Source organism: Diabrotica virgifera, chromosome 5, assembly GCF_917563875.1.
Source record: "Diabrotica virgifera virgifera chromosome 5, PGI_DIABVI_V3a".
In the NCBI taxonomy this organism is placed as follows: domain Eukaryota; kingdom Metazoa; phylum Arthropoda; class Insecta; order Coleoptera; family Chrysomelidae; genus Diabrotica; species Diabrotica virgifera.
Genome location: NC_065447.1, coordinates 249270398 through 249341654, shown reverse-complemented (window position 1 = coordinate 249341654; position 71257 = coordinate 249270398). Strand labels below are relative to the sequence as shown.

Genomic DNA, 71257 nt, shown 5'->3' with positions numbered 1-71257 from the left:
AAATCCGGTCATAAATAACCAATGAACAATTTAAATTTAACCTAATGCACTTCTGTTTCTTAAAATTAAAAGCTTATAGAACTGGATCCCGCGTACCAAAAAAAATGATTAGTAACCAGCTGAAAATTTGTTCATAACTTAACGGTGTCTAGTCGGACAAACTTTGATGTATGGGAACACTGGAACAGGGGAAGTTTTAATTGTGGAACAGTTTAAAAATTTGGAACGTCAGACTACGAAAACGTTCCACGTATTTTGTCCGACAAAACTTCCAATTGATTTGCTACCATTTCATTAAACTCTCATGCAAAAATCAGACTGCTGTTAATCACCAACTGGGCATTTTAATGAGTGAAACACGAAGAATATGTCAAATGACGGGTATCATGTTGGTTAGTAATAGCAGTCTGATTTTTGAATGAGAGTTTAATGAAAGGGTGACAAGTCAATTGGATGTTCTGTCCGACAAAATACATGGGACGTTTTCGTAATCTGACGTTCCAAATTTTTAAACTGTTCCACAATTAAAACTTTTCCTGTTCCAGTGTTCCCGTACATCAATGTTTGTCCGACTAGACACCGTTAAGCTATTAACAAATTTTCAGCTTACTATTAATCAACTTTTTTTTGGTACGCAGGATCCAGACCTATTACCCTTTTATCTACACCACAGTTTAATGCTAAAGAATCAGTTAGTTCACTTTGGAATTTGGACCGTTCAAATTTTCAAATCCACTCATAAGAAAAAATTTGGAATGTATGATGCCATTAACTGTTATTCATCTGCCCAAGGGCAAAATTTTTGATGTTTCGTCACCAAAATGGAACATAGAGAACAAAGTATTTTCGGAGAGTGACCCTACTGATTCTTTAGCATTATACTGTGTTTAAACTAACAAAATAGTGAATTATTCTAATATGCACACGAGCATGATCACTATTCTCTGATTTTCACTATCACTCAAACTAATTTAAAAGGCTTAGTCCTCTTCAATCTTCTAGGTTGCCCAAGTAGTATCGAGGAGATGGAACGCCTCAATCTTCTGGTTCCTAGGAGTCGTTGCTCGTGACTTCCTGCCATTTTCTTGATGATTATATCCACAGTCCTAGGTCCTTATGGAGGTGAATGTTTGCCACATACCAAAGAGCATCTAAAATGTTTCTCAGTATTTTGTTCTAGAATCTTTGTATTATTAAAAAACAGTAAAATCCTGTATAAAAGGTATATTTAAAATCCCTCAAAAGGACCACATCAAAATCACATAACTAGTTTTCGACTAGTTTACCAGGCATCATCAGTGCTTACGTGCAATGTACATGCTAACCACCAAGATATTATTTAACAAAAATATGTGGGTCAAAGCCCAGTAAAAGTAGTCGGTCAAGGAAACATTGGTTTAAAATGCTACACTAAGTGTGGATGTTTAAAATATTTAGCTAATCTGCCCCAGGTAACATCTGAGCTGTGAATTTGACTTGTTCACATGTTGAAAGTATGACGGCAAGTGATTGGAAAGTCATTATTGTATTTTCTCTTAGTCAGGCTTGTGCCTGTTTATTTGTATTATTTTCATCTTTATCGATTTCAATTTAGTGGTACGTAGCAAGCCTACTATAACCATTTGGTAAAGGGTCTCATGTGAGTTGTACCCTATGTATAAGTAAGAGGTATACAGGGTGAGGCAAATAAAGGGCCTATTAGAAATATCTCGAGAACTAAAGGCAACAGAATCATGAAAATTGGAATAAAGGTGTTTTGAAGGATGATCTATTAAATGAAAATATTTTCATCTCTCTGCAACTTCCGGTTATATCGGAAGTTGCTTATAACTTCGTTTTTTTAAATGGAACACCCTGTATATTTTTACATTTTTGGATTCTATTCGATGTCTTATTTCCTAAAGTATGAGGTTTTGTAATATTATACAGGGTATTTTAAAAGATAATTACGTTTTTTTATTAATTTCATAGCAAAATTAACACCCTGTAGAATTGTAGTAGTTTGACATCTAAAACTCTACTTACGTTCAAATGATTTTTAATATACTCTACTATTGTTAAGAATTATTAGTATCGCTAAATTTTTTATTTTAGTATACAGGGTTGGTCGAAACTCGGAATGAGTATTTTCTGAGTTTTCTTAAATGGAACACCCTATATTTTAGTATTGTAATGAAATGATATTTTATGGTACTTTTTTATTTCTTAAGCATTCCCTATACCTAACTGCTTTAATTTGTGCTTAATTGTTAATCGCACCAATAATCTTAACTACGTAGGTATTTTGATAGATAAACCATTATTGGTAATTTTAAGGACCAATCTGGATTAATATGTATATATTTCTGAAAAATTATTTGGGATTGAGTATTTTCACGGCCAACCTAATAAAATTTTACGTATTTTTTGGTGCAATTAATGTTTAGCTTGAATCACCAATAACTCACAAATTAAAGCAGTTAGGTATAGGGAATGCTTAAGAAATAAAAAAGTACCATAAAATATGATTTAATTACAATACTAAAATACAGGGTGTTCCATTTAAGAAAACTCAAAAAATACTCATTCTGAGTTTCGACCAACTCTGTATACTAAAATTAAAAATTTAGCTAGACTAATGATTCTTAACAATAGTAGAGTATATTAAAAATCATTTGAACCTAACTAGAGCTTTAGATGTCAAACTACTACAATTCTACAGGGTGTTAATTTTGCTACGAAATTAATAAAAAAACGTAATTATCTTTTAAAATACCCTGTATAATATTACAAAACCTCATATTTTAAGAAAGAAGACATCGAAGAGAATCCAAAAATGTAAAAATATACAGGGTGTCCCGTTAAAAAAACGAAGTTATAAGCAACTTCCGGTATAACCGGAAGTTGCAAAGAGAAAAAAATATTTTCATTTAATAGATCCCTTTAGTTCTCGAGATATTTCTAATTGGCCAGTTATCTGCCTCACCCCATATAATTTTATACATACATATAACAGGACTGTTGTTATATTGTATATCATGTTTAACGATAACTTTTGTCATGTTAGAGTCACATTATATGCATTGTTTAACTCAGCGATTATCAAAAATCTAGTAGTTATCTTTAAGAGGAAACAGTAGCGATCAACAGGTAGCGAAAACGCGTTCCAATATTGCGGCTGTAATTTTGAATATTTTTTCGAGATATTTGGCACACGTATTCATAATATAATAAAGAATGGCGGTACAGAGCCAAATTTGAAAAATATATTAATATGTGGAAATTACTCTGTAATTAACTGCAATATTAAAAAAACGAGCCTGTACCGCCATTAAGAAGAACAAAAAAATACACTTTCTTCAAATAAACTTTTTTATCCGATGCCTAGTGTTTAGGCAATACGTAAAGTATCCTTAACAATAGTAACCTATACTTATTGTACGGTTATAGAGTATATTCCCATAGGTAAGCTGGTTAAGAGTAGATAACGATTTTTCATATGTAATTTAAAGTATTATCTGCATAAATGGCACAAAGAATATTTGCTACGAGAGGTATATGGTTCAAAATGCATACAGTATCACGACTAATAAGTTATGTTCACATACATGTAGAGTACTTACAGTTTTATTCCTTGATGACGTGTCACATCAGAGCTCTGATTGAATTCCATAATCCATTTGGTTCATTTGTAAGGCACTCACTAATACGCTAAATAAATCATCGTCGATAATACTGAGCAGATTGAATTATCTGAGCGGTATAAAACGATAGCAAAAAAAGCCGGTAAAATGCGGCCTTTTTACGAATAGCGGGAGCGTCGATAGATTAGAGATGATTCTCGTTAGGAAGCTTTTGACGATCTGCCCCGGCGAGGGGTTCAAATGCGAGTCTCAACAATAACCTGGAGTTTCCAGAAAGGTTACATAAATACTACTTGAATTTTAAGTAATCAGTAGTACAGGGGCGTAACTAATTATTTTAGTGAGCCGTGTATAATATATTTATTGTACATATTGCCGGGGGCGACAGGCGAGAGAGATGGCCTATATCACCTCGAAGAGAGGGGATTGGCAAAGATGTGCACAACGATAAGAAATGTTTGAAGAAATTAGAGTTTATATACACAAGGGGTAACAACGATAAAATGGAGGAAAACGATAAGTTTTCCCCCTAGGGATAGATTTTAATCTTCCAGGGGAATCACAGCGATTTTCGTAATACCACGAAGAAAATCACCGTGAGTAGTGTGAATCTTGACAGTACGAACTAGACCATCCTTACCAGGCAATACATCTATTACCCTGGCAGTTGGCCATAAGAGTGGAGGAGTACCATCCTCCTTCAACAGAACCAAATCCCCGATCTTGACAGGGTCAGTAGGGTCGGTCCATTTATTTCTTTGCTGCAGGAGGCAAAGATAGTCTTTTTTCCACAATTTCCAAAATTGCTGTTGAATTTTACTAATACGCTGAAAAAGATTCAACCTATTTTCAGGTATCTCTGAAACACTTGGTTCAGGGGGCGCGGTTAAACTTCTTTGAACTAAGAAGTGAGCTGGAGATAGGAAAGCGAAGTCATTGGCGTCAGACGACATCCTAGTGATGGGTCTCGAATTTAGAATAGCCTCGATTTGGCATAATACTGTGTTAAACACTTCAAAGGTGAAGTGGGAATTTCCTATAATTCGATAGAGGTGATACTTCACACTCTTTATTCCTACCTCATGGAGGCCGAATTGATGGGGGTTGCGGGGAACACCCATCTTGAAAGTTATGGAGTTTTGAGTACAGAATTCCTTAATCTGTTCCGAATTATTTTGATTTAAGAAAAAATCATAGAATTCGCGCATTTCATTTTTTGCCCCATGGAAATTTGTGGCATTGTCGCTCCAAATAATACTGGGCGTGGATCTTCTGGCAATAAACCTTTTCAGAGTAAGAATATAGGCTTCTGCGCTTAATCCTGTGACGAGTTCGATATGAACACATTTAGTGCTCATGCAAATGAAATAGGCTACGTATGCTTTGTAAAGCGGTGCCTTCCTCAAATGTGAGGACTTAATTAAGAAGAACCCCCCATAGTCCACTGAGACGACTTGGAAGGGTCTAGTGGGGAGTACACGATCGGGATGCATATCTGCCATCTGTTGAACAGAATTGGGTGTCATGAATCGGAAACAGTTTACACACTTACGAATTAAGCGTTTAATCTGTCTTAATCCGTCAATTGGCCAGTACTTCATTTTGACATACGAAAGTACTGTTTGCGCGCCTGAATGTAATAACTTATGATGAGCTTGAGTCAAGATTAGTTCTACAACTCGACATTTAGAAGGAAGTAGAATGGGGTGTTTTTGATTATACGATATGGGGGCGTGTCGGAGACGTCCTCCCACACGAATCAGCCCATCATTATGTTGTAGGAAGGGGTTGAGTTTACGAATGGCTTTATTGGTCACGAGTTTAGCATTTTTCAATTCAAGAATCTCTTTTTTAAAGTAGATACTTTGGATATACCTGATGATCGCGTGATCAGCGATCTCCATTTCGGGTGGCGTCAATATATCCGTATCTCGTGGAGAGTTATTTATTTTCTTTTTAATATTACTGATGAATCTAAAAAGATAAGCGACAATTCTTTGAATTTTACGAAAAGAAGAAGATTTAGCGAATAGATTTTCAAAGGTGTCGTTGAGTTCGTGATTTGTTGCTATGTTTGAGACAACTAACTTCCTTAATTCAGGAAGATCATCCTGAAAATGAGGAATTTGATGAAGAGAAAAATCGATGGGATTGTCTCTAATAAAGCTAGGTCCGCATAACCAGTCTTCGGTGGTCTGGGGATTATCAAAGACATTTATCCCTCTGGAAGCGGGGTCAGCGATGTTTTCGTGACTTCTGACGAAATGGAAATCACAAGGAAAAGTTTCCAACAAGGAATTGACCTTTTGAATTCTGTTTTGTACAAAAATGTTCCAAATGTGTTTTTTAGAAAGTATCCAAGACAAGGCAATTGTAGAGTCAGCAAAGAGATGAGATGAAGATATACTCAAATTTTTCTTGAAGATGTGAAAAAGTCTATGAGCCAGAGTGACTCCCAACACTATTCCACAAAGTTCCAATTTGGGGATGGTGAGTTTATTTTTTAGCGGAGAAATTTTGTTTTTAGAAGCGATAAGCCGCGACGATACAGAAAAGTCTGAGTATGTCGCTTTGAGATACACACAAGTGCTGTATATTTTTTCCGATGCGTCGGTGAAAATAATTAATTGAACATCAACAACTTTCTTTTGTAAAAGTAAGCATCGAGGTACCTTGACCTCTTCTATAGTTTTGAATGTCGATAAGAGGTTTTGCCAATTTTTCATAATGATGGGTGAGTCAATGGGTTGATCCCAGTCCAATTTCTGGGACCATATTTCCTGTATCAAGAGCTTAGCGTTCACAAGGACAGGGGATAACCATCCTAGCGGGTCATACAAAGTAGCAATGTAGGAGAGAATAGTACGTTTAGTAACAACATTAGCCAATTTGAAGATAGGAGTTTTAAACGAAAAGTGGTCGCGTTCTGAATCCCAGAATATGCCTAAGACTTTATCAGATCCCGTGAAGTTAAGACTGACTTCAGAGACGGGATTTAAATTGTGTTGAGACAGAAATTCTGAAGAACTGCAGTTCCACTTGTGGAGGAGGAAACCATGGGTTTCTAGCAAAGAAGTTAATTGTTCGAAAAGACAACTTAATTCATGAAGACTGTCAGCACCGCTGATCAGGTCATCCATATAGATAGATTCTTGCAGAACACTAGTAGCAAGTTCGTGGGTATGTTTGTTGTTGTCAGCGATGTGCTTGATAACTCTTTGAGCGATAAATGGGCTACTTGGGAGCCCGAAGGGTAATCTTTGAAATTGATAGCACCGTAAAGGCTGCTGAATATTGTCCCTAAAGAGAAAATTTAACAGAAATGTTTCAGTGGGACAAATGGCGATTTGTAGGAACATAGCCTTGATGTCGCCTACTAGTGCGAATTTAAACTGACGAAACTTAGCGAGAATGTCAAAAAGTTCATGTTGGACGACATAACCTTTGTCTATGACGTCACTGAGGGAGATTCCCGTAGACGATTTATTGTTTGGATCGAAAACTATACGAGTGGAAGTAGTAGAGTTGGATTTGAAAACGGGAAAGTGAGGGAGAAAGTAATTAGGTTTACCTGAGTCATTTAGCATTTTTAACGGCACTTGAATTATTTGTCCGTTATTGAGATATTCCGATATAATGTCCTGATATTTTTCCAATAAATCAGGGTTGAGTTGAAAACGTTTCTCGAGACTGAGAAAACGTCTTTTTGCCGAGAGAAACGAATTTCCCATGTCTATATCTTCGATAGGGAGTTTGAGATTGAGTGTGGACTCATATCGTCCATTGGGGAGAACATTAACATGTTTTACAAAATTAATTTCAGCGGGGTGATCATTAATGAGATCGGTGTTCTGAGGAGCGGCTTCTTCCAGCTCCCAGAATTTTTGTAAATGATCGGATAGTTCCTCGTTGGACACTACCGGCTCATTTACGGCGGAAGGAGTGTTATGAGAACAACAAGTAACGAGAGAGTTTGAATAAAATTCCAAAGCCTTTTTAGTATTTTTCGACTTAAGAGCAAAGTCTGGAACTGACCCTGATATCGTGTACCCGAGTAGAGTGCGTTGAAGAACGGGAAGACCTTTTCCCAAACGAATTATTTCAGGTTGAATGATATCGTTATACAGGTCTGCACCGAGCAGGATACCAATTGGGGATGTTACATGGAACATCGGATCACCTAATGGTATCTCTGAGGGTATGTTTAGTTTGCTCGCCGAAATAGAAATTTGAGGAAGCGGATTTGTTATCTTTGGGAGTACAGAGCACGAGATGTCAAAAGGAACGTCGTTAGCGACAGCGAAAATTGTTGTATCTACAATAGATTGAGACGAGGATGAGGTGGAGTTAATTCCATTGATCCGTAATTTTCCATCTCTAGTGGTGAGTGACAGTTCCTTTACGAGGTCAGCACTAATAAATGAAACCTGTGAGGCCGAGTCTAAAAGTGCCTTTGCGAAGACCCTCTTGCCGCTAGGAGCGACAAGATAGACCTGGAGTGTGCTTAATAACACCAAATGATTATCAAGCGAGGCTGCAGATAGAGCCATTGAATGTGGAGTCGAATTTTGAAGATTAACTTCCGTTTCAGGAGCTCTAACATGTGAGGGCCCCTGTTGTGAATTACCCTGTGTATGGGAGTTATTTGAGATAGCGGTTTTATTATGATTATTTGAGTTGTGTTGGCCAACAGCCGCGGAAGGGTTACTATGACCCGTTTTGTCGAAATGGAGCAACGTGTGATGACGAGATTTACAAACTATGCAAGAGAATTTGGATTTACACTGATCGAGCATGTGAGACCCAAGACAATTAATACAAAATTTATTTTGTTTGACAAAACTAAAACGTTCTTTAGAATTCAACTGCTTGAACTGAGGACAAGAGTAGATCGAGTGAGAGTCGTTGCAATAGGAACATTTCTTAGGACCTAAGCGAGGCGAAAGGTTACTGGTAGAAGTGTCTGAGGCTAGGTGTAAAGAGTGTCTGGAAGTAGTAGTCGATTTTGGTTTTGATTGAGATTGAATATTCTCAAGATGAACAACGCGTGTCTCGATTTCCCCTAGAAAATGGACAAAATCAGGGGTAGCTTGGCTACCACCGGATTGGAACTCAAGAGCCCTAATGGTAGGTGCGTCGAGTTTCTGAGTAGCGATATGTATGAGAAGTAAATGCAAGAGATCTGAAGGGGGCCTATTCAAGTTCAATAGGGCCTTGAAATTATTTGACATGACCGTATGAAAATTTCTTAATTGTGAGTGATTTGCGTTTCCAGAAATAGGAGGCGCATCAAGAATTTGAGAGATGAGAGTTTTGATAAGCGATTTAGAGTTGGCGTACCTTTGTGTCAGGTTATCCCGGGCTATTTTGTAATTGTCACCTGTGAGTGGGATATGCTCGAGAAGCGTCAAAGGCTCGGAAGTTAGAAAACTTTTGAGGTAAATGAGTTTTTCCAGATCACTTAATGTAGTATCAGATCCTATTATTGTATCAAAGGTCTCAATGAATGAATTGTATTCAGTAACTAAGCCACTAAATGGTTTTAACTGAATACGAGGGAGGTTTACTGTTCGTTGCCTAGCCATAGACTGTGAGGTTAGAGAAGAATTAGGGTCAAATTGGAGGGAGGGGGTAGCAGTCACATTAGAACTTTCAATGACCTCTAACCTTTCTTCCAATAGAGAAATTGTATCCAAATATTTATCAAAAACCACAGAGGAATCAGTAGAGGGGGTAGGTTCCTCGGGGATCGTCTCCAGCACATTTTGAGCATCGCGGAAAAGTCCGTAAGAATGTTTGAGTTGTGAAATTATTTCACGAATTTTATATTTGTTTAGAGAATTAAGAGTTGTGGGAACCGAATCAGCCAACTTGGTTATATCAAGTTTTGCGGTGAGCCTCTGTCGGTTATATTTTGATCGGTCAGCCATGTTGCGAGAATGTGAGATTAGATAGATTATTTGCAAATGTCTAAACCTATAAATCGATGCGAAAATGAGAGAATATGTACAATATATTATATATTACACGTTTAATAGTGTGAGATTGGCTTAATAGTATCACCCTGTATGAGCGCAGATTAGTATATGAAATGCAAAACTATAAAATTTCAAAATATATGCAATTTTCCAAAATGGGTATTTTTCAGCAAGTGTGAGACACCCTTAACAAGTATTTAAATTAATTAAATTGAAGGAAAAAACAATTATTTATTTTCTATAGTTTTCTAGAAGTGTAAAATGAGCTTAAGCGAAGCTAAATGTAGCAAAAACTTACAATTTATGCAAGAAAACAAAATTATTTTTAATAATTTTTGTAACCTGTGAACCAGGCTTAATCGGATTCAAAATTATAAATTTAATTTAAATCAAAAGGTTGAACAAACAATGTTAAAATTATAACACCCGTACTATCAGCCAAGAAATGAGTACACTTTTTGTATACTATAAACAGAAAAATATATTTACGAAAATAAAATAATGTAATATATGCAAATATTTTTTCATACAAACAAAACGACTCCTTTATTTGAACAAAGCAAGTAGTTTCTGAAATTGCACGTGTAGACCGGGCTTAACAACCTACCAGCTATTGTAGAGACGTGCTGGGTTAAATACTGAGAATTTGAGTGCAGAAAGAGAGGAATATTTTATTTTTGTGCCGGGGCGGCGTGGCTTGGAAATTTCCAAATGCAACAGAAAGACACTATAAATGAAAAACCGTTATTCTCAGAATAGAGATTATCAAAATATGCAAATACGAAGGACCTTGAGGATTTAATTAATAAATAATTAATATGATACGGCTCGATGGAACAGAAATGTTTAGGCAATACGTAAAGTATCCTTAACAATAGTAACCTATACTTATTGTACGGTTATAGAGTATATTCCCATAGGTAAGCTGGTTAAGAGTAGATAACGATTTTTCATATGTAATTTAAAGTATTATCTGCATAAATGGCACAAAGAATATTTGCTACGAGAGGTATATGGTTCAAAATGCATACAGTATCACGACTAATAAGTTATGTTCACATACATGTAGAGTACTTACAGTTTTATTCCTTGATGACGTGTCACATCAGAGCTCTGATTGAATTCCATAATCCATTTGGTTCATTTGTAAGGCACTCACTAATACGCTAAATAAATCATCGTCGATAATACTGAGCAGATTGAATTATCTGAGCGGTATAAAACGATAGCAAAAAAAGCCGGTAAAATGCGGCCTTTTTACGAATAGCGGGAGCGTCGATAGATTAGAGATGATTCTCGTTAGGAAGCTTTTGACGATCTGCCCCGGCGAGGGGTTCAAATGCGAGTCTCAACAATAACCTGGAGTTTCCAGAAAGGTTACATAAATACTACTTGAATTTTAAGTAATCAGTAGTACAGGGGCGTAACTAATTATTTTAGTGAGCCGTGTATAATATATTTATTGTACACCTAGATTTTGTGTCATTTTGGAACTACTAATGAAATAAAAAATTTTAGTTGTTCCAAAATGACATCATCTAGGCATCGGATAAAAACGTTTATTTGAAGAAAGCGTATTTTTTTGTTCTTATTAATGGCGGTACAGACTCGTTTTTTTAATATTGTATTTAAATACAGAGTAATTTCCACATATTAATATATTTTTCAAATTGGGCTCTGTACCGCCATTCTTTATTATATTACGAATACGTGTGCCAAATATTTCGAAAAAATATTCAAAATTACAGCCGCAATCTTGGAACGCGTTTTTGCTACCTGTTTATCGCTACTGTTTCCTCTTAATAAATGTTTATTTGTTTTGCATATCATTTCTTCTTATTCCTTTATATTTACATTTACTTATATATTTAATATATTTAATATTTGACAGCAGACAGCAGTGTAAGATACCTGGGAGAGTGATCGAAGATCATTTTCTTGGAGCCTATGATTTGTTAGTTTTATTTGATTTGTTTTTCTTTAGCAATTATTCTCCTTTATTAATTTTCAGAACACTATTCTTATCTTAGTATATACCTTTTCTAGTCATCATTATCTACTTTGAGCTACTGTTCTTCGACGGGCATGCAAACGAGCCGTATCCATTCTTGAGTGTCAAGTTGTTCTCTTGCATCTCTTGCTAGCCTCTTCAGTTTGCCTCTGTCTCTCCATACTTCTATTATTAGTCTATCCCTTTTAATTCCCCTTTCCTCAACTTCATCATCTTATCAGTACCCCCATACAAGTACTACTGCAAAAAGTAGTATTTTCCTACTTCGGTTTCTCAAAGTAGAAGTCACCTCACTCTCTCTTCATTCTTGTTCCACTAGTTATAGGCATTTTCCTTACTTCTGTTGGAGTTTATCGTCCTCTTTACTTTCACTCCAAGAGAAGTTCTTCTTGTTTGTTTCATTGGCATTTCATTCAACATGTGAACAAGTCAAATCCACAGCTCAGATGTTACCTGGGGCAGTTTAGCAAATATTTTTATAGATAAATAAAGATCCACGCTTAATGTAGCATTTTAAACCAATGTTTCCTTGACGGACTACTTTTACTGGACTTTGACCCACATATTTTTGTTAAATAATATCTTGGTGGTTAGCATGTACATTGCACGTAAGCACTGATGATGATTGGTAAACCAGTCGAAAACTAGTTATGTGATTTTGATGTGGCCCTTTTGAGGGATTTTAAATATACCTTTTATACAGAATTTTACTGTTTTTTGTATAACATGGTATACAGCTAACTACAGGAAAATTTTTCCTTGTGTATTCTTTGTATTATTGTTATATTGCTTGGTTTAGCACACCCCCATAGTGAGCATGCATAAATCCATGTATACAGGTCTCAATACTTGTTTGTAAAGTAGTAACTTATTATGCATCGACAATGTGGAGTTCCTTCCAACTAGTCAATACATTTTTTTATACCTTATAATTAGGCAGTTCTTCCCTTTTTTCTCGACGTGAGCTTTCCAGTGTCGTTTGGCATCTAATATTTATACTTAAACAGTAATATCTGCATAATGTACTTGGATATTGTTGATTATAACTAGAGTCCGGATTTCTAAGCATAATGCTTATGGTAAATAATACAAGCAGGACTATTTCCTTTTTAAATATGAACGAAATATGCAAAAATAAGTCATTTTGAGATCACTTTTTTATGCCTTTTTTGAATTTTTGTGCTTATTTGGTGCTTTTTTATAAACTAAGTATTATTATTTTTGCATTTGTGAACAGCAGAAATTTAATTTGGATCTATGCAGTGCAATAGGGCTTTTCATCGATTGTCATTTGTTTCGAGCTTATGTCATATGTCGTATAATCCGTGTAAATTAATATTATATACAGATTATACAACATATGACAGAATCTCGAAACAAATGACTGTGAATGAAAAGCCCTATTGTGGACTCCGATCTCCCATTAAATAAATTGCAAAATGAAAGTTTTAAATAATTTTTGGAAAATACTATCTAAGACATGTGCCGAATAAAAGTGGTCTCCGAAAAAATATGCTAAATGCGTTTACAAGGAAACCCGAAAAAAAGTAAAAACACTAGTGGGGAGCAATTATTACTCCTGGTTTGCTGAGGACTACGGATATTTGTGGAAGGTACGTCACTAATTTAATCATAGGCGTACTTCATGAAGAAATCTTGACGAAAGGTTATTTAGTGTGCTCAAAAGAACTAGAAGCAGAAAATAACAATGCAGTTCCAAGATTCGTAAATGATGCTTTAACAATTTTTATCTTCCCGAGGCTGTGCCCACCAACAAAACAGCATCAAATCTTAAAGTGTCTTATCCAAATCTAATTCACTCTACGTGTCTAGCACACGGCCTGAATCGCGTTGCTGAGACCATACGGCTGCAATTTCCACTTGTTAATGAGTTGATAAAAAATGGGAAAACATTTTCATTAAAGAACCTTTAAGGTTGCAACTTTTTAGATACAGATTCCCTAACATTCCATTACTACCGGAAACAATGTTAACTCTGTGGGGTACATGGTGAGATGCAGCTTTATACTACGCCGAGCATTTCGAAAATTTTAAAAGCTTCGTATTGGAACTTAAAGATACTGCTAACAAATCGATAAAAGATTGTCAGGAAGTTTTAGGTGAAACAGAATTACAAAACAATGTTACTTTTATCAAAAGTAACTTTTGTTTTGTGTGTAAAACAATAAAATATTTGGAGAAACTGTAAATGTCATTAGTTGAGTCGAACCAAAAAATAAACAGTTTTGAAAAAAATGGAAGGTATCCCTGGAAAAATTGATCAGATAGTATTAATAAAAGTTATAGATGTATTAACAAAAACGAAGGATTTCAAAAGATGAAGAAAATATTTCCAGTTTTAAATGGAGAACACGTTAAAGAAGAAGAAGTTGTTATCAGGATGTTGTGAACTATAATGGATACCATTTTTTGAATTTTTACAATCTTTAGTGATATGCTTTCCTATTCTTCAAGAAAAAAGATAAAGATAAAGAAAATGTGTTGTTTAACAATAAAATATATATTTTACTTCAAAAGTCACGGTTTCTCTCCTTTACTTACGCCATTGAAATAAGTTCAATTGAAATAAATGAAAACTTATTTCACAAAATGTAGTATTCAGTACGTGATTGTGTTTCTCAACTTGACAACACGTTTCTGCTAATATGCTAATTAATTAATTTAATTAGCAAAATAAAAACGATAACGCTGACCGCCATGCGTTAAAGGATCATTAACAACTTATCGTGACTTAGTTAATGGCTTATTGGTCCTTATGATTTGTGTAATAAGCTATAATGTGTGTAACTGAACCCATTAACGCCCAAATTTTTTTTCAGATTTCAAAATTATTACTGATACGACTGCGGACACTTTTACACGAATTATCACTAATCTTATTCTTAATAAGGAAGTTTTCATGACATTGATTTACAATCCTTGAATTTTTGTTTTAATTTGTTAAATAAAAAAAACACTGAATGTTTAATACATCTTGTTTAGTTGTAGTTTTTTGGCCTTAGCGCGCATTTTTTAGAAGAAGTAATTTTATTTTCTTTTAGATGTTGGAAGGATAAGTATTAGCTTAAGATCAAGTTTATGAGGTCGCCATCCTTGCCTCCAGCCTTCATCTTGGAAAAAGGGATGCAAAGGGTTTTGCGCAATATTTTTCTCGTAAACTAGCTGGTATACAGAAATGTTTATACATTATTTGTAGAAAATTAAATTGTCTACAACTTTACTCATATTATTTTTTATCGTAAAATAGAAAATAAAAAATTATGAACAAAAATAACTAATAATTTTTGAACAATTTTTTTGCACCTTTAACGTTTGGAGTTACTACAAATAAAATGGTATCTTTGGATGGTGCACTGATTGTAAAAAGCAATAGTTTTAAGTGCCTGGGATCGGTATTACAGAGTAATAAATGGAGAAATAGATGGAGATGCATGCAGTAGAATTAGGGCTGGATGGATGAAGTGGAAAGAAGCGAGTGGTGTGTTGTGTGACAGAAAAATACCAATGAAGCTGAAGGGAAAATTCTATAAAACACAGGGCTATGATGTACGGAACTGAATGTTGGGCAGTGAAAAGGAAAGAGGAACAACGAATGCATGTGGCAGAAATGAGAATGCTTAGATGGATGAGTGGAGTGACAGAGAAGGATAAAATTAAAAATGAGTATATTAGGTGAAGTCTAGGTGTGGCTGTGGCACCAATTGATGCCAAAATGAGAGAACATAGGTTGAGATGGTTTGGCCATGTTCAACGTCGAGACGCTAATCACCCAATACGAAGAATTGCTGAGGTGCAGATTCCTGGAAGGGGTAGGAGAGGAAGACCAAACAAGACGTGGAGGGAGACTATTAGGCAGGATATGTTGGTAAAGGGGATTAACATTTATATGATCCAAGATAGAATTGTATGGAGAAATGCAATTAGGGAAGCCGACCCCACATAGTGAGAAGGCAAAGAGAATGATTATGATGAAACTTTTTTTACAATCTTGCTTCCAGCTTTTTATCTTGATCTTCTTCACACTTACTCCTTAAAGGTGGATGTTATTCTAAAGTTATTCTACTGGGGATAATACGTAGAAATGACTTCAAAGTGTGACTCTTACGACTTTATAAGTCTATAGTCGCTACAGTGTTTCGGACGGTGTTTTTTTAGTAAAGTTATAAATTCAACCTCAACCATTTCTCTGGTATTTCCCCATTTGAGTACATACACATGATTGAAAAGCGTAACAAATATTATTTATCAGGGCCAATAGCTTTCCTGTTCTTTGCCAACTTTATAACATGCAGTACTTCCAGAGGCGGATCTGGGCATTTTCCTTCGGGGACTTCCGATGAAACACCAACGAAAACACATAAAAAATAAACTAAATAAAAGACATAAATAATAACTTATAAGCATTAGTCCTTATTTGTTTTTTCATTTCATATTTCTAAGTTGATTATTTAGATTCTCTATTTGTTTGTTGTTATCCTGTTATTTTTATTTTTGGTGATTTGGGACTTGACTTGATATCAGCTACTGAAGTGTAAAGCCCCCTCTTGTGTAGATATTTGTGAATATCATTTCGTGTTCTTGGCAGAACTGGTAACACCTATTGCCTCGTTCACTGCTTTGTTCAAGTCCACATTCTTGGTATATTTTTCATACTTTAACACAGTTAGATAATACCAAATAATTTTTAGGAGAACTGGTGCTGATTTGCAGATATATTTTTAGTACTTATTAAAATTTTAAATACTTATTAGGAATAAATAATAAACAAAATTAATGCATTTCTATCTCATCATTTATTTTTGTCTCAGATATATAACAAGATTAATATCAATCACATATAAAAATGCACGATGTTTACCATAAAAAAATAAAAACTTTGATGTATGACTTTAAACAAATGAACAATAATTATTCATAAAAGTAATAAATATTTTAAAACCGTTTTTCTGACAGTCCCGACTAATCGGTCGATAGAGTTATAGTACGCTCGGAAATCGGCTAGAAAATGTAAAGCAAATATAACAAAATTCAGTTTGGCAACATTGCGTGAATACCAAGTCTTCTAGGACATAAACAGAACCGTAATTTAGTCCAGAAAAATTAATATTTTTTTGTATCAACAGAAACGAGATGTTTTAACCAAATAATGCTTCAGATAGGGTGTAACGAAAATACAGGTCATAAATTAGATCACATATTTTAAGACCAAAAATAGTTCGAATGAACCTAATTTACCTTAGTACAAATATGCACATAAAAAAAGTTACAGCCCTTTGAAGTTACAAAATAAAAATCGATTTTTTCGAATATATCGAAAACTATTGGAGATTTTTTATTGAAAATGGACATGTGGCATTCTTATGGCAGGAACATCTTAAAAAAGAATTATAGTGAAATTTGTGCATTCCATAAAAATTTTATGGGGATTTTGTTCCCTTAAACACCCCCAAACTTTTGTGTACGTTCCAATTAAATTATTATTGTGGTACCATTAGTTCAATTCAATATTTCTATAACTTTTTTGCCTCTTAGTATTTTTTCGATAAGGCAGCTTTTATCGAGTTGCGGTTTCTTTTTTAATATGTTTACATAAAAATTTTATGGGGGTTTTGTTCCTTTAAACCCCCCAAATGTTTGTGTATGTTCCAATTAAGCTTTTACTGCGGTACCATCAGTTAAACACAGTGTTTTTATAACTTTTTTGCCTTTTTGTATTTTTTCGAGAAGGCACTTTTTATCAAGATATTACTTCTTTTTTAATATGGTTCAAAATATACCTAAAAATGTAAATTATAAATAAATTTTCATATTATTACCAAGTCTCCATAATCGTACTTGCCATATAAAAATATGTGGTGGATTTGACAAATATTCAAAATATCTCGATAAAAACTGACTTTTGGAAAAAGTACTAAGAGGCAAAAAAGTTTTTAAAATATTGTATTTAGCTAATGGTACTACAATAATAATTAAATTGGAACGTACACAAAAGTTTGGGGGGGGGGGGTATAAAAGAACAAAACCCTCATAAAATGTTTATGGGGTGTCCAAATTTCACTATAATTTTTTCATAAGATACTACTATCATAAGAATGCCACATGTCTATTTTCAATAAAAGATCTCTAATAGTTTTCGATATATTGGAAAAAATCGATTTTTTTTTGTAATTTCAAAGGGCTGTAACTTTTTTTATGTGCACATTTGTACTTATGTGCACACATAAGGTAAGTTAGGTTCAATCAAACTATTTTGGGTCCCAGAATATGTGATTAAATTTATGACCTGTATTTTTGTTACATCCTGTAATGTGCGAAATAATTTTCAATTCAGTTCCGCTAAAGGCCGCTACACACCTTTAGTTTGAACTGCACAGTTTCAACTAAACAATCGAACTATTCAGTTAAAACTTATGTGTGTAGGCAAAACTGAAGACTGTACAGTTCAATTGACAAATGAATTGAAATTTTATTAGATAAAACTGTTCAGTTAAAATTGTACATTCAAACTAAAACTGTGTAGTTGCTAGTTGGCATGTCATATAGCTGTGTATTTTGTTTGATAATTATAGGTGTGACTAAATCAAGCAAATGCAAATATGTTTTTTTATCAATTCTTAAATATTCGCACCAAATTCAATCAAAATTAACGCACCACCTTAAAAATGAGACATTTTTGATGTTTCGTATTTCCTAAATCTGTTGTCCGATTTGAGTGATTTTTTTAGTATATTACAGCTTTATTTTTCAAGAATATCAATGTAATAATTTTATTACTAAAAAGGTAAGTGTCATTGTATACCGGGTGTAAAAATGATAGCGTGTTTTTTCCTCAAAGTTTGGAACACCCTGTGGAAAACTCTAGCATATATAAAATATTAAAATTAAAACCCAACTGTAGCCTTAAGCCACGGTTTGTTAGAACAGTGAGCGACGCACAACTCACAGTCAGTCGAACGCCGCGCACGTCAGTCCAAATCAAAGGAATGGCTTCTGTATGTTAACGGATTGTTAGGTTCTGCTTAGCTGCGCGCTCTGAAGACCGACAGCAGTGTACATACGTCGACGGTGTGCGCTGGAATCAACTGCGATTTGATTTGGACGCAAACGTTCAGCTGAACTCACAGTGTACAACGTGGTGATGTAAACTAATTTTATTCAAACAAAAATAAGTTTGCATGATTTGACATATTTTTAATTGCACAAAGTAAATGAAAAAGTCACTTGTATTAAATTGATATTATTAGTATTTAATTGCTATTTAGATTAATTGGTATTATTTCTATTATTTATTAAACTGAAGCATGCATTATAATAAAACTACGTTTGTACAAAATAAAGTGTATCGTTATTATTCAACAAATGGCACAATTTTGTCTTGCCATTATCCCTGATCCCTATTTTAAAGTATGCTTTGAATATCTCATTTTTTATTATTCTATTCGCGTATTTTTAAATATGTACGTAGTTCTCTGTCAATTGACCTGTTTTCAGGTCAATTATTTGGGGAAATATTCAAAGAGAAAAGCAGCTTGCATTTAACAAAAAGTACCCACTATAAACCTTTCCCTTTCAGTAGTGCGTTTCAAAGACACCATGTGCCTCACAGGAACCCAACATCTAATTTCTATTACTATTGTATTAGACGATTTATTACTCTTTTTACACTTTTATAATACTATATTGTGAGCACCGAAAAAAAAAGTAAATGTCAAAAACAGAAATTTCTCATTAACGAGCGAATTAAAAATGGGACGAGAGGAACGAACCGCTTTGATTGAAAAACTTGTTAAAAAGTCGGAAACATAATCGACATTGGCTCAAAAATCAGGTGATCCACATGTTTTTTTAAAGTGTTGCTTCCACAGTATCGAGATTTCCTACGATTGAAAAGGCAAGAATAAAAGCTGAAGTAATGCATATTGTTTGGCGATATGAAATTGAGCTGGCTGCAAATGAATTAGGTACATGAATTGGTTCCTATTACAACAAATAATTCTTGTGAAATTCTTTGGAAATAAATGTAGGATCTCATTTGTTTGAATTTTCGCCAGAATCAATTAATAACAATGTAGAAATGTAAGATACAATTATAATATACTTTACATTTTTAAGAAGTTTTCTGTTTTTTACTTAAACACATATTTTTATTTTTTCTCTAAATAAAAAAAAACCTAATTCAAAGTTATGCTTAATTTTTCTTCTCCAGAAATCGGATGTTGTCTTCTGTTGTAGGGTTTTTTAGTAATATTATCCCTTATAAATGGTAATACATTTTCAAATAAATATCTGGAAATTCTAAAATATTCTCGAAATTTTTTCTCGTTCTGAAACAATTTTCTTTTGACTATTAATATAAATGCACCTTCTGTATTACGACATGAAAACATTTAGTTTACATTTTTATTTCTTTTATTTAAATTTAATATTATTATCTCTTCTTCCTCCTCCTTTTCTAGGAGTAATAAAATTATTGCCTTGATTGTGTCAGAATTTGTTTTTCTACGTACACCCTCCGTGAGAATAAACGTCAAACTCAAACTATTTTGAGATCGACAGAAGACAGAATAATATGCTAACAAACCGACTTACTCAAATCTGCCGTGCGTCGAGTACAACAGATTCTGCTGTACCCGTATGCCGTGCGTCGCTCACTGTTCTAACAAACCATGGCTTTAGGCTTTCTTAATATTATGCTTTTTGACTAATTCACTTATGTTGGATAATAAAAAAGTTAGGTACTTTAACAACTAGCAATGTTTTTCATCAATACAGGGTGTTTCTAAATAAATGCGACAACATTTACGGGGTAATTCTACATGAAAAAATAATGACCTTTTGCTTTATAAACATATGTCTGCAAATGCTTTGTTTCCGAGATACGGGATCTTGAATTTTTTCTTACAAACTGACGATTTATTTATTGCTCTAAACTGGTTGAGATATGCAAATGAAATTTGCATACAATTAAGAATTTTATATTCACCATTGGCGTGTATATGGGTATAAACATTTTAAATACATCCCGTATGCACGCCAATGGTGAATATAAAATTTTTAATTATATGTCAAAAATGCGCAATAATTGCTTCTTAAAAACTACCAAATTTCATATGCATATCTCAACCGGTTTTAGAGCAATAAATAAATCGCCAGTTTGTAAGAAAAAATTCAACATCCCGTATCTCGGAAACAAAGCATTTGCGGACATATGCTTATAAAACAAACGGTCATTATTTTTTCATGCAGAATTACCCCTTAACATTTGTCGCACTTATTTAGAAACACCCTGTATTTTATGAAAAACATGGCTAGTTGTTAAAGTACCCAACTTTTTTATTATCTCACGTAAGCGAATGAATCGAAAAGCAAAATGTTAATAAAGTCTAAGGCTACAGTTAAGTTTTAATTTCAATATTTTAAATATGCTAGAATATTCCACAGGGTGTTCCAAACTTCGAAGAAAAAACCCACTATCATTTTTATACCCGGTATACAATGACACTTACCTCTTTAGCAATAATATTATTACGCCGATATTCTTGAAGAACAAAGCTATATTATACTAAAAAAATCACTCAAATCAGACAACAGGTTTAGGAAATATGAGTCATCAAAAATGTCCCATTTTTAAGGTGGTGCTTTAATTTTGATGCTTAGTGTAGTTATTATAGTCTTTTGGAGCAATGCTGAGCTCTTTCAGTAAATTATCATGTGAATATTGTTGTCTTTTTAATAAACAATGTTTACAACACTTTTTTTTTGTTTTCTCTTTCCCAAAATGCATAATAGATTAATAATTGCTACAGCATCATCCGATGAAACCATGGTGACTCTACTGGTAACATGTGACTTCAACCGAAAAATTATTTCAACTGATAAAACTGAACGTGTGTAGACCATATGGATGTCACTTTTAACTGAACAGTTCGAACTGTGCAATTAAAACTGAAGGCTGCCTTAATGAGCTTACTTTTTTTACCCTTAAAAGTATAAAAAAACGTTTAATTTCTCTTGTATGGTATTTATCATCTAAGTATTTTAACTGTACCTACTAATATCCAATTATTTACTGTAAGCCCTAAAATGACTAATTTACAATGGTTAATGGGATAGTAAAATATCTTATCTATAAAGCGGCTTCTCCAATAACATTGATACCGCCACTTTATTGCATATTCTGACCAATTTCCGTTTCGACTATACCTATCTAACACTGGTTTTCTGAATAACTGCAGCTATTGATAACCGGGTTCCAAATGGTTCCAGTTGGACAATTAAATAAGAACGCCTGGCCGTTAGCGCATTCATAATATTGCCTACAATTGTCAGGATTAGGTATAAAGGTTCCGTTTGGTTTACCTTCGCATACATTAGACGGTGCTAAAACATACAAAAAATTTTAAAATAATGGCAACTATTATAACAATTTGTTGGAACAGTGAGAAACTCGATGAGAAATGGTTTAATTTGTTGACTCCCTCTTCCTTTATCCACGCTTGGGACCGGCAACTGCATTGTTGGACAACTAACGAAATTACAATTCTCTGTTACGCAGGCGAAGCAATATTGATAGCCCAAAATAAAGATAGTCTTCAAAGACTAGTTCACAAATTTCAATAGTAAAGAACGAAGTAAAGAACCGATAAAATATAAACTAGAACTAGATGGAGTTGTACATGGAGAGTAAATTGAACAAGTAATGAAAATAAAATAAATACTATACCTACTTATAACTAGAGATTACTCTGTCCAGCTGTAGAGACTCTAAAGGAGAAGTAAGAGATCAAGCACAAAGAGCAAATAGATTAGCAGGATGTCTTAATAACACTATATGAAGGGTACAGGAAAAGCAGGTGTTATGTCAAAATAATAAGTTTCGAGAAAAGTGGTTTTAAATGTTAAGACTCTCTGGTGTTCGTTTATTATTTATGCACTGACGAAAACTCGTTTATTTACTAAATTTTCTGGAATTACAGCGATGGCATCAGCCTATGTGTACACATGACATAGCACTTTTTTCGCCGGGACCGCTCAGACTTGCCACCTTCTTAGCCTGACTAGATAAATTAAAATATGTCGTTATTCCTGACTGAACACGTTAATAGCGGTGATTGATTTATAGAATGGTAGGCGAGATCGCTGGCAAACAGAGGGGACCAGAAACCCATTGACATAGCACCTTCTTTGCCTGTAAGTACCCTCGATATGGTATACCCGATACATTAATTGTGAGAGGGAACAATCTCTAAAACCAATAAAATACCAATAATTTAAATATTAGGTTTATAATATTCGCGGTGTGCAAGTACTTGGAAGGGATACGCGAAACGATCGTGCGCGAATAGCGGAGAAAAATTGCAACTTTCTTAAATAATTCATATTGTCAATTGAAATTGTCAAATTGACGTACATTTCATACCTATTGTCATTTAAGAAGAAAAATTATATATTGCTCCACAATATTGATATGATATGCAATTATTATATAAAGGTAAATTTAATTAATTGTACAAACTGGAACATGAAGTAAAAACCACTTCTATGTGAAAGGTATATTTACTAAAAAATTTTTAAAATCCCAATGGATTCAATAAAATGAGTTCATCAGAACATTTTCAAACCTATCGGCCCATCATCAGTGAATTTGAATACTTGCAAAATAGCCCCAGAACCAAACAATGGTTGTGATTATAAATAAATCTACATTATGTTAAAATAAAATTAAAAAGGCTAAACGCCGATGTTCAGGGATTAAACCTGTGGAAACATGGTGAAACTCTGACTACTGCAGTAGTCATCGTTGACCGAAGATGGTTGATTGGGTCCTCGGGTAGATGATAAATTCACTGATGATGGACGGATAGGTTTGAAAACGTTCTGATGAACTCATTTTATTGAATCCATTGGGATTTTAAAAATTTTTTAGTAAATATACCTTTTACATAGAAGTGGTTTTTGCTTCATGTTCCAGTTTGTTTAACTATAAGGTATACAGCCAACCCAGGAAACTAGCCCTTTTTAGTTTAATTAATTGTATTTTGCTTGCAGTACTGCATTTTAATAACTAATTTTATTTACTACATACAATTATTAACGTTTTAATAACATAACCTAAATCTTATTTTTTCTTCTTATTATTTTTTTGACTATGGCCTTGACAATTATCCAGTAACCAGGACCATATGATTGGCCAATATAATTAAAAGTGCGAATAAAAGTGCAGAGCGTAGAAACCAGGTGTCGCTTTTCCGAACTTGCACGGTCCCAATAATGTCCAGTTACCTCCCCTGAAAGATGCTTAAGCGCTACTTCAATCCAATTTTGACCGATGGAGAGAAGATTAAGAAAGTAAGACAGATCCGCACTACCTTAGCTTACTGGCCAAACCTGATGGACTTAAACGTCCCCGTGAGATTTGTTCAGCCCTTAATCGAATCATAACAAACTGCGGAAGATGCGCCGACTCCCTCTATAAACGTTTTGATTTCCACTCAGGAAATTGTTCCCAAAAAAGATTATTTTAAAAAATTCTGCAAAAATGTAAAACTAAGCTGTTATAGGTTGTCAACCTAATGAAAACTTGGTTATACATTCAACGAAAAATTTTAAATTTCAAATAATGATACGTACCTGATGTGGTAACAGATGTGGTAGCTGTGACAGGAGGAGCTGTAGTTTTAGCTGAAATTAAAATGGATAAATAGTTAGTTTAATAAGTAGTAATCGAATACAACAAACATTCTATACGATCATTATCAGATTTAGCCATACGGCCCACACTTCCTCTAAGGGGAAAATTCAGACAATTAGAGTATCAAAAGTATTGAGCTGTGGTGTGACTCTTTCTGTGTTATCGAGTCCTAGGTGACTTGATACGTCGGAGTATCTCCCAAAAATGTTGGTATTCATCTGGACGTCGATAGTAGCACAGCATTATACACAACTGTCTTATAAAGATGTTCATTTAGATCCAGCTTTTCCATTTTTTAACTGATGAAAACATTATGGGTTATACAGCCAAAGAAGATGATGATATGAAACAATTTTTACGTGTGTCTAGGCATTTCGAATAATTCTCGGTAGAAAAATAATCATCTGTAATATGTAACTTATAAGCTTGTGACAGCTTAACAAGACCCGACCTAATAGAAGACATGAAAAACCTAGATATACCAATGAAACTTATAAAACTTACGAAAATGACAATGGAAGGATCGACTGCAGCAATAATTACAGATAACGGTATCACCAAAAATATAGAAATAGCAAGTGGAGTACAACAAGGTGACTCTCTATCAACGTCATTATTTAATGTCGCAATAGAAGGAACAATAAGAGCTATAGAAATAAAAGGTACAAAATTATAACATCGACGTCGCAACTTGTGGCGTATGCTGACGACATAGCATTAATTAGCAGAAACCTGAACAGTTTAAAGGAAGAATTAACGAAGTTATGCAAGCAAGCATCCAAAAGGGGTTTAGAAATAAATCAAAACAAAACAAAATCATGTACCTAATATGCTCAAGAAAAAATCCAGTTAATGTGACAAGTTTAAATATTGGTGAATATGAGTTTGAAAAGGTAGAACACTTTAAATATCTTGAAGTCTCAGTTAATGGAACTAATGATAGAAGCATCGTAATCAGTGAAAGAATCCAGGCAGGAAACAGAGAATACTGGAAATACAATCACTTCCTCAAACTCAGAATACTAAACTGAAAATTTACAAAGCAGCAATTAGACCAGTAATCACAAAAATATGGTGCTGAAGTAATGTGTCTGACCCAGAAAGAGGAAGAAAGATTGAGGATCCTAGAGAGGAAAATAATTCGGAGGATAGCAGGCCCACTAAACTTAGGTAATAATGAATTTAGAAAACTGATAATGAATTTAGAAAATTGTAGAAGATGCCAAGTCACACAACCAATTGTAAAACCAAAATATTAATGCGGATTGATTCACCCCGACAAACGAATCGGAATAGCCCAAAGAGGGCGGCAATCGCCCCGCTAGGAGTGTGAATGCCATGATGATGAATATGTAACTACTTTTGGGTCCTTTAAATATTCAAAGAAGTTTTACTAACCTGGACTTGCAGTTTCAGGCTGTAAAGTCGTTACTGGAGCGGCTGTCGTTGTATCTGAAATTAAAAAAATAAACTTTGTAAAATAAATAACAATGATATCACTATATAAGTAATATAAATATACAGGGTGTCCCAGACTAATTTAGCCACGCTATATTTCTTAAACGAATAGAGATTTTCGAATGGGACAAAAACTGATATATTCTACTTGTAATACACTTTAATATAGCGTACAAAAAAAATCATCCCCTAAATATTCATCCCTTAGTTACAACCCCTAACTTTAATTTTGTTATTAGCACCCTGTATATTTTTTTATAGTTTTGGATGTGGTCTTTTATCGTCTATTCAACACATTTTTTGAAAATAAAATCGGTACGTAAATAACCAAGAAACTATCAGTTTATTTTTGTTAATTGTGTGTCCCAGACTAATTTATCCAGGCTATATTTCTTAAACAAATAGAGATTTTCGAATGGGACAAAAACTGATCTATGCCCTACTCCACGAATATACGACTGTGTTGGATTATTTTGACAACGATTATTTAATTGTGCAAAATATGAAGAACGAAAAGAAATTGCAAATTACATTGCTGTTTATTTGAATAATTATTATTAGAGCCATTTACTTTCGTACTTCTTATGTTGCACATAACACTGAAATATTCGTTGTCGCGATAATCCAAAACAGTCGTATGTTGGTGGAATGAACCATATTCCATTTGTAATACACTTTCATATGGCGTAGAAAAAATTCATCCCCTAAATATTCATCCCTAACTTACAGGGTGCCATTAAAAAAAATAAAGTTAGGGGTTGTAACTAAGGGATAAATATTTAGGGGATAATTTTTTTTCTACGCCATATTAAAGTGTATTACAAATGTAATAGATCAGTTTTTGTCCCATTCGAAAATCTCTATTCATTTAAGAAAAAATATAGCCGGGATAAATTAGTCTGGGACACCTAATTAACAAAACTAAACTGATATTTTCTTGGTTATTTACGAACCGATTTTATTTTCAAAAAATGTTTTGAATAGACGATAGTAGACCACATCCAAAACTACAAAAAATATACAGGGTGCTATTAAAAAAATTAAAGTTAGGGGTTTTAAGTAAGGGATGAATATTTAGAGGATGATTTTTTTCTACGTCATATTAAATTGTATTACAAGTAGAATAGACCACTTTTTGTCCCATTCAAAAATCTCTATTCGTTTAAGAGATATAGCGTGGCTAAATTAGTCTGGGACACCCTGTATACATATATCACACCATTTTTATCTATCTCTAATCCAGAATCTCGTTGACTTTACAAATAATATTCTTGATAATTTATTTTATTTAATTTTAGAAATAAAAAAATATTCTAGTTTGGACCATTTTTTGATATTAATATCATTTCAAAAGTAACTGGATTTTCCAAAGACTTTCGATTAGTTTTAATGATTAGATATTTTGATAAAATATGGTATTTATTTTAAGTAGATTTGTCATAGGTAATTCTAAACCTTTTTTTATTTTATACGGTAGGTACTTGTTTTACTTACCAACTGGTGAAGGTGTCACAGCTGTAACAAGAAAATAAAAATAACCAATTTGGAGGTGTAAACATATCAAATACTGGCCAGTTGGTTGCTTAAGCCAGTGCCAATAAAACACAAACACACACAAAAATATCAAATATATGTAGTATGTAAACAACAACAGCAACAACAATATAATATACAAGAACGAATGAAATATTTATTATGTCCACTGTCATCAACGTTTGACTTGATGCAGAAAACGGCAGCATTGAGTGGCATAAAGGCATAATGTAGTATTCAGCGATGAATCTCTATTTGGTTTAGGAATGCATGATGATCGTAAGATGATAAGACACCGACGTGAAGAGCGACGAGATAACGGGTTTGCTCTTGAGAGGCATGTGCACAGGAGAGTAAAGGCAAGCGTCCACAGACCCGCATCGTACGCATCGGACGCATCGTACGCAACGGATTTTAGTTTGCCTTGTACAGAAACTTATGTAACCGCGTCCACTGATCCGCATCGTACGGATCGCATTATCGATTGTCAAACTAAAATCCGTTGCGTACGATGCGGGTCTGTGGACGCTTGACTTTAGAGCATTTTTAGAGTAATGGTTTGGGGGTTATTGCCTATGATACGATCGCCACTTGTGTTTAATCGGGGTAGTATGATAGCTGCACGTTGTGTTGATGACATCTCAAGGCACTTATTTATTACGTTGCTGCTCCGTGTAATTGCTCCACATAGTGGATATGTTCGGGCTCCCGGAGTGGCACTCGCCCTCGGCGATCCAATCGGTGGCGGTTTATATGTATTCATTGGAGTAGTTACACGGAGCACAGACCACCAACGTAATAAATACGTGCCTTTAGTTAAACCTCTTTACAGCTTTATCTAGACGGCCGTCGACACGTCCTTTTTCAGCAAGACATCGCGCGTCCACATATTGCTCGTCGAACTATGGACTTTCTCAAAAAGCTGGCGTTAATATTTTGCCATGGCCACCCCGTTCACCGGATTTAAATCCTATCGAACATCACCGAGCAGAAAAGAACATAAAAGTAGATAAGGAACAAACGATGAATACAGAGCGTTATCGAGAGAAATCAGAGAACAGTGCCGCAAAGATAAAGCTGATTACATCTCTCAAATATGCAGAGAGATAAAGGAACATGGCTATCGAAATGAACCGAGGGACTTATTCCAGAAGATCAAACTCCCTACCAGAGAATTTATACCTCAAACATGGTCTGTAATAGATAAGGAAGGTAATTTAAACACCGATAGTGATGAAATATTGGAAACATGGCGAAACTACTGTGGCGAGCTATATAAAAATAACGAGGTATCAGCAGAAAATCAGTGGCCTTCTGACTACTCTAGAGAACCTACTGTCTTACTGGCTGAAGTCAAAGATGCAATTAAATCACGAAAGAGAAATAAATCCCCTGGCATTTATTCAATACCATGTGAAATACTACAGTTACTAGGTGACAAAGGATTACATATATTCTATCTGTGTCGCTGTTTGGAATTCAGGAAAATGGCCATCTGATTGGTGTACCTCAATATATATCCCACTACACAAAAAAGGAACTACTACCAGATGTGAAAACTACCACACGCTGTCACTAATAACATATGCTAGTAAAATCTTGTTGCATATCATCAAAAACAGATTAAAAACCTATCTAAATTACCAAATACCTCAGGAACAAGCGGGGTTTGTAAAGGGTAAAGGTACAAGAGAACAAATCCTGAACCTAAGACAACTCATTGAAAAGTCTAGAGAATTTCAGGTACCTATGATTGTGTGCTTCGTTGACTACCAAAAGGCATTTGATTGTGTAAGCTGGATAAATCTGTGGTCAATTTTAATAAAAATGGGCGCACTAATGCACCTGGTGACACTTCTTAAAAATCTGTACCAGTCTAATATAGCGACAGTACGACTAGATCAGAAGTTCTCAAACCAATTCAAGACCGAGAGAGGTGTTAGACAAGGATGCGTGTTGTCACCTGATTTATTTAACATTTACGGTGAACATGTCATGAGGATGGTTTTAGAAGCTTTAAAATCTCCAATTTAAGATTTGCTGATGACACTACACTTCATGCGAAGAGATGAGTACGAAAGCAATAAAGTTGGTCTGAAAATCAATAAAGCTAATACAAAAATAATGGTGGTCGACAGATTCGACACTATTCAACTGACTAACATATTACAGGAATACCAGATAGTAAACACCTTTATCTATCTCGGGTCTAGTATAACTAACGATGGTAACTGTGAAGCAGAAGTTTGGAGACGTATTGGTATGGCAAAATATGCGATGAGTCGCCTAACTAAAGTTTGGAAAGATATCTCTCAAAATATCAAGATGAGACTGGTGAATGCCCTTGTATTCTCAATATTTCTATACGGAGCAGAGACTTGGACTCTTCGCGCATGCGAGCGCCAAAAAATTGATGCCTTTGAGATGTGGTGCTGGAGAAGAATGCTGCGCATATCTTGGACAGCTCATAGGACGAACGTTTCCATTCTAAACCAACTTAATATTAAAAAAAGGCTGTCCACAATATGTCTGCAACGAATTCTGCAATTATTGGTCACGTGGTTCGCAGAGGTGACGACAGTTTGGAGAGATTAATTGTTTCTGGAAATGTTCCCGGGAGAAGATCAAGAGGACGATCACCAACTAGATGGTCTGACCAAATAAAGCATTCAGCTGGAAACTCATTCTGCAAAGCTCTTAGAGCAGCTGAAGATAGGGACCAATGGTGAAACATTGTTAGGAATATTGGAAGAAATCACGATCCTCAGTAATGGGGAAACGACAAGAGAGAGAGAGAAAGAGAGAGAGAGAGAGAGAGAGAGAGAGAGAGAGAGAGAGAGAGAGAGAGAGAGAGAGAGAGAGAAAGAAAGCGAGAGAGAGAAAGAAAGCTCTGACTCTGACACAGTTAAACCATGAATTTCAAGTTGCTTGATGCCTAAACTTGTACAGGAGTGTATTCAGCTAAAGGGTCGCCAAACACATTACTATTTTTTTGGTTTACATGTTAATAAAAATTCTTGAAAACGTTATCGTTCTATTCTTGATGTAAGTCTACCATGCTAGTTTTAAGAAATTATTCCTTTTGGGTGTAACAGTTCTTATGTCACTGAGTAGATTAAATTACTTTCAGTTCTAAACATATAATACTTACAGCATTCTACATTATCCATGTAATCACAGGAACCCATTGATGGATTGAAGTACATATTTTCGGGGCAATTCTTTAGTGTTTTTTGACCATTGACACATCTGTAAAATTTACTACAATCATATGGGTAGACTATATTAGTTGAACCGGTCGCAGGACAAGCTGGATCAATAACTGTTGTGGGATTTTCTGAAATGGTGTACACAATATTGTTAAATACATAAAATATAAAAAATATTGAAATAGCTAGCAGCCCCTTCAAACACCATTCACGATACGATAATTTATCGAAACTATATTTTAATGGAATCGCGACATTCATCATAATATGGTATACTTAGGTCCTACACTAAACACATAGGAAAAAAAATCTCTTTTTACAGTGTACGTTGTACATACGCTTGTTTGATATTCGATTCGTTCGACCAAATACGAATCGTGTGAAGAATCGTAGATAAAAGCGCCACTGACGTTCGATTTGAATTTTGTATAGTATCACGGCATATAGTCCTGTCGCCAGGGGAGGTACAACGGCCTCCTTAATTCAGATGGACTTACCCAAGTTTTTTTTATGTATTTTGACCCGTAGAACACGAATTTTTTGGGTAACAGTTGATCCGAATGTCGATAAGATTGTTATAAACAAAGAAATTGAGGAATTACACCACAGCGATTTTTCGCAAAACAAAACATTTTTTTGTATTTTTTCGGTGATTCTCAGCAAAAAATGATCTTACAAGTTTTTTCGGAGGATGCATAGTTTTCGAGATAAACGTGGTTGAACTTTCAAAAAATCTAAAAAGTGCAATTTTTGAACCCGAATAACTTTTGATTAAAAAATAAAATAGCAATTCTGCTTACTGCATTTGAAAGTTAAAGTCAAATACTATCAGTTTTGATTATTTGCATTGCTAAAAATTAAGTTTTTATTTGTGAAACAAATCCATAAACACATAGTGTTTCCCGTGCCCAATACATGCGTTGTAAGAGGAAACAGTAGCGATCGACAGGTAGCGAAAATGCGTTCCAAGATTGCGGCTGTAATTTTGAATATTTTTTCGAGATATTTGGCACACGTATTCGTAATATAATAAGGAATGGCGATACAGAGCCCAATTTGAAAAATATATTAATATGTGGAAATTACTCTGTAATTAAATACTATATTTAAAAAACGAGCCTGTACCGCCATTAAGAAGAACAAAAAAATACACTTTCTTCAAATAAACTTTTTTATCCGATGGCTAGATTTTGTGCCATTTTGGAACTACTAATGAAATAAATGTAAGTGTATTTTTTTGTTCTTCTTAATGGCGGTACAGGCTCGTTTTTTAATATTGTATTTAATTACAGAGTAATTTCCACATATTAATATATTTTTCAAATTGGGCTCTGTATCGCCATTCCTTATTATATTACGAATACGTGTGCCAAATATCTCGAAAAAATATTCAAAATTACAGCCGCACTCTTGGAACCTACTCTTTCCTTCGCTATCGCTACTGTTTCCTCTTAATGTATTACGTAATATACGTAGAAATTGTCTGTATGCGCGCCTACTCGTTCGATTGCAAATGAGAAATGCATTGAAAACATCATTCAATCACTATGCGTTTATAGTTTTGTTTAACAATAAAAATATTAATTTTTAGCAATTAAAGTAATCAAAACCGATAGAATTTGACTTGAACTTTCAAATGCGGTAAGCAGAATTGCTATTTTATTTTTCAATCAAAAGTTATTCGGGTTCAAAAATTGCCATTTTTCGATTTTTTGAAAGTTCAACTGCGTTTATGTCGAAAACTATGCATCCTACGAAAAAACTTGTAAAAACATTTTTTGCTTAGAATGACACAAAAAATACAAAAAAATGTTTTGTTTTGCGAAAAATCGCTGTTATTATTCCTCAATTTCTTTGATTATAACCATCTTATCGACATCCAGATCGACTATTACCCAAAAAATTCGTGTTCTACGTGTCAAAATACATAAAAAAACTTGGGTAAGTCCATCTGAATTAAGGAGGCCGTTGTACCCCCACTGGCGACAGGACTAATACGTTTTGCAGTGACAAAATCATACGTAAATTTGGCCGTATCTGGTAAAATTTGCGAATGCGATCGGATCGTATGAACACTCTTCTTCTTTCTCATAATCCTTAGTGCCCTTCAGGGCGTCGGATGTCAGGTTCCGCCTTTTATCGTCTGAACACACACATTTAAAACTATGTGTCACTGAGCAATTTGATATTTTTATCGATTCGATCAAAAATTCGGGATGTAACAAACCGTTCAGTTTTGGTTTACTGCTATTTCAACTGGCAGTTGCATTTGTTGACTATGATCTTGATCCTCCAAATGTAATACTTATGGTTTTGAAATATGTATTTGGTCTATGTTTCTAATTTTTCACCAATTAGGCATTCCAAATCACGTGATATAATATGGCTGCTGGATGGCGAAACTGTCATCCATAGGCGTATCCAATGTTTAAACCACTTCATATTTAATTTGCTATCACAATTTCACAAATTTCGCTACACAATTAACAAAAAAACAAAACCAAACAGGATATTCTTTACAAATTTGTCAATATTCAATGTAAACATTAGATACGCCATGACCACCCCCCTTAACTATGTCTATGGGCATGTCAGTTTAGCCATCCACCGACCACCACTGACAGTTCATTGGAATCCCTAATTGAATAGAAAAAAGATTGTCTAATATATATTTTGTCTTCTTCTTTTTGTATAGACACGACCCTCTGTTTTTTCAATGTGCCTGGAATAAGTTGCTGTTTCATCGTTTTCGTGGTCTTTGCACTGATCGTCTTTCTGTTGGGGAACGGTCTCTCGCCGTCCTTACTACTATTTATTGTCATTCGGCTTATGTGGTCATTCCATTCTATTCTTCTGTTTCTTACCCAGTTATTAATGTTATTCACCTTGCTTCTAGTAAGTTGTCGTTTCATAGTTTTCGTGGTCTTTCAACTGATCGTCTTCCTATTGGGGAACCATTTCTCGCTGTCCTTACTATATTTATGTTATCATTTGTCTTATGTGCTCATTCCATTCTACTCTTCAGTTTCTTACCCAGTTATTAATGTTCTCCGCCTTGCATCTCCGTCGTATATATGTACTAACTCTGTTCCATAGTGCCTTAAGACTGTTTTAGACCATGCCCTGGAATCTTATATGAACAAACTGGGGAATTTCCCCCATCACTTTCACTACGGTCAGCTAATAAAGAGAAATGACAGCCTATCTCGCTCACGAAGACTTTAACCAATCATTTATGTTAACGCCATATCTGAATGTCACAAATAAAATAATCAAACGAGGCTTAACTCGGCAATGTCAATTCTGTCAAAAGTAATGACAATGAAAGTTAGTGGAAATAATTTTCCATTAGTTTACAGTTTTTATTGTATTATCTTTAACGATTTGTTCTTAGTAATTTCAATTTAAGTTGGTTCCTTATCCTTCGTTGATAAAGTGTAGTTTTGTTTTAGTTACGAAACGAAAGAAGTTTTGTGTTGTGTTAATAAAAAAACTGAACATGGTTTATTATTGTTGTGTAGGGTTGTGTACAAATCATAGAAAAGTTAGAAAAATGCATAGATAGGTAAATAGTAATTAGTTTATAACTGTTTTATCTGAAACGAAACAACAAATAAATACACGTAGGTACCTATATTTACAAAAACATTGTCTAACTTTTTTTATATCCCTTTTCCTTACTAAATTTGACAGCAAAAATAACATATACATTTTGTAACTTGGGAATTCCGAATAAGTTATAAGTAGTACTTAGATATTATTTAAATAAAATACTTTAACAAGCTTTGTAAGTTCTGGTATTTTATTTTAATAATATAGGTGAGATTATTTTTCGTAAAATAAGAAGATATTTTAATTAGTAACAAAAGGGCCCGCAAGAGGCGCTGAACGGATGAAATTAATGCTTGTCCATTTAAATTTCCCGCCAAATGGTGATTAGTTAACACTACGGTCGCATGTGGCGAAAGGAACCAAATTTTTACAGTGAGTTGCCTATCTATCCGGTAATACTATATTATTTATCTATGGTTTTAGACTATACTTTTTTTTTGTTAACAGAACATGATGTAACAAAAACTTATGAAATTATTGTGACAAGAAGTTTTGTGTATTACATTGTCACTTTTTCCTATTAGAATATGTTATGTGATTCTGCGCATTACATGCTAAAAAAGTATTTTTTTATATTTTTGTGATGTTACATGTACTGTTAACCTCAATTTTCTTCTTCTTATTTTCTTTTAAGAATATTTTAACCTCATTTTCCTCAACATTTAACCTAGTGAGTTTTATCTTTGATATTTTATGTTATAATATGTTATATGATGGATAAAAAAACTCTATTATTTTCAGCTGATTCCATTGCAACATTTCTTAAAAGAAAAGTTAACCTTAAAAGAATCAATGTAACAGTATAATGAAAATAACCTAACTGCGCATGCCTGTGTACTAAAATATCAAATAGGACATGTTCTAATTTGTATAACATTTTCTGTTAACAGATTTTGTTTTCTGTTTTACATTGTGACAAAACTTAGTATACCATTTTCTTATATACCCTATTCCACAAACATACGACTGTGTTGGATTATCTCTACAACGAATATTTTATTGTGCAAAATATGAAGAACGAAAGTAAATTGCAAATTACATTGTTGTTTATTGGAATAATTATTAGAGCCATTTACTTTCGTACTTCTTATGTTGTACACTAAAATATTCGTTGTCGCGATAATCCAAAACAGCCGTATATTCGTGGAATGAACCATGTCATTTTATGTTATAGTCTAAAACAGATTTTACCATCCATTTTTCGAAGGGATTTCATCTCCGCTGTTTCGAGCAATCTTTTGCCCTCTCTGTGTCAGGTCGTGTTTCAGCCGCATATGTCATTATTGGCCTGACGACTGTTTTGTTAATTCAGCCTTTAATTTCTTTTCCGATATGTTTATTTCTCCATATTGGAGAACATTCATGCAACCTGCGGCTCTGTTTGCTGTATTCACTTGATCTTCCACTTCTGTTTCGAGCTTTCTGTAGCTAGATAGAGTGTTGCCTAGATATTTAAAATCCATCACCGTTCTATTATCTGACCCTCCAGCTCCAGATTACACCTTATCGGATTTGCTGTTATAATCATACATTTTGTCTTTTTTGGGTAAATTAATATGTTACATTTTCTAATGGTTATATTAAATTGGTGCAGCATAAGGTGTAAATCATCTTTACTTTGAGAGATTAGTATTGCATCATCTGCAGAGCAGATTAAAGTTGTTTTTCTCCAATTTGGCATCCTTTTTTAGTTCTTAATTTTTTATTATTTCATCCATGATCAGGTTGAACAATAAAGGACTCAAGGAATCCCCCTATGTTATCCCATTGCCAGCTTCAATTGGGTCAGCTAGTTCATCTTCTACTTTTACTTTTATATATTTTGTGAACATTCAAATATGAATATCGCTGAATATACGTACATACCTGACCAAGAATTATTATTGATCAAACTCACAGATACCACTGGCCAATTTCAGTTTCAATGATTTTCTACACTATAATGCAAAGGTAAGAATATTTGACGGATTAACGTTAGATTGAGGCTTTTTTATTATATTATAAGCAGAAAAACATTTTCTATTCAACAATAATTACTGAACGTAACCAGCTATTATTAATAAAATAAAACATTTTATGTCTTTACATACCTGGAGCGACAGTTGTTGTGTAGGCAGGAATAGCGGTAGTAGCTGCAAAAAATTAAATTTATTTTGTTAATTAAAATATAAATCTGGAATTTACGTAATACAAAATATAAAAGAGGTTAAAGGTTAATCGTAAACGATGTTGCCAAATTCTAATTAGGTACTGCTAAAATTTGCAGTAAGCTGAAATCGAAACTGCATTGTTACGTACGATTACGTACGAATATTGAATATTCTTCTTCGGAAAACTCCGTGTTTTCAATTTTATGGGTGTAATACTACGAGCAATGAGAAAACTAATATAAGAAAAAAACTAGATATTGATAAAGCTTAATACATACAAAAAAATAGATCGAACTATGAATTGCGATCTTGAATTATGAGTTTATCGAGATTCTTAGTTTTAACGATTTTTGAGTTTTTGGCATCACTCAAAAGTCAAATTATCGAAACTTCTTGTAAAAAAGGTGAAAATTAACATATTTGTTGTTGTTAAACAAAAAAATAAGCATAAAAAATATCTCAAAAGCGTTACCTCACAACATGTCTAAAGAAAATCTGTGCAAAATTTCAGGTGGATCGGTCAAGTAGTTTTTGAGTTACAATGTGCACCGCCTTAGAAAAAAGCAGTTTTGAGAAAAACGTCCTTAAATTTTTGACAAGTATTATTTTCAATTTATTTTTTGACTGTCAGCTCGTAAAGTGATGCACACAAACCGGAATATGTTTTTTTTAATCGCGGAGTAATTTACATAAGAGAACGGGAACAGCTGTTGAACGTTTCTCACCAGATTAAAGCCCGCTGGCGCGAAGCTGTTGTATATTGAACATGCTGTATTTCCGGTAATTTTGCTCCGATCAATTTTCAGAGGATATTTTTGATATTATATACTTTCATTTAAAATAACAAAAAAATCGATAATTTCAAAATTTTCAAACTATACCCCCTCGCTCCCCTTAATAATTAATTTAATTAATTAATTTCCCGCAAAGATTTTCTTCTTTCAAAGGAAGAAATATTGTATGCACTAAAAAACACCAGTAACGGAAAAAGCCCGGGGCCAGATCAACTGCCTATTGATATCCTTAAAATAATAGAAAATGAGTACATAGATGTCCTCTTAAAGCTCTTTAATGAAATTTATCAGTCGGGTGACATACCCAATGAATGGTTGACCTCAACATTTATTTGTCTCCCAAAAAAGAAAAATGCTAGAGAATGCACCGATCATCGCATCATAAGCCTGATGTGTCACACACTTAAAATGTTTTTAAAGATCATTCATAAACGCATTTACCAAACACTTGTTATGGATATTGAAGAAACCCAATTTGGATTCCGTAGCGTAGAGGGTACCCGTGAAGCTCTCTTTGCATTCAAAGTACTAATCCAGAGATGCTTGGACGTGAACCAGGATATGTACGTCTCTTTCATAGATTACAACAAGGCTTTCGATAAAGTCCGCCACAAACAGCTAATGGACGCCCTCGAAGCAAAACAATTACAATACAATGACCTTCGAATTATAACAAATCTATTTTAAAGACAGCAAGCACACATACGCATTAACGAACATACATCAGAAGAGTTCGAAATTAAAAGAGGAGTGCGACAGAGGTGTGTATTGTCACCACTACTATTCAATGAATACTCTGAAGAAATTATGAAAAGGGCTCTTGAGGGAGAAACAGCAGGAATAAAGGTAAATGGAACGCCAATTAACAACATTAGATATGCGGACGATACTATCATAATAGCAGACAAATTTAAAGACCTCCAAAAGCTAATGAACAAGATAGTTGAGTATGGAGAAGAATATGGATTATCAATAAATATCAAGGAAACTAAATTTATGAGGATATCAAAAACCTAAAATAATAATGAAAGCCTGACAATTAAAGGTAAAACTTTAGAACAAGTAGAAAACTACAACTATCTTGGCACAATAATTAATCACACAAACGATTACTCCAAAGAAATCAAAGTTCGAATAGAGAAAGCAAGAACAAACTTCAATAAAATGAGAAAGGTACTTTGTGCAAGAGAACTGAAATTAGACTTGAGAGTTAGGCTGGCAAGGTGTTATATTTTCTCGACTCTGCTTTACGGGATAGAAGCATGGACACTTAACGCATCGACTACTAAAAAGTTTGAACTGTGGGTGTATAGAAGAATCCTGAAGATAGCATGGACCGAGCATATAACAAACAACGAAGTCATGAGTAGAGTCAACAAGACTGGGAAATATTGAAAACCATCAAGACACGAAAGCTGCTGCAGTACCTGGGGCATGTTATGCGTAATGAGAGATACAACATATTTCAGTTGATTATACAGGGAAAATCCAGGGCAAGAGAAGTGTAGGATGGAGACGAATCTCGTGGTTGCGTTACTTGAGGGAATGGTACAGATGCACATCAACCGAACTATTCAGAGCAGCAGCATCTAAGATCAGAATAGCCATGATGATTGCCTACCTCCGTCGTGGAGATGGCACGTGAAGAAGAAGAAAGATTTTCTGCCGGACAAATTTTTAATTTAGGAATGTTAGACACGGTATTTTGAACTTATTGATGTGTACTTACGGTTAACTGGCGCTACAGTTGATGACGGCACAGCTTCTAAAAGATAAAATATAAGGTGACACAATATAACTTATCAATTAGAAATAAAATATAAAACGAAAATAAGCTACTAGTTATTACTTGCTACAGTCTACAATATCCATATAATTACAAATTACAATTACACAAAAAATTCAAAGGAATATGATTAAACTTACGACAGTCTACTTTATCCATATAATCACATTGAAGCGTTTCAGGACTGAAATACAAATTCTCTGGACAATTCTTTAGTGATTTTCTTCCTTGGTTGCATTCATAGTATTTGCTGCAATCTTCGGGGTAAACAAATTTTGTAATTCCTGACGATGCTGGGCAAGTTGGATCTATGGGATCTACAAAACATAACATAAAATATGCAAATAAGATATTCTAAAGGTTAAAAGCCCAAAATATAGCAAATATACTATTGTTTTAATGTACTGTATTTACCTGCGGTAGTGGGTACAGCTGTAGTTACTGTAGAAGCCTGTGTGCTCTCTGAAGGAAAAAATATTTATATGTGGTTATTCACACTCATGTTTCTGTTTTTGGTATTATGTACTTGTACAGGGCCGGATTTAAGGGGGGCAGGCTGGGCAGCTGCCCGGGGCCCCACATTTTGGGGGCCCCCACAAAGCCTCAAACAAGGTTTATTTAAACAGATATTGGCAGGAGATACAGGAACTCGACATCGACAATGTATGTCAAGTATAAAATGAAAGTTCGTAGGAGTGATAATATAATACATTATTCATGTTTTTCACCTTCCACCGGGTGAGTGTATTGCTTCGTTTGTAAATTCTTATCTAGTGTTCGTACACATTTTCGCCACAGAGGATTTTGTGATTGGAAACATGCAAATACATAGTAGGCTTATGGATCACGAAATGTCTAAAGCACACGAAAGAATTGGGCGTATTGATACTGAAATAGCAAAACAGGCCGAAGCAATAAATAATTATTGGAAAATACTCAAAAGACTAATTTTAGTGTTATAATGTTTATTTGTGAACGAGATTTAGCATTTCGCAGCGAAAATGAGTGGTCGAGTTCATTACAAAATGAAAATTATTTGGAAATACTCCAGTTAATAAATATACCATATTAATAAATATTCAAATCCTGGAAGCGGACATGTCAACTATCTTTCATCAACCATATGTGAGGAAAGTGTACATCCGATGGGTCAAAACGTATTAAAATGAAATAGTTTTAAGGATTAAGAAGTCAAAATATTATTCAGTTCATACCAATCAATTAACTGTGATATTTCGTTACATAGAAGGTTTCACTCCTGTTGAAAGGTTTACCATATTTTTGCCAAATCGCGGTCATAAAGCAGAAGATATAGTTAATTCTCTAATGACATTTTTGCAAGAACATGATATCAATTTGAAAAACTGCAGGAGACCGTCCTACGTTAATGCGTCAGTTATGAGTGGAAAATACAATGGTGTTCAGGCTGAAATTATAGAACAAAAAGGTACGTATCCATACGTGGGTGCTTCCTGCTCGGTGTAGCTGCTCAAATGGATACGGCATGCGCTCCCCTACATATAACCCGCAAATCAGTTGAATCAAAGAGGGTGAGCGCCGTGGGGCGAGCACTAACCTATCCACTATGTGGAGCTGCTACACCGAGCACGGAGCACCCGCGTTTGGATACATAGCTTAATATCTTGGAGTTGTGGATTCCTTGTGTCGTCCACTCTCTAAATTTAGTTTCAAAAGTTGCAACTGAGTGTTATCATGTATTAGCATAGCACAGCATTCTTTAATTTCTTAGAAGAACTAACTATGTATATGTATTTTTCACTTCCTCTACATATACATATATACAACTTATTAACGGAATGTTTAAAAGCTGCGTCTTTAAGCGACAGCAACGCAGACCGTGGCAAAAATATTATTGTTCCTACAAGAGCAAGTACTACTTGATGGTTATGGAGGTAATGCCGCAAAAGAACTAGTTAAAGGTTATAATCAGATTAAAGGAGCATTATCCAAAATTTCGGAAGACGAATAATTTAAAACTCGTAGCATTGCAAATGGTTTGTACCTATAATCGAATGTGTTTACTGGAAACAGAGAGGATATTAGGGAAGACAAACAGCACAAGTCGTATTCTTCAAGATCCAAAATTGACCTTAATTCAGGAGTGGCAGCACTTAGATCACTTAAATAAATTGTACAGTCAAGACGTGACACTTTCGAAAAATATGAGAACATCAGAGAAGTTTAGAACTCAAAATCTCATCGCTATAATAGATCACTTCATTACCTCTTTAACTCAGAGGCTGTCTACATCTGAATCCATTCATTCCAATTTTGGATTTTTACATAATTTTGGATAATTGGAAAATAGGAAATCAGCTAATCAAATATAAGCAAAGAACTTCAAATGTACGAAATGGTAAAAGAAAAGAATATAAATATGATGCTTTTAAAAATGTTGAGATGACACTTTGTTTATATTTAGTTCTGATGTTAACTAACAAGAGTGTTTGAATAATCTCTCTATAATAAGCATTGGCCACGATGTCTTAATGCAACTAGATAATATGTCCCACATAATCAAGAAATTTTTAATGAAAATACCTCGAAAACTTCCCATACATCTTACTATTATTTTTAATATTTACTGTAACAAGTTACAGCTCTTGTACTTTTTATTATTTAAAAATATGTTTATAAAAGTAGATCAACATTTTTTTAATGGTAGGAGGTAGGGCCCCCACACAAATTCTGCTCAGGGGCCCCCACTGCCTTAAATCCGGCTCTGTACTTGTAATATTATACTTGAGGATTTAATCACTAACTATTAGCAGTAACTTTTACTTGCCTGTGGCTGGATTTGTTTGACGTGTTGGTACGGCCTCTAAAATCAATTATTATATATTAGGAAAGAATATGTTCTAAATTTTAGACTACTCATATTAACACAAAAAAATAAGGCCTTCGGTCCCCGATGACAATGAACTGATCCTTGATCAAGTTAGCGATGAAAGAAAATAGCAAAAACAGCGAATCAAAAAAAACTCCGGGTAGCATATTTACAGATGCTAGCGTGTGTAGACACCAGGGTGTTGAAATCAGTTAGGGTGTGTAAAAACAGTACTGTTCCGGAAACGCGTATTTAAAATCTAAATTAAATATTAACGCGCCATACATTGAACTTGTCGATTCGTGGTTCCATTTTTATTGGCCTGACGGGCGAGAAATTGTCCTCGTCTCGTCAACTCGCTAAAAAATTTATCGCCAGTACCCTGACTCAATTAGAGTTGTACACATATTATGTGTGGTTAAAAATTTGTAGACCATACGTAAAAATTGTATTTTGTTGTTTTGAATAAGTGTGTTTAATCATTTATTGTTTCTTAACTCCTTTATTTTATACAGGAGTAAATACAAAATTTCACGTAACTGTTCAGTTTGTAGTAGACTATATTGGAGTCTACTTATTTATTTGTGATTTTATTACCGCCAAATTCAGCAAAGAACTACCAGATTTGTGGTGTTTGGGCTAAGTTTGAGCCGTGGCCGTTCGAGACCAGCAGATTACTTCGACCAGCAGCAGTTCCTCGACTTGAAACCAGCCACCGGGAAGTGCAATAATGGGACTATGGTAGCTATACAGAACTTTTTGAGTAAACATTTTCAAATAAATTTACATTCATAGACATTTTGAATTTTGACTTCATATTCAGTACACGTTTAGATTGGTTCTTTTTTTTATTTAATTATTGTTTTATTTTGTAACCTTTTTTTGTCTAGGATAATTAAACCTTTACTTTCTCAACTCGCTTTATTAATTTAATCTTAGTTAAAGGATTAGATATAACCTTTTACCACCTCTTTATGGGGTGTGATTTTTGAACCAAAGCGTTGGTAACTAACATACAGTCCACAGAGGTCAGTGGGACCTTATTTAGTCATTAACAAATTGGGAATTTAACCCCCAGTTTGTCCAAGTACATTTACAGATACTAGCGTTTGTAGACACCAGGGTGTTGAAATCGGTTAGAGTTTGGAAAAGCAGTACATTTAAAAATACTAACAGATTTGGACACCAGAGTGTCATAACCAGCTAGCTTTTTTAGGGATATATGCATAGATGCTAACGGCTATTGACATTAATTTTATACAGTGCGTCCATAAAGTAACGCATACATTTATTATTTCGTAAACCGATTTTTATTTTTAAATTACAATTTTTTGGCATATATATCATACTAGTGACGTCATCCATCTGGGATTGATGACGTAATGGATGATTTTTTTAAATGAGAATAGGAGCCATGTGATAGCTCATTTGAAAGGGTATTCAATTCTCTATTCACTAATAGAAACATTAACACAATTATTTATACAGGGTGTCCAAAAAAATTTTTTTTAATTAAATTAATTAGGACAAAAAGAAGAATGTATGTAATTTATTTAATTCAAAATACGTTTTACTGTTGTCAGAAAAAAAAGGAAAACATGTCATTTGACAAATTAATAAATATTGCTTTTCGCTTAAATTCAATGTTAAAGCTACCACCCACTTGCCTCTTGGCAATTTGAACATTTCGTTTAAACGAAAATCAATGTTTAGTTTTTAAACAAAACATTTTTATGTTTTCTGATAGTAATAAAATGTATTTAAAATTAAACAAATTACATACATTCATCTTTTTGTGTCAATTAATTTAATTAAAAAAAGTTTTTGGACACCCTGTATAAATGATTATGTCATTGTTTATATTACTGAATAGAGAATTGACTAACCTTTCAAATGAGCTAGCACACGACCCCTATTCTCATGTAAAAAAATCATCGATTGCGTCAACTCTCCCAGATGGATGACGTCACTAGTATGGTCAAAAAGTCATAATTTAAAATTAAAAATGGACTGTTTCAGGATTTTTCCTTAAAGTCGGTGGCTTCCGAAATAATGAATTTATTCCAGACATTTGCACTATACTGTATAAAATAAATGTCAATAGCCGTTATACTATGCATGTGTAATGTATAAACACTAAAAAAGCTAGCTGGTTTCAACACTCTGGTGTCCAAATCTGTTAGTATTTGTAAATGTACTGTTTTTCCAAACCCTAAATGATTTCAACACCCTGGTGTCAACACGCGCTAGCATCTGTAAATGTACTGTTTTTCCAAACCCTAACCGATTTCAACACCCTGGTGTCTACACACGCTTAAAAATGGACCTGTTTCAGGATTTTTCCTTAAAGTCGGTGGCTTCCGAAATAATGAATTTATTCCAGACATTTGCACTATACTGTATAAAATAAATGTCAATAGCCGTTATACTATGCATGTATAACCACTAAAAAAGCTAGCTGGTTTCAACACTCTGGTGTCCAAATCTGTTAATATTTGTAAATGTACTGTTTTTCCAAACCCTAAATGATTTCAACACCCTGGTGTCAACACGCGCTAGCATCTGTAAATGTACTGTTTTTCCAAACCCTAACCGATTTCAACACCCTGGTGTCTACACACGCTAGCATCTGTAAATGTACTGTTTTTCCAAACCCTAACTGATTTCAACACCCTGGTGTCTACACACGCTAGCATCTGTAAATATGCCTCCGGCAAATATCAAGCTCTATATAACTGGAAAAAGAGTTAAATCACATGAAATGGAAATGTTGTTGATCTTTGTGAAATCAGACCAAAGGAAAAACTTTAAAGGGATTAACTCAATAAAAATATTTTGTAGCTTAGAAAATACAATAAATCTAGCGTTAAAATATAATCCAATCCTATGCCCTACATCCTCGAACTCGCAAGAAAGAAGTGGAAATATTTTATGGAAGGTCTAGAGAATGCAACAAGACTAAGCATATGAAACACAACCTAATAACAGGTAATTTTATTGCTTTTTTTAAGTCCCTAACGAAATGAGCATGGATCACTCCAGATAGAAAATGAAATCAATTTGGTCCTTATATCAATCACAAAACCATAGACCGTGATGTAATTAATAATCCTTAACAGTTATTCAGTGTTCAAGAACGCAGTGAAAACGTGAAATAAAATTGCAGGAAGGATAAGCAGGAGAAAATTTATCAAGAGACAGTGAGAAAAAACACGAGTTAATATATGGAATAGATTACAACGGTTGTCAAATAAAATGAAAGTTTAAGGGTGCTGAACAGAAGTAAAGTTCTAGACAAAAAGATTATTGTTAAGCTAGCAGATCGAAATAGACAAATAATAACAAATAAAGAGAAGATAAAATATTAAAAAATAGCTTATGTTTTATTTCGAATGAAACATAAGCTGTTTTTTAATATTTCATTTTAACTCATATTTTGAGTACACGGAATAAACTTTCGTACGAGTAGACGGAATGTGACTGCATATTGTAGAGTCCGTTTTCGTCTTCTTTATTCGACGTCTCCTTGCTTTATAAATTTTAAAAGGCAGATATTAAGCATGTTACCATAAGTGGTTCCACGAGAAGTTTCAGATTTATTGTTAGATCTGTGACTTCTCATTTCGCTTTAAACAGAAGATAATTAAGATAATTGAAGAATTTTATACCGAACTATGAAAAGCACAAAAAAAGGTGGCAATAAGTTGAAAAAAGTCTAAAATGTGAGTTCAGAGGACATTCAAAAAAAAATAAATAAGTCTAAATGAAAAACAATAAAGCAGCTGGGATGACCAAATCGTTATTAAGGTAGTTGAAGCAGTTGAAAATACACCAATAAAGGCATTGTCACAATTATATAACTCATGCCTTTCAAAAAAAGTTACACAGTCTCAGCGGAATAAAGCTGTTATTCCTATTAGGTATAAGCTATCATAGCTTTTTCCATAGGACTTGTAGTTTTTCAGAAAATCCTTAAAAACCATTTTTTACACTTAAAACTTCACCCCTTCTACTCTCCGACCTCAGATTACCCCTATATTATTTTTCTTTTTAATTTTGTAACGTATTCTTCCTTTTAGAATGAGTTCCATTCTTACTGGAACAGAATAGAAGTAGAATGCTCAATTAAAAAAAAAAAGTTAAAAAACACAGACCTGTAGTGGTACGGGTATGTAAAAAGGATCCCAGAGCACAAGTTGTCGAAAAGAATATTGGATCTACCCACCGGGAAGAGGACGGAAAGGAAGACCTGCTATGGGATGAACATACGAAATACCATTATAGACAGAGAACTCAAAGAAGGTAACTGGAAGAATAGAGTGTTGTGGAGGACTAAAATGGCTACTTATAATGGTAAAAAGCCAAAGAAGAAGGAGACAATGAGTTCCATCCTGTTAGAATTTTTTTTTTTTTTCAATTTTGCTAAAAGAATTCACTTATTCAAAGAATACTTATTGTACTTAAACAATAGTAATCAATCAAAAAACTATCAGTTGTAAAATAGAAATTGATGGTATTAGTATTGAACAAGTAACGGTAATAAAATACTTTGGAATTACCTTGCCAAGCTACGGGGACCTGGACAAAGAAGTGAGAAATCAATTACAAAAAGCAAATAGACTGGCAGGATGTTTTAATAACACTATAAGATGAAACCGGCAAAATATCACTGAGATGAACTCAAGAATTTATAAAGCCAGCATAAGACCAATAATGACATTTGCATCAGAAACAAGATCCGATACAGCCACAACACAAAGGCTACTCGAAACGGCAGAGATAAGAATACTTAGAAGAATTACAGGAAATACGCTGAGAGATCGAAAGAGAAGTGAAGACATTAGAAGACTTGGGTCATATAACACGTGGTGACAGATATGAACTACTAACATTAATTATGCAGGGAAATATTCCAGGAAGGCGCAGCATAGGTAGGAAAAAACGTCCTGGCTGAGAAATCTCAGATAATGATTTGGATGCAGCTCAACTGAACTCTTTCGGGCTGTAGTGTCAAAAGTGAGAATAGCAATGATGATTGTCAACCTTCGTCGCGGAGATGGCACGTAAAGAAGAAGAGTAACACACAGTTTATTAACCAATGGACACTACATAGAAAGAAAGAATGAAATAACCACATAAGCAAAGTGGGGAATCCCCATGTGGTCAAAATAGCAAGAGATAAATCACCAGTCGGTAGAAGTATCGGCCGATCGCTCAAAAGGTGGAGTGACAACCTTCCATAGGGATATCGATCCGCCACGGACCAAGCAGAATGACTTATAAAGAGGAAGAAGAAGAAGAAGAAGAAGAAGAAGAAGAAGAAGAAGAAGAAGAAGAAGAAGAAGAAGAAGAAGAAGAGTATTGTACTTACTGCAGTCTACGTTATCCATATAGTCACATCGAAGTGTTTCAGGGTTGAAATACAAATTTTCTGGACAGTCCTTTAGTGATTTCCTTCCTTGGTTGCATTCGTAGTATTTGCTGCAATCATCTGGATCAACGATTTTAATTATTCCTGACGATGCTGGACAAGTAGGGTCAATGGTGCCTAAACAATAAAAAATATATAAAAATCCCGTATACTTTACGATCAGAAGAAATCTTCTTACCTTCGGTAGTTGGGGCTACTGTTGAAGTTTGTGCTCTTGCTAAAATAAGAAATTATAATAGATATTAAAAACTTTTTATATTCTAAACAAGCATAAGTACTGTAATATAAGAAGCAAACTGTAAGTGGTGAAAATGTTGGCTGTACGTTAAGGGTTGATGGTTTTGCTATAAAAGATATACCTATTGCAAGTAAAACTGCTAAAAATGTAAAAACAACTTAAAATAATCTGCTATGCGGACGATGCAATATACTAATCTTTCAAAGTGAAGATGATTTACAACATATGCTGCACCAATTTACTATAACCGTCAGAAAATTTGACGTGGTAATTTCTCCAAAAAGGACCAAATGCACTGTAACAGCAAATCCAATAAGATGTAAAGTGGAGCTGGAGGGTCAGATAATAGAACAAGTGATGGAGTTTAAATATCTAGGCATCACACTACCCAGCTAACAGTGTTCGTATATATAACGTCAAACAAACGTCAACATTTTGGGAGAAGTTACGTCAAAAGTTACATCAATTACCTAAAATATACGTATAAAAGTCACAGCGATGTTACGTAACAATTTTACGTTATTTCTACGTAACCTTTTTAACGTCACAAAAACGTCACTTTTTAGGAGAATTTTCAGTATAAATGATATTTATACATAGGACTTAAAATTATTGTGTAAATAAAACCACATACATGGTGCTGACACATTTATTAAATATTTAAAATACACATTTATTATATATTTGACTTTTATGTGAGAGAAAGAGACAAAATTATTAATAGCTACTTTATATTAAAATACATAAACATACCTTTGAAGTAATCTTCATTCGTAAACTGCACACTTTCATATAAGGACTAGGCTGATTCTCCATTTTTAGAAGATATTTCGATACATTTCGTTTTTCAACTAAACTGTCATTGAATAGAATTCTATTTTGTTTATCTTATTTAGGGAAAGAATGAAACGATAAATTACTATTAGGTACGCTTTATCCAAGAATCACATTGAGGCACACACCAATAATAATTCGATTTTTTTGACATAACTCCATAAAAACAAACACGATTTTAATCACGGAAATGTAAAGTTAGGTATTAATGAAAGGTTCTAAATAAATACGCGATGGCGCTGCAATCTCAAACGAGATCTTATACGATACGTGTATATACCTACCAAAAAGCCACGTGTTAGAGACGAATAAATTCATACGCATTAAAACCTACCAAAGAGCCACGTTTCCGAAACGAATAAATTCATACGTATAATATACGTATTAAAATTTCGTATCAGTAACGTCATTTTTTGATAGATGTTACGTAACAATACAAAAAAACCTAAATTTAACGTTAATGTAACGTTATCTTGCTAGCTGGGTATCTAGCTACGGAAGGCTCGAAACAGAAGTGGAAGATCGAGTGCACAGAGCAAACAGAGCCAGAGGTGGCCTAAATGACACAATATGGAGAAATATAAATGTCGGAAAAGAAATGAAAGGCAGAATTTACAAAACAGTCATCAGACCAATAATGACATACGCGGCAGAAATACGACTTGACATAGAGAAGACAAAAAGATTGCTCGGAACAGCTAAGATGAAAACCCTTCGAAAAATCGATGGTAATACTCTATGGGACAGAGCTAGAAGTACACATATACGACGTAGATGCAAGGTGGAGAACATTAATAACTAGGTAAGAAAAGGAAGAGTAAAATGTGACTACATTAACCGAATGGCAAAAAATAGAGTAGTAAGGACAGCGAGGGGCGGTTCCCCAATAGGAAGAAGATCAGTGGGAAGACCACGAAAACGATGGAATGACAACTTACTGGAGGCACATCGAAAAAACAGACATAATAATATCTATACAACAAGAAGAAGAGAAAAATGCAAAAGTATTATTTTTTCTCATCTACCTAAATAATTCTCATCTACCTAAATTCTTGTAGATGTACCTACATACATAAAACAGCTATGAAAGGCAGCATTTTAGGACACCTATGAAAAACTCTTAATAATTTTTGTTTAGGAAAGTGTTAGTCCGGACCTGATCAACGGAATTTACAACGGAATATTATTCACCAAAAGTTTTCAACCTGTTTGTAGGCAACACACAATATACTTAGAGTTATTACTGGTAACAAACAGTTCAGGAACTTTCATCCTTTTAAAATATTTTTTAAATTATAGTCCAGTGATATTATAATTATCTTAAGTTATTAACAATCAAGTTCTCAATAAAAGTTAATTAATCAAATTAATGACGATTTTCACTTATTTTGCAGTTTGCGAAGCAACAAATTGTCTGTTTAGCTTTCAAAAATCGACATTTTGAAGAATTTGCAATGTTCAAAAAAATCAAGTTTTGTAATTTTATGTCAATAATTTAGATTTTTTAGGGTGTACAATCGAAATCTCGTTTTTTAGGGGGATCGAAAAAACCGGGTTTTTTGCATTAAATTGTTAATAATTTAATGCCTACACAAGAAAGGAAACAGGTAGGTTCAGGTTCCCTTAAAGGAAACAGGAAGGTTTCCTTTCTATGGGTCTATTGGTCTACAATAACTAAAAAACCTGCCTGTATTATTCAATATCCCGAATATGTCTATCTACATATTGTTTATTTCTCTGGAGTATTACACACATACGATAATATTTAATATACTTTGTAACATCAAAGTAATACAAAAACTACATCATTCTTTTAAGCTTTCGGTCATATTCCTATACATTAAGTATAAGAAAGATGTCCAGTCAATTATTTAATTATGTATCTATTAATTAATTTTAACAAAAATTTACTTACGTGAACTAGTTGCAGGTGATGACTCAGTAGCTAAAAAATATTTATCTTTAGTCAAGTAAGTATTAAATATTCTAAATAGATATTGTTAAACAACGTTTAATAAAGTTAGAGAAAATGCTAACAAACAGAAAAGATAACAGCATACAGCCTAGTGTTACATATGGCTTTTGTCGACTACCAAAAGACGTTCGACTCAATCGAATACTGACCAACCATGGAAGAGTTCAAAAATTTACTGAAATAGTCTACCTACACCTATAGAACTCTCATCAAGGGCGGATCCAGGACCGATTTTCGGGAGGGGCCATGAACTTTTTTTGGGATGGTGTACCGGGGGCCAGGGGGTAATTTTTAAAAATTACGGTTAAAATGGTGAGTTTCAAGGCACTTTTTACACACTTTTAAGTTCTATAAAGACATTCAAAAGTTATCGTTATTAAAGTATTATTAAAGTTGTTACCAATTCATCCACATTTCTTCGGATCCAAGTACAGTTCTTTCAACAAGTTTAATACTATTGTTTCCAATGCTTCTCCTGTCACTCTATCGGGCCTTGTTCTTCCCCTCTATTTCGTGATTTTCACTAATAATTCTTTTTATATTCTCATACGCGTCAATTAACTTGACAAAGTTTTCACGAATGTTGTTATTGTGTATGTATTTCAAATTTAGATAAAGCTGTTCTACGTGGGAGACGTCGGTTATTTCGTCAAATATGACAGAGTAATAATTTGTACTTTGAAACTGATTCATGTTTTGTTTAATTATTTCTTCACCACAACATGTTATTAATTATTGATTTTGACTGGTGTTACTAATGTATGTTGCTGCGGATAGGTGTCGTTGAATAGGAATCTCCTGATGAGATTTTACATCCTAACAATTCCTCTCATTGCTAGGTCCTGCATCTTCGTCCAGAAGCAGAAGGCCATCATCACGACAGCCTCTTAGAGGAATATTTTGTCGACCTAAGAACACTATAGTATAGACTCTACTATTGGTCGTAGTCTTTCTTTATTTTCTTGTATCTGTTTAGACCTTTGAGAGTCTTTCTGGTTTGACTAACTTTTGCGGGTTGTGATAACTTTGTAGAAAATCCACCTAAATCTCAACGCTCTCGTTGTGATATGATGTTTTTCATGGATTTGTATGGCTCCGTCTTTGCCCATGAGTTTGGCGAAAGATGTTAAAGGTTTCATGACAAGGCTTTCGGCTGTCATCCCTTTATTATAACCATATTTTTCATTAGAAAAATAAAATTCAATACTTGTAAAACAATCTCTTTTGACTGTTCGAAAATACCAACCAACTCATTTGTTGTAAGTTCTGGTGATCCAAGTAACGCTTCATTTCTTTTTTATTCTTTTTGTGTATAGAATACGGAAATTGATAGGATTTTGATATAGTATTTTTACTACAAAAGCGATATTACGTAGGTCAAATTTTTGACGTAAGAGAACTGTCAAAACATTAGAATGTGACTTTTCATTATTTGTTGTTTGTTTGGGTTTATATGACTGCGGACACTAAATCCATTCGCCAAAACTTTTCATTATTGCCATGGCAATAATGAAAAGTCACATTCTAATGTTTTGATAGTTATAATAAACATGGCAATAATGAAAAGTCACATTCTAATGTTTTGACAGTTCTCTTACGTCAAAAATTTTGACCTACGTAATATCGCTTTTGTAGTAAAAATACTATAGCTGCCAAGATCGTTCTAACAATTGGCACTTATCTACATTTTGATTTATAAAACATCCTATGTCATTCTTGAAGCTTCTGTTACTGCTTTTGTTCAATTCTAGTCCAGAAAACATATTTATCGCCTGTTTTATACATATTATTATATGCGTTTGAAACTAAGAACATTTGAACTGCCAATATTTAAATTTATATTTTTTTAAATTCTCGGAGGGGGCCATGGCCCCCATGGCCCCCTCCCTGGATCCGCCCTTGACTCTCATTAATAATATTTCTACCAAAGTAACTTCACAAGCACCTACACGTTCAAGAAAATAACAAATCTGTCATCACAATTGTTCAACTTAGTGATGGACCAGTTTTTCAAAAGCCTGAACGGGAGGGGGAGACAGAATAAAATATATAAATGATAATATAGGACCAAATACATTAGGACTAAACAGTCTCAGAGACGCAGATAATATCTTACAGAGCATAACCAGATCTAAACGAATAATTAACCAGATAGGTCTAAAAATAAATATGGAAAAAAACTAAACAAAAAGTGATGAACCAATGATAAAGAAATAATAAACAATAAGAAATTGTAAAATGGAATAATTTTACAATTTTTCGCTCTTGTATTAAAGTAGATATTCGAGTGAGATTAGGATGGACAATGGGCAGCCTTTGCTGAAATGAAATACATCCCGGAGATGTTGAAGAGGAAGTACGACAGCAAAGCTTAAAAGCAAGTAAAGCGGCGGGATCTCTTAATGACACAATCTGAAAGAACAAACACTTAAGACAAGACACTAAAGCAAGAATCTATTAAGCAGCAATTAGACCTATATTGACATACACGGCGGAGACAAGACCTGACACATCTAAGCATAAGAAGATCATGCAATATAGAAGACATAAATGGATGGGTGACAAAACGGAAACAGGAGTGGAACGAGCACATTAGTAGAATGGCAGAGGATAGGATAGTACGAATAGCACGAGATAAGTCACCAAATTGACGAAGAAGTATTGGCAGACCAAGAAAAAGATGGTGCGATAACTTAAACAATTTAGGAGGCTAATATTGAAGAAGAAACGAAGAAGGAAGAAGAAGATACATCCCAACAAAAAAATTCCCGAACATTTAGTATTATCACTGTTTTATCAACGTGTATTGCCAAACTGATCGCAAACCTGGACACTAACAAAACAAATAGTAAACAAAATAGAAGATTAATGGAGAGAAAACTGGCAGGAGAGGTAAAGTAGAATTAAAAACAACTCATAGAGAGAACAAAAATAGCTGAAATAAAAGAAATAATCCCAAAGCTAACATAAAATTACGCGAGATAGATAGATTACAAGAATAGAAACGAATGATATAATGGAAAATCACAAAATTGTCACTACGGGATGAAAAAAAAATGAGGTAAAGGATGAACTTTGTTTAATTTTGAACGCAAAAAGGTAAAAGAAAAAGAAAATTGTTCAACTATTATTAATCATTTGCTGTCAACTTACCTGCTGTAGGAATTGTTGGAGCTGGTACAGAACCTAAAATAAAGATTTCCAATATTAGTGAGACATTTAGAAGTACTGAGTTTATACTTTTATACTAGCTATACTTGTGATTGATGATGGATAAAGGAATTCGCATTAAAAAATAATAAAAAATTTTCTTCTTACCACAATCCACATTGTCCATGTAGTCGCACCTACTTGTTTTGGAATTAAAGTACATATTCTCTGGACAATTTTTTAATTGCTTCTTTCCATCTACACATCTGTAGAACTTGCTGCAGTCTTCAGAGTACACAACATTAGCAGTTCCTTGTGCCGTGGGGCATAATGGATCCTTAGTATCTAAAATATTATATTTAACTAGAGTATTTGTTACACTTTGTGAAGTAAGCTTAAAAAACTTAGAAATCATCATTCAATATTCGCTTGTCCACTGTTGGACATAGATCTCCCTCATAATTTTCCAACTATTTCGATGTTGTGCCTCTTGCATCCAATTCTAACTCTAACACTGGCTGTTGCGTTTTGGTATATGTATTTAATTATATTTATATCTTCTTCTTAACGTGCCGTATCAAGTCCCCTTGACGTTGGCGGTTAACATGGCGAAACTGTATCTGTCTCGAGCTATTCTAAATAGGTGTTCTGCTTTTTTTATTCCTGTCCACTCCCGGATATTCTTCAACCAAGAGGCCTGCTTTCTACCAACTCCTCTGCGTCCTTCGATTTTACCCATGATAATAAGTTGAAGAATATTATACCAGTCTCACCTTACTACGTGTCCAAAATAGGCCATCTTTCTATATTTGATGTTATCAAACATCTCGCGGGTAGCATTTGCTCTTTTAAGGACTGCCACATTTGTCAGCATAGCCGTCCATGGTATTTTCAGTATACGTCTGTGTTCAAAGGCCTCCAAAAGGTTAATGGTGGATATTTTTAATGTCCATGCTTCGACACCATATAAGAGGACTGACCAAATGTAGCATTTAATCATGCGCTTTCGAAGTTGAAGTTGCAAGATATCATTACAGAAGAATGACCTCATTTTTAAGAATGTCGTGCGGGCTATCTCGATTCTATATTTTATCTCTTTATCTGGATCTAGTTGTTCAGTAATATGGCAACCAAGATATTTAAAACTGGGTACTATTATATTTACATAGGTACTTATAGTCAATTCGGCATTCTGTCAAGGCTTCCAACAGTTTTTGTTAATTTACGATGTCAAAGGCATTTTCATAGTCCACAAATATTAAAGCTAGTGGTTAATTATTTTTTATTACCAGTAGGAAATCGTTTGTTCCATAGTCTTTTCTAAAATCCGCCTGTACTATGGGCTGATAAAATTCCAATTTATTTTCTAGTCGTTTCGTAAATATTTTAAGTTATTTAAATAGCTTATAAATTTGGAAAATTATGGACCTGTAATTTTCTGAGGTCGGTAGCATCACCTTTTTTTAAACAACTTAGAGAAATTGAAGCTAATTAAAGTTATCAAAAAATGACCAGGAAAAAAAAGATCCACTTACTGCAATCAACATATTCTGCGTCATCACAGTAATTAGTGTCAACATTAAAAAGGAGTCCCGGAGGACATATAAGCTGGTACTGGTGTCCCCTAATACATTCGTAGTAGATGCTGCAGTTTGAAGTATCTGGGAGGAATGTAGGTGTGGCAGAATTGGGGCAATCTTGAGTATCGGCAAAAACTCCAACTAGAAAATTGATTAGAAAATAATTTTCAATTTTACAAACAGTCAACTCCCGTTTATCCATGGGGTTGCGTGGCACGGCTGTCGCAGATAACGAAAATCGCGGATAAGCTACCAAGCCGTAACTGGAAGTCAAATACATAAATGTAAAAAATAAAAATTCAGTTACGCGTCTTTGTTGGTTAGTTGATACTGCAACAATAGAATATTGTATTTTTCTGCTTCTGTTTCTGAATAAATTACTATATGTATTTATAACGAATAAATTACAATTTTCTTTAAACGTTGATAAAATAGCTTTTCATTAGTATTAAAAATAGCTTCTATAATGTCGCGGATAATCCGCTCGCGGATAAACGGTAGTTGACTGTACCTTTTAATTTAACGTACAAGATATAAAAAGCATACTAACCTGCCAAAAACAAAAGACTCAATATCATCATTTTACTAGTTAACCTGAAAAGGGAATAAAATTTATAAGTGAAAATGTTTACATTACATATACAAATTTGTAGTAAAAATATAAAAAAAAGACGATTGAATGTCTATTAAGCTAGAACGACCATTTCATAAGGGAGCCATAAAACTTACCCCATATTTTTTTGCGATTTTATTGCTAATGTATTACGCAAATTAAAAATGTATTGCTTCATCCCCTTCAGAGAAACAGGTGGCCATTCCAGCTTAATATTAAGCTAGAATGGCCAACATTCATATATCCGGAACGAAAGTAGATAGAGAGTTGCTTCCGGTGGCCTATTTTATTGCTAATTTATTGATAATTTATTACGTAAAATAAAAATTTATTGCTTTACCCCCTTCAGAGAAACAGGTGGCCATTCCAGCTTAATATTAAGCTAGAATAGCCAACATTCATATATCCGGAACGACAGTAGATAGAGAGTTGCTTCCGGTCGCCTATTTTATTGCTAGTTAATTGCTAATTTATTACGTAAAATAAAAATTTATTGCTTTACCCCCTTCAGAGAAACAGGTGGCCATTCCAGCTTAATATTAAGCTAGAATAGACAACATTCATATATCCGGAACGAAAGTAGATAGAGAGTTGCTTCCGGCAGCATATTTTATTGCTAATTAATTGCTGAAAGATTGGGTATACAAGAATTTACAAACTCACTCCCTTCAACCCCTATCGTTATCATCATACCCCGGAATCCACAAAAAGTGAAAATAACCAGTTTAAAGGCCTAAAACCAAGTGGGTATTTTTTAAATTTTAATTGCTATAGGTCTAAGCCAAAAATGAATGTTTTGCTTAATCCCCTAACGAGCCACAATGGCTACTGCGGTTTAATACTTAATACTACAATACCCAACACTCCTATTTCAGGAAAGAAAGCAGATAAAGGGTCGCTTCTGGCGGCATATTTTATTTTTAATTAATTGCTGAAAGATGGGATATACCAGAATTTACAAACTCACCCCCTCCAACCCCTACCGTTATCATCGTTCCACGGATTTCATAAAGAGTGAAAATAACCAGATTAAAAACTTAAAACCAAGTAAGTATTTTTTCTAATTAACTGCTGCAGGTCTACGCCAAAAACGAATTTTTTGCTTCATCCCCTAACGAGAAACAATGACTCCTGCAGTTTAATTCCTAAGCTACAATACCCAACACTCCTATTTCAGGAACGAAAGCAGATAGAGGGTCGCTACCAGCGGCATATTTTATTGTTAATAAATTTCTGAAGGATATGGTATACAACAACTTACAAACTCACCCCCTCCAACCACACCGTTATCATCATTCCCCCGATTTCACAGAAAGTCAAAATTACCAGTTTAAAACCCTAAGACCAGGTGGGTATTTTTTTCCTAAGCAACTGCTGCAGGTCTACGCCAAAAACGATTTTATTGCTTCATCCCCTAACGAGCAACAATGGCTACTGCGGTTGAATACTTAAGCTACAACACTCAATTCTCCTATTTCAGTAACGAAAGCAGATAGAGGGTCGCTTCCGGCGGCATATTTTATTGCTAATTAATTGCTAATTTATTACGCAAATTACAAATTTATCGCTTCAACCCCTTCAGAGATACAGGTGGCTATTCCAGCTTACTATTAAGCTAGAATAGCCAACAGTCATATTTCCAGAACCAAAGTAGATAGAGGGTAGCTTCCAGCGGCATATTTTATTACTAATTAATTGCTGAAAGATTGGGTATACAAGAATTTACAAACTCACCCCCTTCGACCTCTACCGTTATCATCACTCCCCGGATTTCACAAAAGGTGAAAATAACCAGTTTAAAAACCTAACACGAAGTGGGTATTTTTTGCTTATTAATTGCTACAGGTCTAAGCCAAAAATTAATGTTTTGCTTCATCCCCTAACGAGCCAAAATGGCTACTGCGGTTTAAGACTTAAGGTTACAATACCCAACAGTCCTATTTCAGGAAAGAAAGCAGATAGTGAGTCGCTTCTGGCGGCATATTTTATTTCTAATTAATTGTTGAAAGATGGAGTATACTGTATACTAGAATTTATAAACTCACTCCCTCCAACCCCTACCATTATCATCGTTCCCCGGATTTCACAAAGAGAGAAAATAACCAGTAAATAATTGAGTACGTAGATAAAAGTGTATTTATAACGTCAGTTTATATTCATATTAGGATGAACCAATACCAGGGTCATCTCAAGCAAAACACTACAATGTAAATGTAGAAAAACTGAGTGAGCATCCAGGTCGCTTTAGGTATATTTAGTCAACAATTGGGTTAAGAAAATACCTGAGCGGAGTTTGACTAGTCATACCTTGATTTCATGAAATTAACTTTTGACGTTATCCTGACCAAATTGGTCTCTCCTAGGTTTGACGAAAATGCTTTAGCCAAATGCTGAAAATGGAATTTACTTTGGGGTTTGACTAAGACTGTAAGTCAGACCTGGGGATTGCCTAATGAAACATAGAAGCGCCGGAACGTCGCGGTTTGACTATAACATATAGACCAAAATATAAAATATAATATTATTTTTGAAGCAAAGCTTCTGTACTGGTGGTGTTGTATTATTTTTTCTCTGTAGTAAAATGCGGAGGTGAGCATCACAGAAGTATCACATCACCACGAACTACGAAACCACGGTTCATCGCGGTTCAAGAGTTCATTTACGCGACGAGGGTAGTATACAACATGTAAATTTTTCAATTTTATTAAAATCTATAAAAAAATCTAAAAAAATAAATAAATTCTTAAATTACTTAATTCAATTTTAAAAATATTATTTAAATTTTAAAAATATAGAAAACCTAGTATGAAGCTTTGCACTAGTTACAATATCGCCGACTGTAGGTACCACTTTTTTTTAGGAGAAAAATATCCACCGAATTTATTTATTATTTTTTATTTATTTATATTATTTATACAGTTATGTATATTTTAATAAAAATATTTCTCATTAGGTATTCAAAACAGAAATAAACGCTGACGATTATTATAGATTAGCTCAAACGTGACCGATTATTGTAAATATTTATCTATTCGGTAGCAACATAATACAATCAGAAGAACATTGATCCTACCGATAATAAGCATAATAAAAAACAATTTTATGCAAAGTAGGATTAGATAAAGATTAAGAAATTATAATTAAGAGATGGTTTCTTTATGTTTATTAAATATATTGTAAACTGATGGAAAACAAATTGGTAGCAACAAAAATATAAGACATATGAGATATAGGGAAGAGGAGATGTAAGACTGTTAAGAAGGAAGGAGGCGAAAAACTGAAAGAAAGGGTATTACTTGACATTAGCAGTTTGACAAAAGGAAGAAATAACGAAACAATAAAATAGCGCTATTTTTGTCCTATCGATAAAAAGACGACAAAACGAAGTGCGAAAACTATAGAAGTATAGCACTGTCGGAAGTTGTCTATAAAATATGTACATATGTACTTGCAAAAATTATTAGGAAAAGAATAATGAAATATGAAAACAAAGTTATCGCACAATACTAGGAAGAACAACTATTGATCAAATTAGTAATGTTAAAATTAAATGAAAATAATAACTACAAATAAATCTAAGGAACACGTCAAAGAAACATGAAACGTAAATTACGTTTCATGGAAATAAACCACTGCTAAACAAATAATCCGGCCATTTATGAAACTCTCCGAAAATAAAAATGTGTCATGAGCATGAATCACACTCGTTTCATTGGTAGGCGGACTTTGAGATTTGTTTAGCAGTGTTTTCTTTTCATGAAACATGTTTTTCGTTTCATGTTTCATGCTTTTCGTTTCATGTTTCTTTGGTGTGCGGCTTGGCTTAGGATTACATATGTTATTTATTGATTTTAAACATGCATACGGCTCCATAAACTGAAGGGTGCTATATGAGGCCATGAGAACATTAGAAATGTCAGAAAAGCTTATAAGGTTGGTCACAATAACACTTAGGAACCCGAGAAATAGGGCAACGGTGGAGAAGAGATTTCAAAGCAGTTCACAATGAATATATACAGTTAGTATATCTAACAGGAGGGTTGGCAACGTTGCTTGGCTAGATAAACAAGTTCGGAAATTTACTGTGAATAAATCGCGAAAATTCTTAAAACTGAGGTGAAAATAAAATTTAAACACCACACCAATTCGTATCTAAGGACAACAGCGAAGTGTACAATCAAAATTCGGAGTGAAACAAACATTTTTAAGTAAATAAAACCTGCAGAGCCAGTGCTGGTCAAAAAAACAAGGTTAGCTATAAATAAACAAAACAATCAATTATTGCATTCCATAAGAAGGTAACTGCTAAACAATTTTGGCGGTGTTGCCAAATCTGAAAAAAGCACTGAGAAATTGGGAAGAAAGAAATAAATACCCTTTTAAATAGGCCAGTCTAAGAAGGGCAAAAATCTCCGCGAGGTTGAATCGGATTTTTGCACTTACCGCAGACAGCCAAATTATACGTGTGTAAAAAATATATTTAGTATATCAAATAGTAACAATCAAATAGTAACAATCGAATAGTAACAACATGGAAGAATTCATAAAAGATTTGCGAGAAAAATTGGACAGAATGGAAACAAGGGATACGAGGATAGAGCAAAAATTAGATGGAATCCAAGAAGAGCTTAAAGAATTAAGAAATCAAAACCAGGAGCTGAAAAGAGAAAATATGCTACTAAAGCAAGAAATGAGTGAAATAAGAGCAGAAAATAAACAAATGAAAGCTGAAATTAAAGAAGTGCGAGAAGAAATGGAAACGCTAAGCAAACTAAAATTTAAGGAGGCAGTGTCAAAAAGACTAAGCGACCTAGAGGATAGAACGGAAAGAGAGGAGAAAAAGAAAATTGAGAAAAACGTAATAGTCAGGGGAATTAAAATAGGAGAAGAAAATGTAAAAGAAGATCTAGAAAATTTACTAAAAATAAAACTCAACGTTGAAGCTAAAATAGAACAAACAGAGATAATTAGACCAAGAAATTCACAGCCGTTCATAATAGCAAAATTGGAAAATATACAAGATAAAAAGAAAATAATGGAACAAAAGAAAATCCTCAAAGGTACAAAAATATTTATCGACGAACAAAGAACCTATGAAGAACGAAGAATACACAGGCATGTAAAGAAAAGAGCAGAGGTGGAAAAGGAAGCAGGGAAGAAAGTGAAGATGGGCTTCAAAAAATTATGGATAGACGATCAACTTTGGGAATGGAATAACATAATAAAAGACTTAAAGCTGAAGTGTACTGGAAACAACAGAGAAAATCCAAAAAACTGAAAGAATCAAACCGAAGGATAGTGGAAACAGACCCGGCTAAGAAAATGGATAATGATAATAATAAAACAATGTACAAGAAAAAGAGGAATAAAATTAACATGAATAAAAGAGCTAAACCCATTAAAATTGGATCATGGAATATCCAGACAATGCTAAAAGTAGGGAAAATGCAGGAAATTGCTTTAGAAATGGAAAAATACGAACTAGAAATACTAGCACTACAGGAGATACGATGGAAAAATGAAGGAACAGTTAAGAAGAAAAACTTTACTATGTATTACTCAGGAGAAGACAAACAGGGGAAAAATGGAACAGCTTTTATGGTGAGCAAAAGAATGAGAGAAAAAGTTATACATTTCAAAGCTATTAATGGAAGAATCTCCTACATCAGAATCGAAAATAAACAAGCCAATATATCTTTAGTTAACTGCTACGCACCTACCGAGGAAGCAGACCAACAAGATAAAATGGAATTCTATGAACTTTTAGAAGAAACCTGCGAAAATATTCCTAGGAACGATATCTTAATAATACTGGGAGATTTTAACGCGCAAGTGGGAAAAGAGAGCTACAACCAAAATGTAGCAGGTAAAGAAACGATCCACAATGTCACAAACGATAACGGGGCAAAAGTTTACAATCTGGCAGCAGCAACATATACCTACATCGTCAGTACGAAATTTATTCATAAAAGGGAACACAAGATAACCTGGATGTTACCAGGGAGATCAGATGGCAACCAAATAGATCATGTTTTGATTTCGAAAAAATGGACAAAGATAATACAAGATGTGAGATCCTTTAGAGGAGCAAACGCTGACACTGACCACATACTCTTAATAGCCAAAATGAAGATGAAAATCATCAAAGCTAATAATAAAGTAGGAAAAAGAAGGAAGTGGAACTTAACCAAATTAAAAGTGCAACAAACAAAACAAGAGTATTCAGAGGAATTAGTACAAAAACTAAAGAGGTACAATGGTACGAACGTAGAAGAGGAATGGAAAAATATAAAAATGAGCATCATAGAGGCTGCGGAGCAAACCATAGGACCTCAAGAAAATAAAAAAACTAAAGAATGGTTTGACGAAGAATGTCGATACCAAAGTCAACTGAAAACGCTGGCACGAAACAAATAGCTTGAAAATAGCGGACAAGAGGAAAGAGAACAATACCAGAAAGAAAAGAGAGAAGCGGCCAAACTTTATAAAAGAAAGAAAGAGACATGGATCTCAGATCAGATGCAAGAGATTGAAACAAATAATAGAGACAACAAAAAATTGTTTGAATATATAAAACAACAATATAATGGTAACAAAGTGACCAGCAAAATAAGCAAAAAAGATTGGGAAAATCACTTTAAAGATATAAATACAAGCAACCAAGCAATCGACACAGAAGAAGAAGATATAACAGATAACCGAGATGAAGAAGAAGATGCACCTACCTACCAAGAATTTATAGAAGTAGTAAAACAACTAAAATCTGACAAAACTCCAGGACCAGATGAGATTAACAATGAACTTATTGCAAATGGAGGAGATGACCTTCTAAACCGTATATATAAATTAATGGTCAGTATATGGGAAAAGGAATACATGCCTGAAGAATGGAAGAAAGGACTCATTATACCAGTTTTTAAAAAAGGAGACCCAACGCTTTGCAGCAATTATAGAGCAATTACGCTATTAAATACAACATATAAGATCATGACAACAATTATAAGAAATCGGCTAACCAGATACACAGAAAAAAACTTAGGACCATATCAACAGGGATTTAGAAAAGGGAGATCAACAATTGATGCAATCCACGTTTTAACGCAAACAATCGAAAAAAGTTACGAACATGGCATAGAATTGCACATATTGTTTATTGATTTCCAGCAGGCTTTCGACAGCATCTACAGAAAACAGCTATTAAAAGAAATGAAAAATATGAATATACCTGCAAAATTAATAAGATTGACCAGAACGACAATGATGGACACAACAGCAAAGGTCAAAACAGTGGATGGTGAAACGAAGAATATCAACATAGAACACGGGGTAAGACAAGGTGATAGCCTATCGACAACGCTCTTTAATATAGCCTTGGAGGGAGTAATTAGAAACACAGGACTAACAAAAAAGACAATAATCCAAAGTTCTACACAAATAATAGGGTATGCAGACGACCTAGGGTTGATAGCCCGTGACAAGAGAAGTCTAGAAGATGCACTGCTAAAATTGACAAGAGAGGCAAAAATCAGGGGGTTAATAATTAATCACAAAAAAACAAAATACTTAATAAGTACGAGAAATCAAGATCAAGTAAATAGAATAAAAGAGATAAGAATAAGTGATAATGTATTCCAAAGGGTTGACTGCTTTAAATACTTAGGAGTGATAGTAGATGGTCAAAACAGAAGAAGCATAGAGATAAATGAAAGAGTTAAAGCAGGGAATAGGGCATTCTGGAAATACCACAAGTTACTTAAAAATAAAAACCTAAGCAAGAAAACAAAGACAAAGATATATAGAGCGGCAATTAGACCAGTCATCACTTATGGAGCAGAAGCAATCTGCCTTACAAAAAAAGAGGAAGAAAAACTGAGAATAATAGAAAGAAAAATTATTAGAAGAATACATGGCCCAATCAAAACAGATCAAGGAGAAATACGAATTCTGATGAATCACGAAATAAGAAATCTAATGGAAGGAGAAGATATAGTGAGATTCATTAAAGCACAAGGGTTAAAATGGTTTGGCCACATCCGACGCAGAGAAGCAGATGCACTAATTAGGCAGATAACAAATTGGACGCCAGTAATAAACAGACCTAGAGGAAGACCGAAAATAAGATGGGAAGACCAACTGCGAGAGGATATATCCAATATGGAAATTACAGGCTGGAGAGAAAAAATACAGAATAGGAAAGAATGGAAACAGATTACAGAAAAAGCAAAAAAACACGAAAATCTATAAAGGATAATGAAGAGGAATTATGCGGACCAATCCACCGCATGAAATGGATTAAAAAAGCTCATGAACCTGAGCGACCTATACTCTATACTAGAGTGACCGGTCTATATATATAATATATCTAACAGAGAAGGGTACCTAGTTAAAACAAGGGGATCCGCTCTCAACTAATTTATTCAACTTGATATTAGAACAATCGTAAGAAGATCAAGTATGAGCATAAACAGGACTATATTCAATAGCAACGAACAGTGTCTAGCGTAAGTAGATGATGTGGTGATACTAGCGAGATTGAAAAATTGTCTAAAGAATGTTTTACAAAAATTTGAAGAAGGAACGAAAAGATACGGAATACCAAGATACCAAGATACGGAATACGAGATAACAGATAACCAAGATTATGGAAGCCACTGGCCTAAAAGGCCTCTAAGGCCGCTAATGTATGTCCTACCTCAGAGTCTTCGGACACATAGCTGGAGATATGTGATGTGATAAGAGAAGACCTTGAAAACTTATAAAATCTTCAAGATGAAAATTAATTGGAAATGACCACCAGGAGAAGAAACATGGAGACGTTATATCAACAAACAAAAGAAGAGTATTAACAACGCATTTTATCTTTACCAGTGGGCCTAAACATATACTTTATACAAATAGTGCATTAAAACATTGAAAAACTGCTATTACAAAAACAAATCCTCAACTGATTGCTTACCAATCATTTTAAACACAAACACCCTTACCTTTATTTTAATTTACACAATAAAAAATGTAGTTATTGGTTTCTAAGTCTCTAGGTACTAAAAAGATTATTTACGAGGGAATCAGTGTTTATAGATTATTTTATATCTTATCTCTTAATAATTATATAAATCTCAAGTTAAAATTGGAGAACTATCTATGCCAGATTTTTATCAATATTTGAATCTACTTTTGTAGGTGACGGCATTATTTGATTGAACTATTTTAGGAATTGTCTAAAAACATAAAAATGCATCTTTAAGTTAAGTCAGGAGATTTATCTGGAGTGATGTATATTTTTATAATCATTACACATTACACAAGTTATAACAGGAGAATAGACCGGCTATACCTCACAAGACCCACTGACAATAATGACGGAGGAAGCTGAAATTACAGAGGAAGATATAACTAAAGCACTTCTTCTTCTTAAGATGCCATCTCCAATACGGAGGTTGGTAATCATCATAGCTATTTTAATTTTTGAGACAGTATCTCTAAATAGTTGTTTTGAGCTGCATCCAAACCATTCTCTTAGGTTCTTCAGCCATGAAATTCGTCTTCTTCCAATGCTTCTTCTGCCATCTATCTTTCCTTGCATTATGAGTCATAGGATGCCATACTTCTCGCCCCGCATGACATGTCCGAGATACTGTGGCTTTCTTTCTTTAAATGTAAGTTCAACTTCCTTCTCTTTACCTATTCCTTTAAGTACTTCATTGTTCGTAATTCCATCTACCCAGAACACCCTTATAATTTTTCTATAGGTTCACAGTTCAAAGGCGTTAAGTCATCTCATTGTCTCTACATTTAAAGTCCATGATTCTACTCCGTAGTATATTACACTGTATACGTAACATTTTGTTAGGCGTATTTTAAGATCTAATGTTAAATCTTTGCTACATAGGACCTTTTTCATTTTCATAAAATTAGAACGTGCTTTTTCGATTCTGACTTTGATTTCTGCAGTGTAGTCATTATTTTCTGTTATAAGTGTTCCTAGGTAAGTGTACTTTTTTACTCTTTCGATCTGCTGGCCCTCTACTATCAATATTTCGTTAGTATTATGGTTGTTTTTACTAATTTTCATAAACTTCGTCTTTTTGATATTGAGAGTGAGTCTGTACTCCTTACTACACCTTACTATTTTATTCATGAGTCTTTGCAGGTCTTGTAAATTATCGACTATTTTTACTGTAATATCTGCATATCTGATTTTGTTAACTAAGCCCGACCGCACATCAAAGAAACATGAAACGTAAATTACGTTTCATGGAAATAAACCACTGCTAAACAAATATATATCCGGCCATTTATGAGACTCTCCGAAAATAAAAATGTGTCATGAGCATGAATCACACTCTTTTCATTAGTAGGCGGACTTTGAGATTTTTTTAGCAGTGTTTTCTTTTCATGAAACATGTTTTTCGTTTCATGTTTCATGTTTTTCGTTTCATGTTTCTTTGGTGTGCGGCTTGGCTTAGACTTCATTTACTCTTATGCCGACTGTTTCATCTATTGGAGTTTCTCGCATTACTTAGGTTGATCACAGTTAACTAAAGCACTAAACAAAGCCAAAAATAATAAAGCAACAGGATTAGAGAACATAAAAATGGAACCGTTGAAATATGGAAGCTCAAGCATGATATCCGTTATACGAATGTTGTTCAATAAAATTGAAGCTGGGAAGGAGTTTTCAGAGGAGTGGAATATATTATAAACGTAATTAATTTTCAAAAAAGGTGACGAAAAGTCAACAAAAAATAACCATAGAGAGATCAGTGTAATGCATTCTATAGCAAGAATCTTTTCCACAGTTATAAAAAAAACACATGGGCAATTACGGCGAAGAAAGGCCATCATGTATAGATAATAATAAATATATTTATCATAAGACAAGTGTTAGAAAATAACAAAGAGAAAAATATTTTGAAACACATATGACCTTTATCGACTTACAGAAAGCATATGACAGCGTGCTATTCAGGAAACAACTTTGGGCAGCAATGAGAAGAATGCACGTTAGAGAGAAATTGGCGAATATAACACAACTGGTCAAAGTTGACCGGCATTTGAGACGAAGTTATAATAAATATGATTTTAATCTGTGAATCATTACCTTTCTCTTTCGGGGCTCTTCTCGATAAAAATTATCATATCTTCAAGATATTCATAACAATATTACAATAATAAAAATAATCAGTATTGCGCGTGAAAAATACCAAAAAAATATTTTGAAGAAAATTGATTTTCAAAGTTAAAAATGATATGAATAAGTTATTACACTGCTTAATTTATTTTATTGTTGTTCTATTACAACCTTGCGTTTTATGTATAGATACACATAAACAACATGATTGTTGCGATAAAATATTTATTTTCCATAGGGTGAAATTTTAAAGTCAATTTTATTACTTGAACAATAATTTTATTCGTAAACATTCACTAGCACTCTGTATCAACATAGATTACAAAGTAGAAACAAATAATACATATCAATAAAATGATCGTTAACACGTTGACGGACAGAACGTCTAAAGACGTCTAATTTCCACTGATGTAATGTGACACAACGTCTATAGACGTTGCATTTTCCTTATTCAACTTTGCAAAATACATACCGGGTGTCCAATTATATTTTCCCCCATTTTAACTGCCTATAACTTCTAAACGGCTTAAGATAGAAATATGCGGTTTTCGATGAAATGTTTTATTTTAGTAAAAGTTTTGTCTGAATGGATTGAATTTTTTATATCGCTTTCAAATACGAAAAGAAAAATGGCGGATTTTTGAAAAAAACGTTGTTGACTTTTTTTAATGGAACACCCAGTATATTATTTTGTAAATTGAAAGAAAGGTCATTCACCTATCCAGCGATATAAAGTTTTTCAAAATTGGTTGTCAAATCACTGAGTAACTAATTTTTAAAATGAGCGGTGCAACGTGGATATCACATACCTAAATAACATAACTAAGCAAAATGATATTATGTTATGTGATTTCCACATTGCATCTTTCATTTTAAAAATTATTTGCTCAGTCATTTGACAACTGATTTTAAAAAATTTAATATCGCTGGATCGGTAAATGACCGTTTTTTCAAGTTACAAAAAAATATACTGGGTGTTCCAATAAAAAAATTCAATAACATTTTTTTTTCAAAAATCCGCCATTTTTTATTTAAAAGCGACATAAAAAATGGTCATTTACCTGAAAACTTGAAAAAACGGTCATTTCCCTATCCAACGATATAAATTTTTTTAAAATTGGTGGTCAAATGACTGAGCAATTAATTTTTAAAATGAGAGATGCAATGTGGAAATCACATAACATAATATCGATTTGCTTAGTTATGTTATTTAGGTATGTGATATCCACGTTGCACCTCTCATTTTAAAAATTAATTACTCAGTGATTTGACAACCAATTTTAAAAACCTTTATATCGCTGGATAGGTGAATGACCTTTATTTCAATTTACAAAAAAATATACTGGGTGTTCCATTAAAAAAAGTCAACAACGTTTTTTTCAAAAATCCGCCATTATTCTTTTCGTATTTGAAAGTGATATAAAAAATTCAGTCCATTCAGACAAAACTTTTACTAAAATAAAACATTTCAGCGAAAACCGCATATTTCTATCTTGAGCAGTTTAGAAGTTATAGGCAGTTAAAATGGGGGAAAATATAAGTGGACACCCGGTATAGTGTCACAATACTTGCTTATACATTTGACGCACTGTCTGTCAACGTGTTAAATAATTTTTAACTGTAAAAATACTTTTTAACATTGACATCATTTTTAGCATTGACATCATCTTCTTCAAAACAAATATTTGACACTACTGCATCATTTAGCCGAATTTTTGTTCTAGGCTCGCTTTTGGGTTTCTTGATTAATAGTAGACCTTCATGGAATTATATCCTTCCAGCATTTTTGATTTGTGCCATATAATTGGACTTCAGGAAATGATACAGCTAGTATTTTATCTAAGTCAGTAGGGGTAGTTTGCGGTTCAAGACGTGTGACATACAGAACCACAAATTTTAGAATGTTCTCCACCGATTTTTCCTCCTAATTTTCCCCAATTAAATATTGACGACAACTCACAGTACACCAAAAACCATTATGAATCTTAACTAGTATAAGGCGTCTAGATTTTATAACTAAACAAGCCGAAAATGCGAGCAATATCATAACGAAAACTTTGTTTATTTACGTATTTTAATTCATAATATGGAAAATTGCTATTATGAAAAGTTATTTAGAATTAATAATTATGTTTTAGTGTGCAATTATATCATTCTAATTTAAATGTTATGAACTATAAGGGTACTTTACTCTTGATCGACATTCATATTTTTTTTATATACCTCGTATAAATCTTAGACCATGAAGGGCTTTTTATGAAGAATAACTTTTCTTCGTCAAATTAAAAACAAAAGAGTTATAAATGAAAATGTTGTTGGTATCCATAATTTGAGAAGAAATTTTGAAGAAAAATCTTCAAATATTTTTTTCCATTATAAGGATGTAATTGCACGTATCAGACTATAATTTTTTATTCCAAACAATATTATTTCATATAGTCGGTTCGCTAAACTCAGACACAACTGGCTGGTGATTTTAGTCAATAATTTTGCCAATTTTTTAAAAAAAATTACTAAATAGTTAATAATTAATAAATAATTAGTAATTAGCCAATTTTGGCAAAATTCGCAAAAAACAAAAAAAAATACCTACTAAAATCACTAGCCAGTTGTGTCTGAGTTTAAGGAACAAACTAACAAATTTCATTTCATAAGAAATGGGACAGTCCATTTATCATTATGTAATCCCATTAAAGGGGAGGCCGTATACTCGTATAAACCTTTTTAAAGCTGTTAATAAATTATTGCTTTTAAAATATACTCAAATTGTATTTTTGAACATCTTATTTATTTTATATTATAATTAAATTCACTATCAAATGTCATTGATATTTTATTAATACTTAATTTAAAATTTAGTTTGACATTCACGAAGTGTCAACCTCAAATGTAAATAACCTATGCCATCCTATGCTTTGCTTAACAAATCGAGATTAAAAAACTAGCCTACTTACTAGTAACGATTTCAGCTGACGTTTAGTGTGTCGCGTCGGCAGAAAATAAAAGGATTGTGACGTCACATTTTAGACTTTGAGGTCGATTATCTCTAAAATGGTTAGCGATATCGAAATGCCGTTTTCAGATTTGGATTCAGAAGAAAGAACTACATAATAATCCATCAATAAATCTGATCTAAGTATTGCAGGAGCGGCAACGCAATATCACACAAATTTTGCGAATTTATAAACGAAAAGTTTTCGTTGAAAAGAGCTGCATTTAAGCTATTCTTGTTAATCTTACGATGACTCCTTAAAAGTAATTACATACAAATCTTACTAATTTGGCATATTATTTTTATCAATAATAACTAGTTTTTCTTCAAATTATTACTTTTCAGTTTCTGTTATCATTTAAAATAACGTTAACATGCGTGATTTTTTACCTTAAAACAAGCATTTTCAATTAGAGTGAGATACCTTTGAAAAAATTCCTAAAATTTGCGGCATCTTTTGTATGCAATGCGTAAGTGCTTTTACATCTTCCTACTTCGAGAGAGATTATAGCATAATTTATGTTTAACTCACATCAGCGACTCAGCATAATCGTTATTAATTTAATGATATGATATGTATTTTTCGTGAAAATGATTTTTACTCTTTTTAACCAAACAAACGTTTTAGAGCCGATTCAGTAAAACAATGCATTGCTGCCGGTGGCGGACACCGGTGCCAGACACCCGTGTCTTAGTCTGCAAGGGTACTTAGTGTTGTTGAGTTTCGAATCTTCTCCACCCAAGAAATTTTAACCGTGTTGAGCTGCCCCCCCCCCCCCACTTGCAAAAATTAAAAAACAAATAGCCCTGATTTATGAGCTATTTATGAGCACTCATATTCCGCAAACTAAAAATTTTGAGCTCGTTCCACTGAGCAGGAATTTAATACCCTAGTGGGGGGGGGCTGAGTCAGCCCCCCCCCCCACTACTTAAAAATAGGAATATTGAATCGTTTTTTGCGGCAGAATTACGAGCTATTTATGAGCTCTTGAAATTATATACTTTCGATTTTTGAGCTCATCCCCTTCACCCCCAAACAACCCTTTAATTGATTTAACTTAAGAGAAAGATGCTGAGAAAACTTAAAATATATCGTATTGCGGATATAATTCATATAGCTTATATACTCTAAGAATAAACTATTAAATCAAGAGCATTTCGATTATTGAGCTACAACCCCTTCGCAAGAAAACCACCCTATCTTCCCGGCTTAAGAGAAAGTTGTACTTAAAATGCATTAAACTAATTATTTGGCGACTACATATCATCATCATTCTCTTTGCCTTATCCCTATGCGGGGTCGGCTTCCCTAATTGCATTTCTCCACACAATTCTGTCTTGGGTCATATCAATGTTAATCTCCTTTACCAACATGTCCTGCCTTATCGCCTCCCCCCAGGTCTTCTTTGGTCTTCCTCTCCTACTCCTTCCAGGAATCTGCACTTCAGCTATTCTTCGTATTGGGTGATTAACGTCTCGACGTTGAACATGACCAAACCATCTTAACCTATGCTCTCTCATTTTGGCATCAATTGGTGCCACACCTAGACTTCCCCTAATATACTCATTTCTAATTTTATCCTTCTTTGTCACTCCACT

At 33.9% G+C, this 71257-nt stretch overlaps 1 protein-coding gene across 1 annotated transcript; it reads right to left on the bottom strand.

Moving 5' to 3' along the window:
• Positions 1-16407: 16407 nt before the first annotated feature.
• Positions 16408-64632, bottom strand: LOC114337724 (chitin-binding domain protein cbd-1-like). Its single transcript, XM_050651020.1, has 18 exons — positions 64520-64632; positions 55473-55516; positions 54878-55063; positions 53511-53687; positions 53346-53378; positions 50133-50162; positions 47324-47362; positions 47086-47262; positions 41673-41708; positions 39281-39328; positions 39007-39183; positions 38810-38845; positions 36227-36268; positions 30467-30652; positions 27277-27297; positions 25723-25776; positions 24264-24314; positions 16408-22013 (listed from the first exon to the last, which is right to left on the bottom strand). The coding sequence occupies exons 2-18, from the start codon at positions 55501-55503 to the stop codon at positions 21841-21843; spliced, it is 1497 nt and encodes a 498-aa protein (XP_050506977.1). The 5' UTR covers positions 55504-55516; positions 64520-64632; the 3' UTR covers positions 16408-21840.
• Positions 64633-71257: the final 6625 nt, after the last annotated feature.

Excerpts from the sequence above, each read along its gene's own strand:
- LOC114337724 (XM_050651020.1), bottom strand. The coding sequence starts at position 55,503 with ATGATGATATTGAGTCTTTTGTTTTTGGCAG. Across the intron at positions 50,163-53,345 it reads TCCAACAATTCCTACAGCAG|CTACTGAGTCATCACCTGCA; the intron begins GTAAGTTGACAG and ends AATATTTTTTAG. Across the intron at positions 47,263-47,323 it reads AGTAGCCCCAACTACCGAAG|GCACCATTGACCCTACTTGT; the intron begins GTAAGAAGATTT and ends TTTATTGTTTAG.